Source organism: Halichoerus grypus, chromosome 14, assembly GCF_964656455.1.
Source record: "Halichoerus grypus chromosome 14, mHalGry1.hap1.1, whole genome shotgun sequence".
Taxonomy (NCBI): domain Eukaryota; kingdom Metazoa; phylum Chordata; class Mammalia; order Carnivora; family Phocidae; genus Halichoerus; species Halichoerus grypus.
Window position 1 is genome coordinate 83620380 of NC_135725.1, and position 55345 is coordinate 83675724.

Sequence of the window (55345 nt, forward strand, 5' to 3'; positions counted from 1 at the left end):
AGACTTTGGTTTACATCTTAGTGGTAACATGACTACCCACAGCTGCAAGGCTGAGAAAGAGCATTTTGAAAACAAAGGAGAAGGACACAAATGCTATGTCAGTCACCAGCAATATTTACCAGTCTACATAGAGTTGTACTTAGTTACAATTATATGACACAATTTTTGCTTCCTACTCTTTTCTTTCTTTTTTAAAAAACATATTAGTTTCAGGTGTACAGCATAGTGATTAAATATTTGTCTAGATTGCAAAATGATCACCACCATAAGTCTAGTTAACATTCATCACACCATACATACAGGAATTTCTTTTCTTATGTTGAGAACTTTTAAGATCTATTCTCTCAGCAACTTTCAAACATGCACTACAGTATTATTAATTAGAGTCGCCATGCTGTACATTACATCCCCATGATTTATTTATTTATCTATTTATTTATTTTTAAGATTTTATTTCTTTATTTGACAGAGAGAGAGAGTACAAGAAGGGGGAGCAGCAGAGGGAGAAGGAGAAGCAGGCTCTGAGCTGAAGGCAGATGCTTAACCAACTCGGCCACCCAGGCGCCCTGGAGAGAGAATCTTAAGCAGACTCCGCACCGGGCACAGAGCCTGACAGGGGGCTTGATCCCAAGACCCTGAGATCACGACATGAGCCAAAACCAAGAGACAGACACTTAACTAACTGTGCCACCTCGGCGCCCCTTTGGTGCTCTTAATATATCACTCTCTTGATTTCCAAGAGGATTGTGCTATTCTACACGGTGTAACAGTACTTGGATGTATCAATTTCACCACAACTGTGCCAGCACAGAGTTTTACCATTTTAAAATGATACCTTAAAGTTGCTTTTGTTTTCACTCCTTTGATTAACATTGAGGAGGAACATTGTTCCCCATGTATTTTTCACTTTGTTTTTCCTCTTTTGTAAAGTATTTGTTCCTTTCTTTATCCAGGCATTTTTGAGAGTGAGAGATTCATTTTTATAGAAATGGCCATACTGTTGATACCAGTTTCAACTCTGGGAATGTTACAACTTCTACTTTTTCATTTGATCCTACAAATTCCTGGGAGGAAGGCAGAGTGGGGAATAGGATCCAAGTCACAGAGCAAGGGAACTGGGCTCAAAAGTCCGTGCAGCTACTAAGAGGCAGTTCTTCTGTCTGGCACTTTTTCTTGCACACTACAGTTATTTTTTAAAATAACAATTTACTGGAATGTAATTCACATTCCATGCAACTCACTCATTTAAAGTACACAACTTAATGTTTTTTAGGACATTCACACAATGATGCAACCATCACCACAATCAATTTTAGAACACTTCATCACCCCCCAAAAGAAACTCTGCACCTGCTAGCACTCATTGTCATGTCAGATGGAGGCAAAAGTATTTTTAAGCTTGGAGAAAAGCGATGGTGGGGGTGGGGGAGGGGCTGCGTATGGAAAGTGGAGGTTTAAGCTATGCCATGGATTTGCTATGTGACCACAGGTCACTTCCCCCTCTGGTTCTTGGTTTCCCCTAATACAAATAGGTATTTATTGAGCACCTGCTGTGTGCCAGGCTCCAGGCCAGGCATGTCACAGATAGGCATGACCATTCTCTCTAAACTGGGGTAAGAAGCCCAACTTTACCCAAGAGGGGAACCAAGACCAAGAGCAGAGACATGGTCATTTGGGTCCCTATGCTTGTTGGTCACAGAGAGGGGCCTGGAATGGAGGGTGGGGCTGGCCTTGACTCCCAGCTCAAGGCCTCTACATCAGCTGCCTCTGGCTTCTGGAGCTGCCCCAGTGACAGGTGGGGCAGGTGGGGAGAGGAATAGGAGGAGTGAGAGGGGCTGGAATCAGCTTGGCAAGAAGTAGTTGCTTCTCTCTCCTGTGGCCATAATCAGTGGTGTGGGTGGCAGGCATGGGGTCCACTAAGCAGAATCCTCTTCCCAGAGCCCCCCATACCAACCCCCCAGGCACACACACCCCAACCTTAGAGTCACAAGGGTCTGTCTGCATGTGCCTAGATCTGTTAGATCATTCCGTCAGTCCTTCAACAAATGCAAGTGCTCACTCTGTCAGGCCCTGTCCCTGGCGCTGGGGGGTGGCGGGGGACGGGGAAGGAAAGGGGCGGTGGCGAGGAGGAACGGACAGGCAGACAGTTCCCCAGCATTTATAGGGATCTGGGGTTCCTGAAACAGTTTAATGTTGGGGGCAGGGAAGGCATCCTAGAAGGTCTAAGCTGAGACCTGAAAAATGAGTAGAAATGAGCCACAAAGGACTTGGAAGAGGGGGGCTCCTGGCTATTCCTAGGCAAAGGGAACAGCATGTGTGAAGGCCAGGGGGTGTGAACAGACAGATGTTCCCTCTGGCTATAGGCTGGGCTATGGAGTGTGATGGGGAAGAGGCACAGTGAGGGAGGACAGGGGACAGAGAAGGATCGTGTTAGCCACATGCGGACCTTGGACTTTCCTGGAGCACCAGGGAGCCACAGAAAGGTTTTGAGCAGGGGAGGGACAGGAGCAGATGGAAATTTCACAGAGCTCGTTCTGCCTGCTGAGTGGAGAAGGGGCTGGAGTGGGCAAGAGGGGAGGCAGGCTGGTTTCGGGCATATCCAGTGTCTCTGGAATCAAGGTATGCAGGGGTGGGGGTAGGGGAAGGGACTCTTATCTACCAAGCCAGAGCCAGTCACCACCAGAGAAAACTGACAACTGGGTCAGGGTGTGGGGCTCCCCCAACCCTGATACTCACACATCTCCCCTCCCAGCCACCCTTTATGTCCCTGAGAAGAGCGGGTGATTCCCTACCTTCTGTGTGAGAAGACACAGGGTACAGAGACTTGCCCAGGTCACAGAAAAGTTGGTTGATGGCCAAGTTCCAATTCTGTTGGGTCTGTGGCAACCCCAAAGTGATAATGTCCCAGTGGCCAACTCCTCCTTCCAAAATTCCTATGCTTGCACTATGGACAACTTAGCTGAGCGGACAGGGCAGGGCCAGGCCCCAGGACAAGCACAGCCCTGGCTGCCGCCCTGGCTCCCCACCCCATCTACACAGACAACGAGCCCAGCAACCCCATGGCTATCACTCACTCACAGCCTCCAGGCCCTATCTAGGGAGACAAGAGGCCTGTCAGAACCACCGCCACAGGCACGATGAATGGCTCTAGGCTGCCAGTCGGACAATACCCAGGCTCTGGGGCGGAGAGATTAGGCTAGAACAGGGCCCAAACAGCTGAGGGTCCATGGAGGCCCCCCCCAACACCTCCCCACCCCCTTAGCCCCGTACTTAGCCATCTCCAGGAGTGAAGCCATCTCTAGGAGTGACTCTTAGGAAATGTGACCCCACTGAAGGAAGGGAGTTGGCCCAGAGCCCCCAGGCAGGGGTGTTACCAAGGCTGGGAAGGTTGTAACTCAGGCGACAGGGGAGAGATTGGGGTTGGGACGGGAAGGCGAGGCATACAAAGGAGGCTAGGAGAATTGGGGTAGATCCACCCCACTCACAGAGAGAAAGAGGCAGACCTGGAGTTCACCTCTTCCTTGCTGTGTGGAGCCCTGTGTTCTCTCTGGGCTCAGTTAGCACATATGTAAAAATGGGACCCTCAAGTGTCCCTGTCTTGAATGAGAGAGCAAATGTGGGAGGGCCCACCAGGGCCAGGCAGCAAGGGCTCCATCCTGGGCAGGATGTGGGTGGGCCACAAAGACAAGGGACAGCTAAGTCCTGCAGACATTCTGTAGGCCCAGGAACCTGGGAAATGCTCAGAACTCTGCTCCAATGGGGACCTCCTATCTCCCAATTTCATTTTGAAAATTCTCAAACCTGGGGAAAGCTAGAAGAGCACACTGAACACCAATATAACAACCAGTTTGATTCCCTTCCCTTTTCTTTTAAAAATAAACCATCATATGGGGTGGCTGGGTGGCTCAGCGGGTAAAACGTCTGCCTGCCCTCAGCTCAGGTAGAGATCCCAGAGTCCTGGGATCAAGCTCAGCAGGGAGCCTGCTTCCTGCCCCCCACCAAGCTCTCTCATGCTCTCTCCCTCAAATAAATAAATAAAATATTTACAAAATAGAAATAAAAACCATCATAAGATGGTAAACTTTGTTCTATGTATTTTACTACAATAGAAAAAATTGGGGGGCACCTGGGTGGCTCAGTCGTTAAGCGTCTGCCTTCGGCTAGGGTCATGATCCCAGGGTTCTGGCTCCCCGCTCCGTAGGAAGCCTGCTTCTCCCTCTCCCGCTCCCCCTGCTTGTGTTCCTGCTCTCACTATCTCTCTGTGTGTGTCAAATAAATGAATAAAATCTTTAAAAAGAAAAAAAATTGGGGAAAAAGCCCATAAACCATTGTGTTGCCAGCAAGCTTTTGGAACAACTGTAAGCGACGTTTTTCGTTGTTTTTTTTTTTAAGATTTTATTTATTTATTTGAGAGAGAGAATGAGAGAGAGAGCACAAGAGGGGGGAGGGTCAGAGGGAGAAGCAGGCTCCCCGCTGAGCAGGGAGCCCGATGCAGACCCGTCCTGGGTCTCCAGGACCATGACCTGAACCAAAGGCAGTCGCTTAACCAACTGAGCCACCCAGGCGCCCTGTAAGGGAAGTTTTGACAAGAATGATAAACGTACTATACACGCCTGGTACAAGCCACAGGCTTCGACAACGTCACCTAAATCACACAGCAGCCCCTTGACTTGTGCACTATTATCCACGTGTTACAGATGGGGAAACTGAGGCTCAGAGAAATTAGCCAACGTCCCTTGAGTCAGTCAAGATGAACTTGGATCTGTCTGATCTCCCTCCCAAGCAGGAAGCCCCGCTAGGGATGCAAGAGAGTGCCTCCAGGGGCGCCTGGGTAGCTCAGTAGGTTAAGCGTCTGCCTTCGGCTCGGGGCCTGGTCCCAGGGTCCTGGGATCGAGCCCCGCGTGGGACTCCTTGCTCAGCTAGGAGCCTGCTTCTCCCTCTCCCTCTGCCTGCCGCTCCCCCTGCCTCTGCTCTCTCTCTGTCAAATAAATAAATAAAATATTTAAAAAAAAAAAAAGAAAAAAAGAGTGCCTCCAGTCCCAGCCGCAGACCCCTCCTACTGGGAGCTCCGCCTCTGCGTCCCCTTTCCCTTCCCCTTAGCCTCCCTCTGCTCCCGGCCCCACCACCAGGCCCAGGCTCTGCCCTCAGGGGCCAAAACCTTTTCAGTTTAATTCACCCCCACCTCACACACAGAGGGCCTCCCCGGCCCACCTTGCCCTTACCTTTTGAATGTCCTGGATGAAGACCCAAAGACCCAGATTCAAGGCTGGGCTCTGGCCCTCACTGGCTGCCTAACTTGGAGAGAGCCCTCAGTCCTTATCTGGAAAATGGGTATGACGGCCCCTCCTCACAGTGGGTTAAAGGTAAAGGAGAGGAGGCCTGTAGGGGGCCAGCTCCGGGTACTGAATGCTCCTTCCTTTCCCACCGTCCAGGCGGAGGTGGGGTTGGGGAAGTCCAAGTTTATTTGGAATCCAAGCCTCACAAGGTGGCCCCTTCTAATCGAGTGACTTCACCTGCGAGTCGTGGGGAGAAGCATAGCAGGTCCGGTCCAGGAACTGAGGAACTCCCGGCGGGTGCACCCCACGTGCGTGCGCGGCCACCGCTCGGGCGCCTGGCCAGTCCGGCGCGCGCAGGAGGGCGGGGGTCCCTGACTCTAAGCGGCTGGGGCCGAGGGGCGGGGTCTCCTAGTCCCGCCCCGGCACCGCCCCGCCCCCGCGGGTTTCCGTGCGACGCACAGAGCTAGCGCAGAGATGCAGCCGCGGGACCTCGTCCCTGAGACACTTCGCAGCGGGTGAGCCGGCCGTAGGCGCCAGGCCAGACGCAGCAGGTGAGGAGCTCGGCTCTGAACAGGGAAGGGATCAGCGCGGGTGAAGTGGGGGGGGGGGGGCGCTTGTCCTGGCCCATCAGCCTAGGAGGGATTTCCCCACTGGCCCCTCGCGGAGGAGGGACACGCAGTGTCGTCCCGGACTTCGCATCTCTCTCTTGGGTGCCAACGAGTGTATGGTGAGCAAGGAAGGTGGGGCAAGGAGTTTGTGGGGGGCAAATACAGGCAAACGTGAACAGGGGAGTGAGGCGGTCAGCATTTAATGAGCCCATACTATGTGCCCAGCACATGCTAGGGACCAAGGCTCAGTCTTGGACCAGACTCCTACCATTCCCCACCTAGAAGGTGGGGGGGGGGGGGGTGTCAGGTGCTGTTTAAAAAAGGAAAAGTGGGGCGCCTGGCTGGCTCCGTGGGTACAGCATGCAACTCTTGATCTCGGGGTGGTGGGTTCAAGCCCCACCTTGGGTGTGGAGCCTACTTAATTAAAATAAATATATAAATAAAAAGGGGGAAAGTGACAATAAAGTGCTTTTCAGAATCCCAAGTGTGAACCCCCATGTGTTCCTGTGTGGGGATGTGTTTGATTTTCACACTTAGGCCCTTTATCTGGAAAGGGGGAAAGGGTATGAATTATCACTGGTGATGGCTCCAGACGTCCAGATGGCATGAGGCCAGCTGGCAGGCCACAGAGGAGCATTCTTTGTTCTCCAGTGTTTTCTGGGACCCATTGGTGCTTGGTCACTGTTGGGATAGAGACCCAGGAAGCCTGAAGCCCCCCAGACTGCTAAGAGTGACCCCCAAACCACCCACGATTCGGGTATCCTCAACTCACTACAGCGCGTGGCCATGGCAGGCCTGCCATCGGTGCGGGGTGGAGGCAGTGATCAGAGACCGGTCCTCCGGGAGGTGCTGAGGGAGTGGGAGGCCAGTCCAGGCAAGAGGGAGAGTGCACTCAAAGGTCTTAGAAGAGATGCTGCCCGGAGAAATGGGAGCAACTTGGGGGACAGGGGACAGGTGACTGCAGGGGGGTAGGGGGGAGGTGGATAGTGAGACCGGTGAGGCCAGCGAGCTCAGCAGAGGCCTCATGAAGCAGAGACTTCGTGAAGCAGAGCCTTGAATGCCAAGCTCTGAGCCCAAAAGAACACAAGGAAGCCTAACAGGGATCCCGTGTTCTGTTTCCGCCTCTCTCTGGCCAGGCTGGGGCTGCTGCCTTCCCTCCCCACCCCCCAGCCATTCCCAGCTCACCAGGGCTACAGCGTTCCCCAGCTGTGGTACTAGAAGGGGCTCCTGGAGACCATCCTTTTGTGCAAGTAAATGTCAAGTAGATGTGTCCAGCCCATCCTGGGCTCCCAGCCCAGTAAGGTTCCGGGAGCCAAATATGGGGGAAGATGACCCCGTAGGAGACAGAGGGGGTAGTAAGGCAGGACGCTGAGCTCCTTTCCTTTGCTTCTTTCCTTCTTCAGTCCACAGTGGCCACATCTGTGACCCTTGCTGTCCCTCACCTGCCCCTGCTGGATCCAGAATGGCCTCCTGGTGCTACTGCGTCTTCTACCTCCTGGTACCTGAACCTGGGGGATGGTGGGGGAGGGGGGGCTGGGGGGAGGCGGCCACCGGGACTCAAAGCTGCTGGGTTCCAAGTGGGCACCTCTGAGGTCATTGCGAAGGTCACATGAGATAAGCCCTTAGCAATAATAATAGAATAAAAGCATCCACTGGTGCTGCACCTTTTACATTCCCTCATCAGCTTGTTTATTCCTCACACAGTGGGGGGAGGGGCCGGGGGACTGGACAGGCTCAAGGCAGTGAAACGCCCTGCCTAAGATCCACTCTGGGGGGGGCCTTGAACCCAGGTCTGACTCCAGAGCTTGCAGCTTCCAATGCATCCTGCTGGAGCACACAGTAGGTATTCAATAACTGACCTGACCCAGCCCCGACCTGTCCTCTTCTTGCTCAGATAAGGAGTCTCTCTGGGACCCCCTCCAACTCACCAGCTGATCAAGGAGCTCCTGGGTGACAGGTTGGTATGAGGGCCCCAGAGGGGCTCCCCCTTCCCCCAGCTCAGCCAGCCTGTGGTCCACCTGGTGCACTGGCCTCTAAGGCAAAGGAAGGAGAAAGATGCCATTTAGTTCAACCCCATCATCCCGGGCCCTGGGCTGAAGGTTTCACTTGTGTCCATCTTATTCTTGCCACCATACAGATGACAAAACAGGCTCAGCAAAGGGACTAGACCTGCCAGGTCACAGAGCATTCAGCCCTGAATGAGTCCTAGTTCAATGTCCACAGCCAGCCCCACTCCAAGGGTCACATGGGCACACACTGCTCTCCCACACTGTCTCTTCTCTGAGCCTGCAGCTCCAGTGGGCCCCAGTGAGGTGGTGGAGACTACAGATGGGGTGTGCAAGTCTCCAGGGCAGCAGCTGAGCTGGTGGCAGGCTCAAGAGTCCTGTGAGCAGAGGTTTGGCCACCTGACACTCGCGCCCCCACCTGAGGTCCTTGCTCCACGGCTGCCCAACCCCATCTGGGTGGGCCAAAAAGAGGCCCTTCTTCGGAGACCCCCGAAAAGACGTGAGTGTGGGCCCAGGGCCTGGGAGGAGGAGGTAGGGGGCAGAGGCTTTGGCGACCTCCAGAGAGGGAGCCCACAGTGACAGTCCTCTTGGGTGGAGCCCAGAAGTCCCCGTCGCATCTCCAGGTTCCCTTGTCCTGGACTAAAATAGAGGGTTGACAGCCTGGGTATGGGCCCTGGAGCCCCCATTTCTTCCTTCCCGAGAGCGGGAGATACCCCAAAGCCCAGAAGGGGCCCTGCAGCTGCGCCAATGGGTAGCCAGAGGCTGTGCGCAGCTGGGGACACTGAGGTCCCGGCCCGCATGTCCCCGCAGGCGCGCTCGCCACGGCCGCGCTGGTGTTCAGGGAGCGGACTGCGGGCAAGGCGGCGCGGCTGCGGACGCCCCTGCCCGCGCTGGGGGCGCTGACCGCGTGCGCGCACGTGCAGTGGGACGCCGGCTCGCCCGACACGGCCGCGCTCTTCTCCCTCGCGGCGCCGGCGCTGCCCAACGCCCTGCAGCTGCGCGCCTTCGCCGAGCCGGGCGGTGCCGTGCACGCGGCCCTGGTGGTGCGCGGCCACCACGCGCCCTTCCTCGCCGCCTTCCGCGCCGACGGCCGCTGGCACCACTTGTGCGCCACGTGGGAGCAGCGCGGCGGGAGCTGGGCGCTGTTTGCCGACGGGCGGCGGCGCGCCGGGGCGCGGGGACTGGGCGCGGGCCACCCGGTGCCAGCGGGCGGCATCCTCGTGCTGGGCCAGGATCAGGACTCTCTGGGTGGCGGCTTCTCGGCGCGCGATGCCTTCAGCGGCAACCTCACCGGCTTCCACCTGTGGGCTCGGGCGCTGAGCCCCGCGCAGCTGCGCCGGGCGCGGGCCTGTGCGGCGCCCCCCGGCGGCCTGCTCTTCCGCTGGGACCTGGGCGCCCTGGACGTCACGCCGTCGCTGCTGCCGCCCCTGCGGGTGCGCCTTCTCTGTCCCGGTACGGCCCGCCCCGCCCACTGGCTGCTAGGCCCCGCCCCACCGTTCGGCTCAACGCCCCGCCCCCTGGCTCCTGTAAGCTGCCTTCTGAGCTCGAGACCCAGCCCACCTCTTGCGAACCTGGCCACGCCCAGCTCTGGTCACGCCCTCCCCAAGCGGGTCGGGCAAATGCCCAGTCTCAGTAGCCTGAGTGAGTGGGGTCACCGCGTAGCCTCCTTGACCGGCCTTGTGCTGGCTACAGCGCCTTTCACCCGGGTTCCCACGTTGCCCCCTAACTCGGGGGCTGTGCGTCCTGGCCCCCTACGGTGTACAGGTGCCTTCAAGGCCCGAACAGGCCGGTGGGTCACAGGGGCTGCTTGGGAGCCAGGTACATCCCTGACACCTGTCCCATCCCTGCCAGTGCCCTCAGAGGAGTGCCCTACGTGGAACCCAGGATCCCGTACCGAAGGCTCTTTGCTCTGCCTTCAACCACGGCCCTTCCTCTGCTGCTTCCGGACAGGTGCGCCCTGGCAGCGCCCGGGGCCCTGCTGAAGGGGAAGCCGGGTATGGACCAGTGTAGGCCAAGGGGGGGGGAGCAGTTGGTACAAACAGGGAATTCAGAATATTCTTAAAGTCTCAGGGCCTCCACAGAGTCCAAACCACAGGACAGTGGGGCCAGACAGACCCGGAGGTGAATCCCAGCTGTGTGTCCTTGGGCAAGTGATTTTGCCATTGTATGACTCAGTTTCCCCATCTAGAACACTGTAAGGCTCCAGAAACACAGCTGCCAATATGCTCTTCCTCCCTGGGCAGCAAATGGTGGATGGGGCACCCCTGGGCCATGTCGCTCGAGACCCAGCCTGGCATCCATCCTCTCCTTTGCAGAGACTTATCAGCGGCTGCAGGACGCCCAGTCATGGCCTGGCCAGGATGTTATCAGCCGAGTCAATGCCTTGGCCAACACCATTGTGGTGAGCCCCCCTTCTAGGGGGCTGAAGAGTCTGGGGACACTATAGGTCACCTCCCTGCACCTCAGTTTCCTCACCGATAAAGGGGACACCCACCTAACATGTCTTCAGCAATTAAGGTTGTTCATATTCCCTATTTTGGAGCCCTTGAGAGCCGGGGGCTTATGATACATTTGACATGTGCCCACCAAGAAGACCCTAGTGGGGCCCAAGTGGGGCCCCTGGGAGGTCTCTCCTAACAGCCAGACCAGCTATAAGTGGCTTCTCTGCCCACAGCTCCTCCCGGACCCTCTCTCTGAAGTCCATGGACACCTGTCGCCGGCTGAGGCCTCCAGCTTCCTGGGTATCCTGGAGAGAGTCCTGGCAAAGGAGGCAGCTCCCCTGGGGCCTGCTGCATTGCTGGCCATCGTGCACTTCCTGAAGAGGGTGACAGCCCTCGGGGCTGGGGAGCCAGAGCCCTTAAGTGGGCCCTGGGAGCAGCTAGGCCGGGGCATTGTGTCCGTGGCCAGCCTGGTCCTGGAGGAGCAGTTGGCTGGACCGTGGCTCTCAGTCAGCGAGGTGAGGCTGGCAGGGCTGGGGGAGGCGGGCGGGGGGCCTGGGCTCCAGCTCCATCCTTCCCCCCAGCTCGTGTGGCCATGGGCCAGTCAGTACCCATTGCTGCGCTCTAGCTCTCCATCCATCAAAAGAAACTCCTCTTAAAAAAAAAAAAAAAAAGATTTTATTTATTTATTTATTTGAGAGAGAGAGCACAAGCAGGGGGAGCAGCAGAGGGAGAGGGAGAAGCAGGCTCCCTGAGGAGGGAGCCTGATGTGGGACTTGACCTGGGGACTCTGGGATCCTGACCTGAGCTGAAGGCAGACACTTTAACCAACTGAGCCACCCAGGAACCCCAGAAGCTCCTTTTTTGTCTATTATAGAAGTTGAACTTCCACACACAACCACTCTTGAGTAATAACTTCTGCAGTTGGAAATAAGAGCCACTAATCCATAAGGACCTCCCCCCTATCCAAGAACCTGGTGACCCCCTTAAGAGGGAGGTCTTCTATGCTGGGTGTTCAGCCATCTTGTCTTCCAAAACAGCCCCGATGCTCAGGAGAACAGGAGAGCTGCTCTCCAGAGAAGTTGTCCCATTACTGCACGCCCTCGCCCGCCCATGCCTGGGCCTCACCCCCCACATGGCTTCTCTTTTGGAATCTAAAGGCTGAGCGCCTTCTGTGGGTCTAGCACTGAGACCAAAGAAGGGGGAGGCATGAAGCCCCCTTCAGAGTGTGCCCAGTTGGCCAACGACCAGCCAGTAGGCACAGAGCACTGGGAGGCCTTCGCCTGGACTAGGCGATGCTGTGGCTCAGGAGAGGCTCGGAGAGGTCAGAGGAGGCCCATCGGGCCAGGCCTCAACACCAGCCCGAGGACCCAGGACTTGATCCTGGAGGCCCTGAGGAGCCACCGAGCATCTGCAGCAGGGAGGCCGCTTCACCGACCGATCGCTGGGAATGCGTTCACCACAGCGGGCAGAGTGGGGGGCAGCAGGGTGCGGAGCGGGAGGGAGCTGAGATGCGGCTCCTCCCAGGTGGTCGGCAGCCCCATGGCCCTGGTGGCAAGTGTACAGCGCCTGGCGCCCCTGCTGAGGCCCGTGCTGACCTCCGAGCGGCCCCGACTGCACATCCAGCGCCGGCGAGCCGGTGAGCCTGCTTAGCCACCCATCCCACACGGCTGGGCCCTGCGCGGGGCCGGGGCTCAGACGTCTCTTCTCAGCCTCCATCACTTCCATTCTGTTTCCTGCCTTTGCCGGAGCCCTGCCCTCCCTCCAGATGCCCTCTCTCCCTTGACCTCCTGGCAAACTCCTATCTATCCTTCAGAACCTTGCTGGAGCATCAACTTCTCCAGGAAGCCTTGCCTGGTTTTAGCTCTCTCCTGACAGTCAGTTCCTCCTTCCGCTGTCACCCCGGCGGCTTGAACATATCTCTTGTTGCATTTGTGGTAATGACCTCATTCCTCCTGAAGCCCCCTGAGTGCCAGGACCATTTCTGAGTCATTTCTGCATCTCAGGCCAGACCCAAGTACACACTCAGTGAGTGTTTGTAGATTGACTGGGGCACATATGGTGGAACTTTGGCAAAAACTGTGTCCTTTGGGCACCCAGTGGTTTCTGGGGGCACATTGATATTTGGTTCCTGGCCCCCAGGGACCTGCCTCTCAGTGATCCTCTGCCCTGGACTTGAAGAAGTCAGACTTACCTTGGGCGAGGTGCTGAGCCTCTCTGAGCTGGATTAGTGGCCTGGACCTGTGGCCGGGAGAGGGGAGGCGGACCCTGCTGGCGGGGCCAGCTCAGCAGAAAGACCTCCCTCTGGAGGTCCAGCCACCCAGCCCCGTTTGATCCCAGGTCTGGAGGTGCAGAGCCTACACTTGAAGGAGGCCAGCAAAGAGGGCTATGTGTTCACGATGCCCCATGGGCATCCGGAGGGGCCCGGCCACATCCGCATCCCCGCAAGTGAAGTGAAGCAGCTCCTCGGGAAAGGTGGGTAAGGGGGACGGGTGGGGAGTGGGTCCCTCTTGGGGTCTGGGTCAGCCCTTGTGTTGCTAACTCTGCTACTTTGAATAAGTCACCTCACAGTTCAGAGCCTGTTTCCTTATCTGTAAGACTGTCCTCTTTGTACTTGCCTTGTGGGTTGTTATGAGGTTAAAAGCACTTCACATAGTAGGTGTTCACTGAGTCTCCTCCACTGAACTCCACGCATTTCCTCTTGGAAGTGGGTGGTGGAGGGAGCCTCCACCCTTGCTGCCACCTGGGGCTGGAAATCAGGACATGGAGCCAAAAGCCTTAGAGCTGTCTGGTTAAGTGCATGAACCATGGCTGGTTGGAATTCCAGTTCTACCACTTATTAACTGTGTGATCTTTGGGAAGGCAGTTAATCTCTATGAGCCTCAGTTTCCCTATCTGTAAGGTGGGCAGAGCAGCTCCCTCGGGGCCAACCCGTGGCACTTGCTCAGTCACAGGGTGGGGTCTTGGGCCCCCTCCCCCTCATCCAGGCCTCTCCAGAGTCACTGTGATCCACAGCTGGTTCAGCTCGAGTGTCTTCCAGCACACCCTAGGGGAGCCTGGCCTAGAGCCCCAGGCCTCTCACAGCTCAGAAGAGGCAAGCAAGACGCAGAGGTGAGTGGGCCCCACCCAGTAGGCTGCTGAGGGTCTGGATCCCCTCCCCAGAGAAGGCCAGGCCTCCATCTCATCCCAGAGCCCTCATTCTGATAGGTGCATCTGCCTTTAGCAGCCAGGACCAAACCCTTCCCTTCCCCAACACACACAATCTCTCTGGACCTGCCAAAGGCGTGCCCCTGGAACCTGGCTTGACGACGGTCTGGGGTCCTGGCTTCAGTACTGAGACTCAGTCAGAAGACAGGGCTTACTGAATTTACTAGCAAGTCCCCAAAGCAAAACTGGAACCCATGTGCCCTAATTCCAAGCACAGGACATTTCCTGATGTTTCTTTGGACACAAAGGGTACATCTCCCCCTCTCCAGGCCATCCAGGACCTCTCCCACACAGCCAGCTGGTGCCCTTAAAAGCTCCCTTTCTCCCTGCAGGTTTCTAAGCACCCAGGTGGGCTCAGCCATCATCTCCTCTGAGGTATGGGATGAAACCGGGGAGGTCAGCACAGCCGTGACCTTTCACCTACAGCACCAGGCCCAGGTACTGGGGGGGGGGGTGGCTTCTGGGAACTGCCACCCCACTACACTTATCCTGGTTTGATGCCCCCTACCCCAATATTCATTCATTTAAACCAAGATCTAAAAATGTTCAAGAAAAACACCCATTCACAAGCTACCCCATTGTCTTCAAGGGAACGGAAAGAGAAGTAGTTTATTCCACACTCCCTTTATGCTGGGTGCCTTAAATAAGCAACGTTCATGTAATTCTCCAACTGCCCATTCGACATAGGCAAAAAGTGAGCTTGGCAGAGGGGCTGTGATGGCCCCAGCTTGTAAGCGGCAGAGCTGAGATTTCATTATACGTGTGCATGACTCGAAACACTGGTGGTTCTCATTGGAACATCCAGGGAGATGTGCAGAGGTCTGCATGGCAACGTGCTCCTGAGATCTGGAACAGTCGAAGTGCCCACCAAGGGGGACTGCGCAAAAAGCCACGTGCAGCTACGCACTGGAATAACCCGCTAGGGTTATGCAAGGAACAGGTCTTTTTCTATAACCTGACAGGGAAAGATCGCTGCTTAATTTCATTACATGAAATACACAAATTCCTTCCTGCTTTTGAAACATTAGTTTCAGAGAAAGCTAAAGTCAGCTTTGCCCACAACCACGAATCCTGGACAGGTACACACATGTACACATACCCCACAGTTTATCAGTCTTTGGTATGTCATCCCAAGATTGTAAAAATCAATTTGATTGAAGCAGATAAATTTCCATACACTAAAAGGTCCATTTTAAGTATACAACTTGATGGGTTTTGACCAGCATATACACTCAGGGACCTCTGCCCTAACCAAGGTAAAGACCGTTTCCACCTTCCCAAAGGGCTTCTTTGGCCCCCATGCCAGGCAATCTTCCTCCCCTTTCATACCAGGGAATCACTGATCTGCTTCTTGTGACTGTAGATTCTGTCTTTTCTAGTGTTTCCCATAAATGGAATCATAGTATATGCTGTGCTCTAGCATCTTTTGTCAGCTGGGGTTTTTGAGAATCATCCATATTGTTGCCTGTTTCAATAGTTTGCTCCTCTTTTTTTTTTTTTTTTTGAAGATTTTATTTATTTATTTGACAGAGAGAGACACACAGCGAGAGAGGGAACACAAGCAGGGGGAGTGGGAGAGGGAGAAGCAGGCTTCCTGCGGAGCAGGGAGCCCAATGTGGGGCTCGATCCCAGGACCCTGAGATCATGACCTGAGCTAAAGTCAGACGCTTAACCAACTGAGCCACCTAGGTGCCCCAACAATCATCCATTTTAAAAGCAAATAACAGGTTTTCTTTGTGTTCCCAGCACCTACCATAGGATCGGAGACCTAGGAAAAATATTACAGATGAATGAATACACTGGATGATAATTCAGTCAACCCAAGAAATACTACACCCTCGGGCGCCTGGGTAGCTCAGTTGGTTAAGCAACTGCCTTTGGCTCAGGTCATGATCCTGGAGTCCCGGGATCGAGTCCCACATCGGACTCCCTGCTCAGCGGGGAGTCTGCTTCTCCCTCTGATCCTCCCCCTCTCATGCTCTCTGTCTCCCATTCTCTCTCTCAGATAAATAAATAAAAAATCTTAGAAAAAAAAAAAGAAATACTACACCCTCAAGAGGCATCATCACAGAGTGGTGGAAAGAGCATGACCAAGTCAGGACCCACCCTCAGCTCTGTGCTGTGTGATCTTGAGCAGATTAATGTCCCTCTCTTAAGCTCAGTTTCCTCATTTGAAATTACATGAATTTATACCTGTCTCCTAGGTTGCTATGAAGATCAGTCACAATAAAGGACATGAAAAACATGACACAGAGTCTCATATTCTAGTGAGGTGACATTGCTGTTACCCTTTCCAGTCGGGACACATAGCCCAAGTCCTGAGCTCAGGTCACTTTCCCTGCCTGGACTGGGGCTGGTACCACCGGTTGCTTAATGACATCTTATAAAATCTATGTTCTTGTCATTGTTTAATTACAAAAGTACTAATATGTTCATTATGACACATTCAAACTGAGACCTAGCCATGGTTAAATTAGCTGTGCATTTAATCCCAGACCTTTTGTGTGAGTGTTCACAATTATATAGACCATATATATATATATATATATATATTTTTACATAAATAAGTTCATATTATGCATGATGATGTGCAGCTTTTTTCTTTATTGAGCAATGTATAATGGAGCTCTTTCCCTGCCAGTAGATAGAGACCTGTCTGTTCATCTTACCAGGTGCAGAGCATCCCAAGAGGGATGTCATGGTGGTTTAACCGCTCCCCAAAGGATGGGCATTTAGCTTGTTCCCAGTATTTCAATATTATACATGATGTTAGCAGCAAGCCTCCCGCCCTTCCCTCCCCTCTGCCTCCCCACTGGCCTTTTTTCCCCACTTCTTCACCCATGACCCATGCTGGGCAACCCCTGGTCCCTCCAACTCAGCGGCCTCAACATCCCCCTGCATCCTCCTGGTCTCTCCTCCCCATACACACTCACACACCTGCTCTGTTCCTGTTTCCTGCCCTCAGGCCTTCCCGCAGAAACTGGTGGAGCCTGTCTGTGCTTTTTGGAACTTCACTAGCGGGTGAGTTTCCATTTCCAAGTTCTTTAATTAAGGCAATTTGGTGTTTGTTTTTTTTAAGCCATCCATTCTGCTTGAGGATGAGGTGTGTTTTTGGTCTCCAATCACCACCTGTCTTGCCTCAGGCCCCTCCCCAGCCCCAGCACAAGCTGGAGCAAGAGAATCTGTTACCCAGGAGGAAGTAAGCTCCCTGTCATGGGAGATATGCGAGCTCACTCTGTGGGGTGCCTAGGAAGAGACCCATCTGTCAAATAGGTGTTAGATTTGATGATATATCCAAGGCCAGGGCCCTTGGGCATGTGAAGGAGCAGAGGAGGGTTCAGAGCTGAGCCCCAGCTCCCTGCCCTGGATCCTTAGCTGAACATCAATCACTGTCGCTTAGTAATTAATGCAATTAATCAGTTGTAGTCACTGGTATTGGCCCCATGGCCCCCTATCATCCCTGAGAGTGTTAAGTGCATTTTACAGATGGGAAACTGAGGCTTGCCCAAGGTCACAAAGCTGGTTGGAGGCAGAGCAGTGATGGGCCCCAAGCTTTGGAGAGAGGCTTTCCCCGGCTTGCCAGCTACCCCCACCCCCACCCCATTTCAAGAGCCCTTCTGTTCCCTGCCCTCCCCCAGCCCAGACACAGGGGGCTCGTGGGCCCCTACTGGCTGCTCTGTGGCCACCGTGTACGAGGACTCGACTGCCTGCTTCTGCAACCACAGCACGAACTTTGCTGTCCTGTTGCAGGTGTATGACGTCCAGGTGAGTCCCAGGGAGGTAGCGTTGGGCGGGGGCAGTGGGGAGGTGATGTCGGAACCAAGTCTTAAATGATGACCAAGAGTGGAACAGAAAGGCATTCGCAGCAGAGAGTCAGTCTGAGCAAAGGCAAGGAGACTAGAAATGGCAGGCAGACTGGGCACATTCCAGAACTTCGCTGTGTCTGGAGCTCCCGGTGCCAAGCCCAGGAGTGGAAGAAGACGGAGGGACAAGTGAGGGGGTCAGATCCCAGAGCCCAGGATGCTCATGCACTGGGCAGGGGACCATCAGGAGCACGTTCCACGGGCGTTGGATTTGCCCCGAGGGCGCCCTCTGGTGCCAGGAGTGAGCTGGAGGGGCAAAGAGCAGCGAGGGGTCTGCGGGGCAGAGCACAGGGGCCCGGCCTGGGGGGACAGCGGGCAGATGGAGGAGACGGGACTGAGGGAGGAGGAGGTGGTCCGGGACAAAGGCCTGGGTAACTGGGGGATGAGGGAGGCATCTCAGCGAGGGCACAGGAGGGTGACGGGGTGGGGCCGGCCACGGGGCCGAGGGCGACGGGGCAGGAGAGGGCTCAGCGGGAGATGAAGAGCCTGCAGGTAAAGCCGTGGCTGAGATGAGGTCAGAACAGGAGACCGAACCAAGGGAGGCCCCTGGGAGGCCCCAGCATTTACACCCAGTTCCGGGAGGAGAGCAGGACAGGTGTGCTCACTAGAGCTGGCAAGGGACTCGGAGGGGTCACTTGCTAAGAGACTGAGTGACAACAGGGCCAGAGGCTCAGGAATGCCAGGGTCCCTTGGCGTGTTGGGGAGCACACTAGAGAAACTCGCTCTCAGACAGATTCATGCTGTGAAACCAGAGCGGGGCCATGTTTGCCTGTCAGCTCCACGCCCCCCCACCCCAGTGTGTGTGTGGGGGGTGTCACCTCCCATCCAGTGCTCTCAGGAGCTGTGGAATCAGTGAAAGCTGGACTGATCAGGGCCAGGTTAGGGAGAGCTAGCAGGAGAGGACATGAAAATGCTGTCTTATTAAGTGCCTGCTGTATGTAAGCCTGGCCCTGCTGCCTGGGGCTGTTGCCATCCCTGCTTCACTGCAGACAAGGAGGCTCGGGGAGCCTTGCTGGACCGGGACAGGGTGAGGCCTGGTCTGCTCAGGTCAGGGCGGTGACAAGGTTACTGTCCTCTGGGGTCTTTGGCCCTCCCGCAGAGGAGCGCCGAGGAGGAGTCACTGCTGAGGACGCTCTCATTTGTGGGTTGCGGTGTGTCCTTCTGCGCCCTGGTCACCACCTTCTTGCTCTTCCTGGCAGCCGGGTGAGATGAGCTCCGGGTGTGTCCATCCTCGTCCCAGAAGACCCTGGTCCAGGGTCTCCCTTAGGGCTGTGGGCCCCCCGTGGAGCTGCCGTCTCTGTCTTCATTAGCTCACCCATGGGGACCCGAGCAGGCAGAGGCTGATAGCGGGTGGGGGCTGGTGCTGGTGTCCTTGTGACGGACTCCTGCCTGTCCAGGGTCCCCAAGTCAGAGCGAGCCACGGTCCACAAGAACCTCATCTTCTCCCTGGCCTCTGCCGAGGGCTTCCTCATGGCCAGCGAGTGGGCAAAGGCCAACAAGGTGGGCACCCAGCAGATGTGCTTGTGAGCTCAGGGGGGACCAGCCTTTTCTAGGTTGCCCCCCACATCTTCACTTGGCTCCATTTCCTGGGGGGAGCATGGCCCAGAGATGAAAAAAGGCCCAGAATGGTGAAGGTGGGCCCAGGGCACTGCCCAGAGACCTTCCCCACTGATACCTCCTTGGGTTGGCGATGCCAGGCATGGGCATGGGACCCACAGCAGGGCTGCGCCCACAGCTGGCCTTGGTGGGGCTCGGCCACCCTCCCACCCACAGGTGGCATGTGTGGCCGTCACAGCTGTCATGCACCTCCTCTTTTTGGTCGCATTCTCCTGGATGCTGGTGGAGGGCCTCCTGCTGTGGAGCAAGGTGGTGGTCGTGAGCATGCGCCCGGGCCCCAGGATGACGCTCTACTACGCCACAGGCTGGGGTGAGGCCCCTCGGCTCTCTGCTCCCACTCTGTTCTCAACTCTGCCTCGTGCGGCCTCTTGCTGTTCAGCACCGCCCGATCCCCATCTCCACCAGGCACCCAGCACCCATCTCTGACGCAAGCTCAAGTTGCTCAGCTCTGTCACCCCCCAGTGTTGCCCAGCCCCAGCCCCTCTTCATCGTCTTCCTCTCCAACCACGTCAACTCCCGACTGCTAGCGCCACCTCCCTGATCCGTGGCCCGCTGACCCGCATGCCAGTCACCGCCCTCCTTCTCCACTGATTCCCATCCCTAAGCTCTCAGCTCCATCCCAGATGTCCCGCTCCCCAGCCCCTCGGGGCTCCGAGGCCACCCCCGGAGGATCAGGTCCACCCAGCCCCCTGCCCAGATCTCCCCGTGCCCACCAGGGCGCCTGCTGCCGTGGGACAGCTATGGGCGGCAGCTCTGGGGTAGGGCCAGGTCCGCGAGAGGACAGGCTGCGAGGCGTGGTCCCGAGGGCACTCATTCTTCTCCTAGGTGTGCCTGTGGCCATTGTGGCCGTCACCCTGGCCATGTCCCCCCATGACTACGTGGCCGCCGGGCACTGCTGGCTCAACGTACACACAGACACCATCTGGGCCTTTGTGGGCCCTGTGCTCTTCGTGCTGACTGTGAGCGGGGAGGCCTGGGGGGAGGCAGGGCGGGTCACGCTGGGGAAGGGGGAGGCCCTTTCACCCGCTGATGCCCGGTCTCCAGGCCAACACTTGCATCCTGGTCCGCGTGGTCATGGTCACTGTGGCCAGTGCCCGCCGCCGTGCCCGCATGCTGAGCCCACAGCCCTGCCTGCAGGAGCAGGTCAGGATCCAGACATGGTGAGGCCCGGAAGTGGGGGGAGCGGATGGGAGGCTCATCAGATGGGAGCCTATGGGAGTCCGTGGCAGCAGGATGTGGACCTGAGGCCATGTGCATTCACGGATGCAAAGCTATCCCTGAGCATAAGTGTGCACATGCGTCCCTGCTCGTGTGTGCACGCACACTCATGTGTGCGGACGTGGGTGAGCATGTGCCCACGCGTGTCACCTGCGGGATGGTAATCAGTCCTAAGTGTCGACGAGTGGGAGGCCATGTAGACACGAGCCACTTTCCTGGGAGCTCGCCGTCTACTGATGGCACGGATGGCCTGGTAGGGACAAGGTAGGGGAGACCCCCAGATCAGGCGGTCCCCAGAAGTTCTGGTTCAGAGTGAGGATTTAGGTCCCCACCCCTGCAGGAACTCCCCTCACTCTCCAGGGCCATGTCCTGCTGAAAGGAGGATCCCCTTGCCCTTGCTTTCCCCCACCCCATCCTTGGCAACCCAAGCCAGTGGGTCCCCGAAAAGCCAGGGAGCCCCAGGGGTCCCTAAGAAAGGAAGACTTTGGACTCCAGGCCCCCTGGATCCACTGCCTACGCCTTAGCCCTCCCTCTGGACAGCTGCGACACCCTTCCTCTGAGCCAGGATTGGGACTGGGACCCCATCTCACCAGTGCCAACCATTTCTGGGTTTGAGAAGGGACAGCCAAGTCCGGCTGAAGATTCCGGCTACACCTAAGTCCTGAGCAGGGGACCCCGGTCGGCCACTCCGACCCCTCTCCATACACCTCCCACGTGCTGCCCTACCCAGTAGCCTGCAGGGGCTCCCAGGCCACCCCGGCCTCCCTCAGCCCTGCCTGCTCTCCTGCAGGGCCACGGTGAAGCCGGTGCTGGTCCTGCTGCCCGTCCTGGGCCTGACCTGGCTGGTCGGCGTGCTGGTGCACCTCAGCCCAGCCTGGGCCTACGCCGCCGTGGGCCTCAATTCCTTTCAGGTACTTCCAGGCCCTGGGCTCTGACATGCCGTGCAGCTCAGAGGGAGTGACTGGTTTGTCAGGAGACGGGCAAGGAGTGTCCTCTCCGTCATGGGAGTCACTGACAGCGACCAGGGGACGTTGTCAAGAGGCAGGAGGGTGAGGGCAAGAGTGGGAACCAAGCCTCGAATCAAAGAAGCAGCACATCAGGGAGGATTTTGTGCCCACAGTTTACAGTCGAGGGAGCTGAGGTCCAGACACTCAGGGGTGTGGCAGAGGGTCCAGGCTCCTGGCTGGTGCAAGAGCTACTTGAGGCCTCGGACACCCGTGACCTGTCCCCTCGGGCTCAGTGGGTGGCCCGCTGTGGGGCAGCGTTAGGCGCTGCACTGGTGAGGGCAGCAGTTAGGGCTTGCTCAGGGGGACGACGCTCAGCCCACATGAATGAGGCGGTCCCAGTGGCGCTGCAGCAGGCCTCCCGCGGGCCTCTAGGGGCCTGTGTCCGGGAGCCACGGAGAGGGGTCAGGCCCCTGTGCCCAGGGGGTTTGCGGTCCCATGGGGGGACCCAGGTATAGACACAGACAGGCACACCCCAGGGGCCTGAGTTCTGGGAGGGAGGTGGGTCCAAGCAGGGCCTCTCTGGCCCTGCCCTTCCCCTCAGCCTCCCTTGCGCCCCCAGCAGCTCTTCTGCTGCCCGCCCCTACTCCTCCCAGCTCCTTTCAGGGCTGAGAAAGGGAGTGGCTCGGGTGGACAAGGCAAGCTCAGGAAATGAGGTACAAATTCTGCCCGGGGTCCATGTGTCCCAGAGCTCCTCCTGGGGACCTGCTCGCCTCTCCTGGGATGAAGGGGCCAGTCATTCATCCATCCTCGTGATATTTGTCGAATGCCTAGGAGGTGCCAGGCACCAGGCACCAGGCACTGTTCCAGGCAGGGGGGACAGAGCAGGAACAGAGGCTGCAAAATGCCGTGTTCTTGTAGAGCTGACCATGGCCAAGGCCAGGTGTGAAGTGTTGGGGGGGGGAGGGCAGCAGGGATCGAGGAAGGGTGCCGAGGGTGGTGACTACCAGGTCCCGGTCCACGTCGCCTTCTCGCCCTGGGCCGTGGGGACGCGCCACTCTCAGCCAGGCGTGGGAGTGGAGAGAGGAAAGAAGGGGCCGCTGCTGGGGGAGCGTGGAGGCCATGCCCAGAGAGGGGCCCAGAAAATGAAGAAAAACGGGGCTTCCAGCTACTCCCAAAGAAGCACGGCTCCCAGAGACCTGTGTGGGCCTGAGCAGTGGGGGACGGAGGGCAGCGCCGCACCCCTTCCCGGACACAGAGCAGCCCTTCCTCAAGCCCCGCGCTTCCAGAGCATCCTGGGTTCAAATGTGGGCCCTGTCGGGTTAGGCTGCGACTCTGCCTGGGGTGCCCCCACCCCCTGCAGCGGTGGCCGGGGCAGCAGCAGGCCATTGCCATGGTGACCACTGCGGTCATCCCTGTGGTGGCCCTCCGGTGGGCAGCGCTGTGGCCGCAGAACCAGTGCCACCTCTCGTCCCCCTCCCTCCGACCCCCTCCCCATCCTTTCCGCTCCCTTTGTCTTGCTTCTTCATCTCTTCTCTGAATTTTCTCTGCGGTTCCTTCTCTGTCCCCTCCTCCTCTGGCATGGCCCTCCCTCTGTGTCTCCCTTTCTGTTGACCCCTGACCCCCCCACCCCCGCCGGCTTTTGTCCTTGAGCATGACCCCTCTCCCCCTCTCAGTCAGCCGCAGACCTTCCTTGCCGAGGTCTCCTGGTGCAGGAGGGAAGAGGCTGCCTTGTGGGGTCAGATGGCGTGTGACCTGGGCCCGCCCCGACGTTCCCGGGACCATCTCCACGCAGGTCCCCCAGTCAGGCTGCCTTCTCTGGGTCCCTCCCCACGGCCTGGCCTTTCCTCTCCTCTGTCTTCCCTCCACCTGCCGTCCCTCCCTGTCTTCCTCACCCCGCTCACCTCCAGGTGTCCCTCTGTCACTGTGGGGCATCAGCTGGGCAGGACCTGCCCTCAGGACCGCCCTCCTTCCCTGGAGCCGGCCTGGGGCAGAGGGACTGAACTCGGCTGGGCCTCAGCCACTCTTCAGGGCTGATGTGTCTCCTTGTGGCTCCTGGGCAGGGTTTTGTGACGGGAGAGCTGAGCCGCACTTCTAACCAGCTCTGGTTCCTGGGGCGGAGGGAGTCCTGTTGGGAGGCCCGGACAAGTTGAAACAAGCCTCAGCTTCCACGTCTTTATACAGGGGATCCTACTCTCCATCTCCATGGGATCCTTGTGGGGTTCAAGTGAGGTGACATTTGCAAAGGGCAAAGCACCACACGTGGCACCCACCAGGAGCACCATGAGCAGGCGCGGATTTGTTTCCTTCAGGCTCTGGGGGCCCGTGCTGGGCCACGTACTGGAGAGAGCCTGCTAGTGCGCAGGATCCCAGAACTGAGCCACACACCCACAGCATGGCATGACGGAGGCCGAGAGGCTGAGGGAACGTGGGGGCAGGCTGGGGACAGAGGAGCCACTCATGGGGAGGCAGAAAGGGTGCTTCCTGGAGGAAGTGATTATCGGCCAATACCCAAACTCAATGAGAGAGAGGAATGTTTTAGGTCAGGGGAGCATGGTGGGATCCAACGGACACATGAAGTGGGGACACATGAGCCGGTGAGAATGGGACAAGAGGAGGGGTGGGGGCCAGATGAGGTCCCCAGAGCTGTTGTAAGGAGCTCAGATGTGATCTCAGAGGTGCCAGGGAGCCTCGGAGAATGTTAGGCAGGTAGGTGCTGGTGGGGTTGGGGTGGAGTTTGAAAAGCTGCCTTTGTTCGGGTGGGAGGAGAGGGTAAAAGGCTGCAGAGGGGAGACAGGCTGGCTGGGGGGAGGGGAGGCCTGGGGGGCACCAGGGCCTGTCTTAGGGTGGAGGGTGGTATCAACCCAGTTGGGGCCTAAGAACCAGGGAGAGCAGTCAGGCTCTGAGGCTGAAGCTAGAAGGCCTCTAGGAGGCCCGCTGGACACCAACCTGTGTCCTCCAGTCTGAGCCTCAGGGCAGGGGCTATTGCCTGTCCAGGTAGAATCTGAGGAAGGCCTAGGCTCCAAATTCCACCTGCTGGGTCACACTTTGGCCTGGGACTCATTGCTCTGTCCCCTGCCCCAGGCCCCACAGTCCCTCTCCAACAAACAGGAAGAATTAATCCACACTGCCCCAGCATGGAGCTGCTATGAGGATTGTCACCCCAAGTGTTATGGTACTTTGTGAGTGGCCAGGCCCTCTTGGTCCTCACGTGTGTGGGCAGGAAGAGCCAGCTACGACCCAGCCACCGTGCTGAGTCCTTCACACACAGCAGGAGCTGAGTCCGGGCTTCCGCTTTCCAGGTGAAGAGACAGAGGGTCAGAGAGACACTCGGCTAGAGGCACAAATCAGCATGCATTCACACGTCTGCTGTCCCAGGACTTGATTTAGCCTTGATTTTAGGAAGGTGTCCCCCCACCACCACCACCCACTCTTGCAGCCATGATGAGGCTGTGAGGATGGGGCAAGTAGGGGTGGGGGGATGCAGAGCGACAAGAGGGCAGAGAGGCTGTCTGGTGGCCAGAGGCTGAAGGCATGGGGTCGAGTGGGGAAAGGCCCCTTCTGGTTCTCTCTGCCATAGAATGTCACAGATGTCCCCTCCCAAGTGCAGGAGAGGGGCAGGGCAGGATTTGTGTTCATCAGCCTGTGTCTCTCAATATCTCTGGGTATCTCTGGGTGTGTCTCTGTTGTGGCCACAGGGCCAAGGGGGGAGTGACACCCACCCACATGCTGGGTCTATCCTCAGGGGCCATACATCTTCCTGGTTTATGCTGCCTACAATGGGGAGGTGAGTTGGGGACACCAGCTGCTGGGGGGTGGGGTGGACAGGACTAACTCGCAGGGCCCCTGTGGCTGGGGGTCAGGGGGAGGGTCCTAGGCCTGACCCTGATGCCCAACCCCCAGGTCTGGAGCGCCCTGCAGAGGATGACGGAGAAAAAGACAACAGAGGCCTTCACGGTGGGTGCGGGCAGGTGGGGATCCTGGGGCGGGAGGTCCCACTCACCACCAGGATTCCAGTGCCCACACCGCTTCCTTTCAGGCCTGCTCCAGCCCCATGGGCCCAGGGTCCCGCCTGAGGTTCCTGGGTCCCTGGGAGGTGGCGCAGGACAACCCTGTAGCTTTGGTTCCAGCCCGAAGACATTTGGCTGTTAGAGGTAAGGCCACACCAGCCCCCACTCTGAGTACTACCCAGAGCCTCAGTTTCCCCAGTGCTCAGGTAAAGCTGGGAAGGCGATGGCAGATCCTATTGGCCCATCCGAAAGACAAAGAGACTGAGGCCCAGAGAATTCTGCAAGCACGGAGCCTGGGGGATGGCTTAGAAATGGCTTATTTTTTTCCACCACCACCAGGGAACAAGGGCCCCAGCTGCCTGGCCCCGAAGCAGGGCTTGCCCAGGGCCACCTCCCTTGGGTCTCCATGCAAAGGGGGGTTGGGGTTCCCAAAGCCAGGTGAATAGATGAGGTTTGGGGCCCTGAGACAGAGCATGGGCTAAATGACTTCAAGGCCAGTCCAGGAGTTTCAGTCCCAGCTCCTAGTTCACCGGCTGTGTGCCCTTGGGCATGTTACCTTCCCTCTCTGGGCCTTAGTTTCTTCATCATTAATCTGTGGAGTAAACCTTTGAGTGGATCCTTAGGGTCTTTGATAACGAGGTCCTGTCCAGGGCAGGAGAGCAGAGAGAGAGCTTCCTGCCTCAACCTCCGAAAAGTTCACCTACTCCAGTGTTTTTCTCCTGTAGGGACCCGCAGCCCCAGAATCCCCACAACCTTCTCCTCCATTGCAGAACGTGAGAGACCGGTGAGGCTGGGACAGGGGTGGCAGGGTCTTGCCAGGGGGCTAGCAAGTATGTCCCACAGGGTGGGGGAAACCACAGGAACCAGGGGAGGGTTGGGGTAGGGGGGCTTCCTCTGGGGATCCAAGGGGCCCTATTCCTCAGTTACCAGGTGGTAGGGCACTGGGAACCGCCCGGAGGTGCTGACTACGCACGGGCAAAACCTGAATGCCAAGGCCACTGGGGGTGGAGGAGTCATCACCAAGGTCGCCCAGGGTCCCCAGGGCAAGGGGGAATGGAAGGAGTGGGGGACCCCTCCCCTGACGACCTCCTCCGTCCTCAGGGTGTGGAGCTGACAGCGTTCAAGGCGTCAGGTACAGCTCCCACCCCAGCGGGTTCCCCTTTGCCCCTTGGCACCTGGACGCCCCCCTCAGCCCCACTGCACCGGGATGGAAGTGATCTGAGAAGCGAGCGCACCTGACCTCCCACTACTTGCGGGGCCCTTCCTCTTGTTCTGCTCCTTGTCGGTGCCGAAAGTCCCCCATTAGCACACTGGGGGCCTGTCAGCAAAGTGCAGTGCTCTTTGGGAGAGGCACACTCCGGATAGATTTGGGACCCCTTCGCAGAGCCGGTGCTGCGGGAGAGGCAGTGAGCTAGGAGCCTGCCTTCCTCTGTGCACCCACTCCATCTGGCCCCTCAGGGCCCCCCCCCTCCTGGCCGCACCCCTCCCAGAGTCCCTATCCTGATGCCTCGTGGGCTGAAACGACTTCCAAACCTGGTGAGAAGCAAGTGCTTTCCTCGCAGGCTCAGTTCCCCCAAGTGGAGGGCTGATGGGGGCCTGTGGGCAGCGCGGCAAAGCTGGGGCCACCCCAGTCCCTGCTCAGGGAGAGGACTGAGTCTGGGGAGCTCAGCCTGGCCCGAGGGGAGCCGAGGGCCCTCTGGCCACTGTCAGCCTCTCTCCGCCTGAGTCCCCCAAGTCTTCGAACACAGCTGACTGTAGGAGGGGCTGCCGGCCGCTGCCCCGCCTCAAACCGGGGGATCCTTCCCAGCGTGGGCAGGAGGCCCGTTTGTGCGGCTCGAACCGGGGCTGGGCTCTGGGCTAAAGCCCTGCGTTGGCTGACACCTTTCATCTGGGGACCTGGGGACACTATCCTCCCATCGTGCCGATGGGGAAAGTGAGGCACCGGGGCAGTCACATAGGTGTAAACGGAGGCACATTCGAAACCCAAGTCTGTAGGAGCCCAGGCTCCCGCGGGCCTCCTCCCCTGCCTGGTGTCCCAGTCCCGGGAGCCTCAGCACCCCCTTCTGCAACGCGCGGTGGGCCTGCCGCAGGGCCGACGGCGCCCCGGCTCCCGCGGGCCCCCAGCCGCCCCCGCCCCGCGCCCCCCCGCCCCTCCCCCCACCCCCGCAGGCGCGGCGCCGGTGGGAACAAGAGCGGCAGCGGCGCCTCCGCGCTCAAGTGACAGCGCCTTTGTCTCTGCTGAATGGGTGCGTTGCTAAGGCCGATCGTAGCAACGGCGCCTCTTCCACCTCGGCCCGCGGCCGGCCCCACCCTCCGCACCCCCAACCTGCCTCGCCCTCCCTCCGGACGCCCTAGCCCCCCTCCCCCTCCGCAGCCCGCGACCTTCTCAGGTGGCCCGAGCACGAGGTCCCTCACGAGGCAGCCACCGCCCTTCCCGAAAGCCTCTGGGCATCAGGTGTTGGAGAGAAACTGAGGCTCAGAGAGGGGATGGGGGAGACTGCCCAGGGCCCCCCCAGGGCTTCCCCCAGCCTCAGTTCCCAGTCCCCTCCAGGGGCCCCCACCACGATTCTCCACCAGGTCAGCCCGGCACCTTCCTCCCAGGTTTCTAGAGAGTGCGAGCGGACCTTCCTCCAGGCTCTGCGTGGGGACCTCTGAAAGGTCCCACCGGGGGCCCCTGCCGGACAGATAGCAGCCTCTGCCTCAGCCTCGCCCTGGCACCGTGCCAACGCTGCTGCGCCCCCCCCCCCAGCTCAGCCCCTGAACTTTGTCCAAGATTGTCCCCCCCCACCTTGCCCGCCTGCCTGGAAGTTCTGACAGCCCCGTGGTAGCTCTCGTAATAAATAGTACTACTGTGACCCGTTCCTCCCTGGGGGTCACCCTGGCCTGGGGAGTCCCTGGGAGGAGGATGGGACAAGGGAAGCGGCCACTTTGTCTTTGGGACTCAAGACAACCCCAGTTTCATTAACAGGGTAGGTGCAGCCAACACTTATTAGCGCCTACTGTGTACCTGGCTGGTACTGAGCCCTTGATTGCCTTAGAGCTGTGCGTCCTCACCTCAGCCCCGTGACCACCGTTGCCCCTGTTGTAACAGAGGAAGAAACTGAGGCTCAGAGAAGGCCTCCCCAGCTGGTGGCCTGGGGGCCAAGGGGTGGCAGTCACAGTGAGGTGGAGTCACCCAGAAAAGACTGCTCAGAGAAGGCATCAGGGTAGGTGGGACTGGCTCCAGGTACGACGGGTCATGCTGCGGGGAGACCCCAACTCAGACTCTGGCTACGGGACCAGGTCCGGCCACCACTGACTCTGTGGCAGGGGGCAAGATTCTTCTGGGAGTCCGGGTCCCTTCTTAGGTAGAGCTGGTTTCAGGGCCGAGGGGAGCAGCGGTGGTGATGTGTTAGGGCACTAGGGTGGGTCCTGAGGTGGAAGCCAGGCGAAGGAGGGGCCCGGGGACTGCTAACACTGTCCTGCTGACCTCAGGCTGGCCCAGAGGCTGCCGGAGCCAGAGGATGTGGCACAGCCGGGGAGTATCAGAGCAGCCTCCCTGGAGGAGGCGCACGTGAGTGGAGGCGGGGCAGGGTTACATGAGAAGCCCCGAGACCCAGCCAGGGACAAGTTGCACCCAGTTCTCCCCATAGCCTTATGTGTCGCTTCCACTCTGGGCCCCACCTGGCTTGTCTGGGACAAAATCTATCCAGGGGTTGACCCATCAGGCAAGGACAGGGGGCTGGGTATTTCATTCTGGGGACGGGGGCTGTCGAACCTTCTGAAGCCCCTCATCTGCAGAACGGGGGCCATCAAGCCCCACCCCACAGGCAACAAGAGGGTAAGTGCAGTCTTGTGTGCTAGTCCCTGGGCCCAGCACATAGTAGGAATGTCGGCTGTCTTCAGAGAAGGATGTGCAGGGGACTGGGGGCACACAGAGCCCACCGTGTAGAGGAGGTGATGTGTAGGGCTTTGAAGACCCCCAGCAGAGACGGAGGCCGGCAGGTTTGGGCAGTGGGGGAGGCAGCAGCGGTCCACCTGCTCTGGGAAGGCCCAGCAGTGCCATAGGGAGGATGCCAGGCTGGGGACCACCGCTGAGGTTCCAGAGAACAAGGCACTCAGCCTGGCTGTCTGCTGCCACGGAGCCGGAGGAGGGGCGCCGTGACACGGGGAAGCAAGAAGGTGGCTCTGAATTGGGCGGCCACTTGGTCTCTCCTGCCTGCATTTGCAGTGTCCTCTGACTCCTTCCCCTCACCTCCAGGGGAGGCCTGCCTCCCCGCCGACTAATCATGTGGTCGTGTGGACTGGCGGGGGTGCGGGGGGGAGGTCCAGGAGTGGCCACCAAGGAGTCCTTTCCAGTCTCCCCTCCTCCTACTCCATACCCTTCCTCCCACCACCCCCTCTCTTACTCTCCAGCCCAAATAACCTCGCTTAGGTCCCCAGCCACCTGCCCACACTGCCCCCAACTCTTGTCTTAGCTGGCAAACCCCTGGACATCCTTTAAAACCCAGCTTGGATGACACCTCTGCCGAGAAGACTTCCTGTCGCCCCAGGGGCAGAATCAATCCCTTCCTCCTCTTCGCTGGCTCTTATGTGATGGATCACACAGGATTACGAAATGACTGAGAGGCCTCCTGCGAGTCTGGAAGCTCCCCAGAGGCAGGAACCCGAGCATCTGCTTCACTTCTGAAGGTGCCAGGCGGGAAAAGGACACTTCTTCTTTGCATAAAAGCCACTGCCAAGCTGTGTGCCTGGCGGGGGGGCATCTTTTTTCTGTCGTGCACAGAGGCATGAAGTGGTCCGAGAGTGGCCCCAGGGGTGAACTAGTCAGGTCGGTCGGGATGATGGAGGTTGGTGTGATGGCTCTGCCCCTTCTTGATGTGGGACCTTGGACAGGCCACTTCACCCCTCCGGACCTCAGTTTCCTCATTTGTAATCTGGAGCTGCCACCTACCGAAGTGGCTTTGAGGAGCAGATGGGACAACAAAACAGGACAAAGCCAGTGAAGCCCTGGAGAACATCTAGAGCAGAGGCAGCTCGCCTCAGAAAGCAGCCGCGCTCACTGCTGCCTCCCAGCGGGGGAGGCAAGAGATTCAGGGAGAGGGGCCAGGCCCGGGGCCACCAGATGGACCGAGAGGAAAGGCCGGTGCTCCCAAGTCAGGAGGACCCGGGTTTGAATCTGCCCCTGCAGATCACTGACTGAGGGGCACCTGCCAAGTGCTTCTCCTGGATCCTAAGCCCTGCCTGACTGGGCTACCGTAGGGACAGGGACATAAGGGACCGCACACAGTAGGTGCTCATGAAATCATTGCTCCCTTCTGCCCAAGATGGCGGTTGAGATGCACGGCCAGGGTGGAACTCCGGCTGAGGCCCAGGAAGACACAAGCATCTCCCAGGCCTCCTGGGTATGGCAAGGTCCCAGGGATGATGTGGGGCCCACAGGCTCCCCAACCGTGCCTGGTGTACCCCCACTCTGGTCCCAGGTTTTGAACCAAAGCTTATCTGACTGTCACGTCCATCCCTATCAGAGCATCGCCCAGCCCTAGACCACCCAAACCCACCTTGGAGGTTCTGCTTTGGCCCCAGAATGTAAATAGGCAAAGGTAGCTGGAAACTAATTGCAAAATTTATTCCAGGGCTGCAAGGGCTGGGGAGATTCTTAAGGGCACTTCTCATTTTGGGGCTGTGGGTCTCTGGCCTTGGCAGGGGCACACATTTCAGTGGGCAGGGGTGGGCACTGAGACAGGGCGGTGGAAGGCAAGGGAGAATGGACGCCCAGTCACCTCCAACTGGGCAGGCTCAGCACAAGCTGCAATGGCAACGTGAAAGCAGGAAAGACAGTGGATGCCCAGCCCGGGGACAGAGGACAGCCAAGGCCTCCCCCTAGCTCCTGGCCCTGGAGAGTGTCCTTCAGGACACAGGGCAGGAGGAGGCCAGGGAGCTAAGACCCAGCTTCAAGGGTTTGCAGCAAGGGACCCAGTGGGATGGGGCCAATGAGGAAGGGGCTTATCAGCAATGTCCCCCATCTGGAGACCCATACACCCTCCTCAAGTTCACCCATGTTCCTACACACAGAGACTCCGAGCCCCGACAGGACACCCTGCTGTTCATCGAAAGAGGGGCAAGCAACAACTCCTCTCTGGATTGAAACAACGGTCCCACACCACCCATGGGGTACTTGGCATGCGGGTGTTTGGAGGGAAACCATGGGCTGTACTTGGGGCTAATCCCCAAGTCCCAGCCTCAATCCTCAAATCCATCCCCTGCCCCGCCACATACACACCTTTCAAAGATATCTAGAGTACTAGATTAAAAAACAAATCAAACCCACAAACCCACAAACCTCTTGACTACAGCCTTTGCAGATACATACCAGCCTGGGCTGGCCAACTGTGGGTGGGGCTAGAACGTTCTAGCTCCCTGGTGGCAGAGGGATAGAAACTTCTCCTCCGATGGGAGAGGGATAGAGAGAGCGGATTGTAGTGAAATTCTTTTCAGATAGCATGTCAGAGTTCTCCCCTGCACAAGTCAGATGGGGTGTAAGGGCTAGGGAGGAGGGCTTGGTCCTAACCCGCCCCCTAGTGTCCTCTAGGCCCCACGGTGCCTGACCAACTTTGCAAACTCAGTGACTCCTAGTTCACAAAACAGAGGGCTTCCCTCCTGGTCTCTGGGAGGGGGTTCTGGAGACCCTCTCTTCTCCCCCAGTTGATGCCCCCTCAACGTCTCTCTGCTTCTGTTCCCCGGAGAGGGGAAAGGGACGACTTCTGACCCAAGGGACGTGGAGGCCCACCAGGGAATCCCGAACCTGCTCCCTGGACCTGTGCTTCCAGACTCCAGGACAGACAGCTGGGAGCAAGGGGAGGGGGAGGGGTGCTTAGCAGCCGCCTTCTTGGGGCCCTCTGAGTGGCAGGCAGGTGCCCGTGGGGCCACCCTACCTCAGCCAGGCCCCATCCCCCCTCACCCAGCTTCCCAAACACGGGGCTTCAGAGAGCGCAGGGGCAGAGGGCCTTACAGGGTGGGGCTCCTGGGTCGCAGAATAAACTCAACCATCTGGAGGGCCGTGGGGGTGGCTGCGACCCCCAGCCTGGCCCCAGGCCCGGCCCCACCCAGCCCAGGCTCAAGTCTGCTTGGCTTGCAGCATCTCGATGAGCAGGTTGTTGCGGGGCATCTCGTTGCCCAGGTGCTTGTGGTACAGGTACTCCCTGGCCTGCACGCTCAGTGCGCGCACCTCCACCAAGCATAGCAGCAGCTGCTGGAACTTGTCCCCGCAGTGCGGGTAGTGACACAGGGTGTAATCGAGCAAGGCGGCATTGGCCTTCTCCTGAGCGTCCTTCACCAGGCTGTGGTTATTCATGAACTTCACATCTGCAAAGGGAGGAGCTCTGTCACCACCAGCGGCCCATCACATCGGCCGCGGTCACCCGCAACACCAACACCAACGTCCCCCAGAAGCACCAAAGACGGGGCGCTCCCACCGTCAAGGACATGGCCGGGCCTCCCGTCGCCACCGGAACCACCATCACCGGGGCTGAGGAGCACGGCCACCAGCAGCAGTCACCGATATTGACCGCCCCGTGTCCCCCCCACATGTGGCCACCGCCGCCACCATCCACCCAACTGTCAGCGGCGGTCACCAACGCCGACCTCTCTGCAGGTATCCCAAACACGGCCGCCGCCACCATCACCCACCCAAGCACGATTACCTGTCACCATCATTATTGCCACTGCCACTATCCCACTGGTCACGAGGAACACCTCCATCACCTCCAAAACCACCCCAACCTCAGCAGCTATCTCCCTGGGCATGTGATTCAACTTCTCAATTTCCTGCGAAACAGTGACAGGAGTACCTACTTCACAAGATTGTCGGGAGAATTCAGGGACTTGGTCGGTGGAAAGTGCGTGGAGAACAGTGTCTGGCACATAAGAAGGCCAGTATGTCACCATTATTACCCCTACTCTCACCCCACCGTGATCAACACCATCCCCAGCCCCAGGGTCAAAACCTTCCTGGGGACACCTGGGTGGCTCAGTCAGTTAAGCATCCAACTCTTGAGCTCCGTTCAGGTCTTGATCTCAGGGTCATGAGTTCAAGCCCCACGTTGGGCTCCACGCTGGGCGTGGAACCTACTTAAAACAAACAAACAAACAAACAAAAACCATCCTGTTGCCATCATCCCCACAGTGGTCACCATGAGCAGCATCAGCTGCAGGCACGCTGTGATTGCAAAGGTCCCATCTCCCAGCTGCCAGGCTCATGCACTGGTGGCCCTATTCTAGAGAGCGACAGGCACTCCTTTGGTCTACCCTGTGACCGATCAAGAGCCTCTAGTACCGCAAGGAGATTCCCTCGTGGGGCCGTGGGGGACGAGGACGCTCACTAAGCAGCATCTAGGGAGGTGCTCCCAAGGGGGTCCCGCGAGGTAGACACACGCAGTGGAGCAGACATACCACAGAGCAAACAGACAGATCTTTAAAAGCATAGAGCTCAGTGGAAAAAAACAGAAAAGGAAGATCCAGAATGAGATCCACAAGGCAAAGTCGTCTACATAAACTAAAAATGCTTGGACAGAAGCATGCGCATTATGTAAGAACAGGGACAAACAGGGAATCCAAGTTAAACGTCAAGGCGTGGCTGCCTGTGGGAGGGACGACGGCAGTCAGCTCTGCATGGACCGGTGATCACTTGTGCCGGGGACAGAGGAGTGTGACCAGTGCTTCCTGCACGCCCAGTGGAGGTCCCGTGAAGACATGAAAAATAAAATGTCTTTGGAATGAGGCCGATTGGGGTTCAAATCCTAGGCCCACCAGTTAGGAGCTGCGGCTTTGTGCCCTGGCCCCTCCTGGCCTGCGAGGCCTTCTTCCTCTGTGAATGGCGCATGCTCACCTTGCAGGGCTAAGAGCTTGGGGGCCAGGTGTCTGGACCCCAGGGGCACCCAGAGAGGGTCAATTTGTCACTCAGGTCCTCATCACTGCTTGGCAGGTGTCTCTCAGCTCCTGGGCAGCACCCCCAGCTGGTGCCCTGCCTGGCAGTTGAGGTTCAGCAGGAATCTACGGAACCGGTCCCCCACCCCCAAATCCAGCCCAGCCTGGCCTGCGATATAGCATCCAGTGGTTCAGGGAGTGGTCATCCGTCCACTTCCCCTCTGTGGCTGCGGGGGAGTCTGGAGCCCAGCATGTGCAGCCCTTGGCCCTTCTAATCCCTCTTAACACCCACTGCGCCAGGAGGGCTTGATGCTCCTGGCAACCCTGATCCCCAGCCGCCCCCGGTGCGCCTGCTGAGGCCTGTGTTGTCCAAAGTTGGATTTAGGGAAACCTGAGCTGGGCCCAAGGCGTATGGCAGGATCTGGCCCCAGTCCTCCACCCCCACCCCTGGCCCCCTCACCCCCCTTCAGTAAGTGAGCCAGGGTCATTTTCTTCCTTGCCTCCCCCAGGATCACCATGAGCCCTTAAGGCACCTTTGTGCCAATTACGAAAAAGTTCCCCCTTGTACACAGAGACAGTATGGCAAGGGGCATACAAGCTGGAAGTCAGCCCCTATTCATCATCTGCCTAGGTGCCCTTGTGCAGTGAACAACCTGTTCAACTGTGCATTGCAGCCCTGCTCCTTAGCCTGGACTACTCCAGACACACTCAAAGGTCACAGGAAGCCCCCACCCTCTCCGAAGCTGGCCTCCTAGGCACAAGAGGTGACTACTGACCCCATCCCTGTCCCAACCTCTTTTCATCCTATAGGGTCCTGTCTACCTTCACCTCCCACCCCCACCTCTCCCCACTGCCCCCTGCCCTCTACCTCCAGCCCAGGCTGGGCAATTCTCCTGACATTGCCTTCTGGCAATGCACTGTAGGAGGCTGGGGGTCCAGAGAAGAGTAGGGACCAGCTCAAGGCCACACAGCAGTAAGAGGGCCCAGAGGAAACAGCTGGGAGTGGAGGAGGATGGGCTAGGATGCTGCAGTAGAGGCAGGAGTGGGAGGGGGCTGGGAGGACCAGAGCCTTGGCTTTACCAGGATTTACTGTTCTCCAGAGCACCGCAGCGCCGTACCAGGGACAATGGGGTGGAGTGCAGGGGGTGGGTACGGAACAAGGACAGCGCTCAGGGACAGCCCCCACTCTTAGCAGCTCTCTGGATCTCTCAGCTCTCTGCAGACTGGAGACCCCCGCCGCCCCCATGCGGTGGGCTACAGGGCTGGGGGGAGGAAGCAGTCACCAGTTAAGCCCTGATGACTATAGTGTAGGCGCACCCAGTTTCCCAGGTACCCGCCGGGCATCGTGCATGGCTCAGTTAATCCCCACAGACACCCAGGCAGGCGGGAAAGGGCATCCCCCAGGCGCAGGGACAGTGGGGTGTGCCTGGGACACCCAGCAGGTGCCAGAGTCTGGATGCAAATCCAGGTCTCCTGGCTCCAAAGCCCGGTGGGTAAGCACAGGCGGGGTCAGGCTTGGACGTCAATTCCTGAGAGACAGGACATGAAAACTTTGTTTCGTCCAATCCAGGAGTCCTGTCCAAGGGCCCCCACCCCTGGGATCCTAGGTTTCCGGGGCCACTCTGGACTCCAGACTCCTCTTCCTCCTCACCCTGGAGGAGACCACTGTCAAGTCATGGCCCCTCTCCCACCTCCCTGCACACACCCCCCCCAAAGGGACTGTCGTGAAGCTTGTGGGGGATAACGGGTGTGACAGAGCATGAACACCATGCTTTTCTTCCGTTGGACACGGGAGCAGGGGACACACAGACCTGGAGGTGCCCCCTTAATATGTCGGGGGTTCAAATCCCAGCTCCACCACCAACTGGGTGACCTTGGGCAAGGCCCTTCCCCTGAGCTGTTTCCCGTCATCTGCAAAATGGGGGCAGACGAATCTCCACCTCACAGGGTGCCCAAGAACCGGACCTGATCTGTGTTGCCGAGCTCTGGGCCCCTGGACACCGCAGGCTGGAGATGGGCATGGGGGAGAAAAGCCCGGCGTGTCCCCCCAGCCTGCTCAGCTCCAGCAATCCTGGAGGTGGGAGGCGGGAGGGGGCTGGGAGATGGCACCCCCACCTCGGAGAGCAGCCTGCTAGCGCTGCGGAGCTGGGGGCCCCCAGGTTCTCAGAAAAGCCCCCTTTTCACGGTTTAATTGAATATTTGAATAATCCTTTCATTCCAGCGAGGCATAAAGAATGTTGTCCCAATAGCGGTGACTCAGGCAGGCGCCCCCGCGCACAATGGCCCCTCGAGTGGGGCTGCTATTCAGGCCGCCTTTTGTTGGCGCGGAGCAGTGGGTAAATTGCAAACGCTTAAGGGAATGCTGCGGCGGCCGCCTCAATGGGAGTCAGGAAATCGAATGTTAGGTCAATCCATTAAGCTTCGATTAAGTCCTCTCCGGAACAATGCCAGCCGGGCCCATCTTCATAAACACTGCGATTGCCAGGAGAGAGGCACTAATTTTAATTAAACCTCCTTACCTGCCTCCACGCCTGCAGGGAGACGGCTATTTAGACACCAAATGGCACCCTTCTGCGGAGGCAGGCGGGCAGGAGGCGCTGAGGGGGCTGCAGGCGATGGGGTGGGGGGAGTGGGGAGACAGTCATCACAGGGCATGAGGCTGCCCAGCCCAAGGAGGTGATGCCCAGCGTGCCAGCTGGAGGTCCAAGGGCAAGTGGCCGTCCCTCTCTGGGCTCCAGATCCCTTGGGGACCTATTCTTGGGGCCTGGCGGCAGGGAACATGGGAGAGCCCTATCACCCTTCCAGACTCTGGGCAGATCTTCCCCCTCATCTTGCCCAAACTTGCCCACTTCACTCCAGCCCCGGGGCTAGCCTCTTGCAGGGCTATGGGCTGCCACCTGCCATCCTTCTCCCATGCTGCAGCTAGAAGGACCTTGCTAAAATGCAAATGTGATCATGTTACTCCAGCTGAAAAGCCTTCCCAAGGGAAGGGTCAAGGTCCTTGGCCTGGCATTCGAGGCCTTCCTCAGCTCAGCCCCTCCCTGACCCACAACCACAGCAGACTTCCAGGATTCCCCATCCCTTTGCACAGCCCTTTGCTGCCGCTTGCTTTGTTTCACCTAGAACACTCCTACTCATACTGCAAGGCCCAGCTCAGAGGCCCCTCCTCCAAGAAGCCTTCCTTGATATCTTAGGTGTGGGTGGTTTCTTCTCTTTGGTCCAACCCTGATCACACTGGCCTGCTCAGGCTCCTCCTGGAACCTGGAACCTGTCACCCAACAGCCCCTGTACCTCACCTGGCCTCCTGTCTTACTGTTCTCCCAGGAGCCCAGGCAGGCGCCGGCATAGGGGCCTCCTCCTCCTCCCCTCCCAGACTCGGCCTCACTAGAGCTAGTTTCTAACCTGCTGGGCTGGACGTCCCCCCACCCAACTCGGCCAGACCCGCCTCCCTGCGATAAGGCACGTGCCAGACACAGAAGCCATTAAGACAGAGACTGACTTGATCATTCATTCACTTCATTCATTCATTTGCTCATTTGCTCACTGGTGGTAATGATGGAGAGAAACAACACCGATGCACATTCCAAGGGGCCAGACCGTGCACTGAGCACTTTGGGGGAATTCCCTCATGAAATCCTCATAGCGAATTAAAGATTATTATGATGGTCATCTTACAAATGGGAAAATAGAGGCTCAGAGAGGGGAGTGACTTGCTCAAGGGCACACAGCCAGAGAGAGAGTCCGCATTTAGAATGCAGGCGGTCCGTCCCTAGGCGCCATTCCTAACCACTGTCCCTCCCTGCCTCACACGTGTGAACACACACGCATATATATGCACGCTCTCTCTCTCCTGCATCCGGCCCCTCCAGCCTATGCCAGCCAAGCACTGGAGAGAGTCCCTGTCTCTCAGGCCCCAGCTACCCACTCTGGCAAACAGGAGGAAGACTAGCAAGAAGGAGGGGCCGGCACTGAGGCTTCGGAGCATGGCCACTCACCCGGAGCGGGGGAAGAGGGCTGGGCTCGGCTCTGCTATCCTTACGCCCCATACAAGGAGAAGTCCTGGATTTATCGCCTGCTGGAGGCCAGAGCTGTACTGGGCCTGGCAGTCCCCAGAGCCCAGGGCTTTGTTGGAAGAGGGGCAGGGGCTACAGGGTTGTGCCTCGGGCCCTGGGAGGGTCTAGAAAGCCAAAACATGGCACCTGCTCTACGGGGAGGCCTGGCCAAGAAGGCTGGTGGCTGGCAGCCCACCTTCCACCCACCCCTCCTCTGGGCCTCCCTGGAGACCTCTTGATGGGGGTCATGTCAAGAAACCACCCTGACCATCACGGGCCCCACACTCCAATTCTATGTGCGCTCCAAATCCTTCATGTCTCCAAATCTCGCATCACTCCCCAATTACATACAGATTGTTTCTACAACGTGACATGTAAAAAGCCTGTGAAAGTTCATAGTCTGCACATGTGTGAAAACAAAGGCACAAATGCAAAGGCACGACCATGCACATAACTCCTGGAGTCTCCACACCCCCAAACCACACACCACCATGGCTTTGGCCTGAGCCAGTTCCCAGAGCCTGACAGCTCACAGACACAAGGTTGGGAGGCGGGTACCACTGGAGGGAAGAAGGAGGGAGCTTCCCCCAGCTGAAGCCAGCCCGGCCTGGGCCCCTGAGGTCCCTCCACGGGCTCCAGGCCACATCTCCTAACTGGCTGCCCAAGATTCTGTCTCGACGACGCACCAGGGTTGTCCCCTACCAAGCCTCGTAGCCTTGCATAGAAGCCCTCCAGCTACCAGCCTGCTGTGCGGGAGTCAGGAGACTGGCCCAGGCACCCAGTCACATGGCCATAGCCTGAGGCCTGGGCTTCCCATGGTCAACTCTTCATTAATTACCCCCCATCCCGCCCAGCTCTTCCCACTCTCAGGCAGGCGCTCCCTTGCCAGACTGGGGCTATGAGGTCATCTACCACAAAGACGACATCCGAATCCTGCTCCCTCTCCAAGTGATGAGGCATTCATGCCCTTCTGTTCTGACCTGCCATCCCATCTACATCTCTGCCAAAAGATTTATCCTTCCAGCAAACTCCTACTCATCTTCCAAGGCCCTGCTCAGATGTCCCTCTTCCAGGAAGCCTTCTAGGCAAAGCTCTTGTTCCCCACTCCAGGTCCCCCATCTCTGTCCCCGCCCTGGCAGCACTAGGTGGAGGCCTATACCGGACTGGGAGCCACCTGGCAGCAAGGACACGTTCATGTTCACAGCATTGCTGGACCCGGGGAAGGCACAGATGGCTCGCTAGGTGAGGGAGGACAGGAGGCCAGCCTGAGGAGAGCCCCGAGGAGGGTGGAGGCTGGAGCGGGACGGGCTGGGTGCGTCAGGAGGGCAATGAGAGGGAGACCCCTGACTCGGGGAGTGGGGCTGGTGGACTGGGCTCACCCTCTGCCACTTCCCTGCTTTACTTTCCTCCTTGGCCCTGCTCACATTCTTCCAGGCTGTACATTTTACTAATCATTTCACTCATTTCTATAGCTTACTAATCATATTACGCTTATTGTCTCTCCCTGGAGAGAAGGATGGCTCCATGACAATACGGACCGGGGATCTTTTTTGTTCACCTGTGTCCGCAGTGCCTTGCAGAGTGCAGATGCCGAGCAGATGTTTGCAGAACGAGTACACGAGTGAATGAATGAGTGGGGAGCCCAGAGTCAGAATTTGGGCCCCCCTAGAGCAGGGAACCGGGAAAACAGGGACCCCAGGATGGGAGCCAGGGAACAGAAGCTCCCGAAATCACACAGGCGTTTTTCCGGAGGTGACCTGGGCACTTTTCTGGGGCTTCCAGCCGGGAATTTACCGAATTCTCGGGAGTCCTTCGTCCCACAGAGGGCAAATCTTAGACACTGTCTTGGTCCTCTGTACTTCCCAACAGAGAAACTGAGGCCCAGAGAGGAAACACCCGCCATTTTCAGAGCCAGGCCTGTCCCCTCCTACCCTCACTCACCGCAGGCCCAGTCCCTGCCCAGCGGAGCCCCCGGGGCAGCGCCCCACCGCGCCGGCCCACCACGTCCCCCCCCTCGCCGCCCCAGGCCGGGCAGGGCGCACTCACCGAGGCTGAAGAGGATGAGGAATTTGAGGCAGACGAACTCCTGGCGGTCCAGCTGCAGGGCCAGCAGCTGCAGCACCAGCTCCTGCGCCCGCAGGACCAGGCCGTGCAGCAGGGAGCCCGCCTGGGCGGCCACCGTGCTCAGCTCCACCTGCGCGGGCGGGCGGCAGCGTCAGCGGCGCGGGGCCGAGGGCGCCGGGGGGGGGGGGGGGGGGGGGGGGGGCTCTGATTAGGGACCGGGGGCGGGAGGAGGCTGGGGGGGGATGGGGGGGGCAGCATCTCCGAGCGCCACAGCGAGCGCCCCGCCTCCCCAGGGTGCCTCGCGCTGCGGCCCCCGAGCGGGCCCTGGGCAGCTGGGTGCAGAGGGACAGCTGAAGGGTCCTTCTCACGCAAACGGCTGCTGCCAGGCGCCCTGGCATCCGCTGCGAACGCCACGTCGTGCTGGGTGTGGGGCGGGGTCGGAGCTGGTCTGCCCGCATCCACGTGCACACGGCCACGGGACTGCCCAGGGCCCCACACGCCCACCCGTGGACACCCAGGCTGGGGATGTGACCACACCTCAGCTCCCGGTCTCACACACCCATGGACACGCTCACAGGGCGGTCCACGCATTTCATGAAGTGAACACACACACACATACACACACACACACACACACAGGCCCGTGTATGGTCACCTCACAAGGTAACGCGACAGACACGCACCCATGTGTGAGTTCCCACACGTGGTGACAGGCAGATCTCAACAACCACATGCTTAAGTGTGGCGAGATATGGCCTCAGAGACTTCGGCCGCATGTTGACATAGGCCAACACGAACACGCTCATACCTCGGACTCTCCTATCTGCATTCACAGGTGGCCTCCAAGTCACACCCTTGGGACCAGCACTCCCGGGCCCTGGATGCCCTGAGACACCCAGGGTGAGAACGGAGCACAAGGACCAAGGGCCTGGGTTGGAGATAGGGGATGCGGAGCAGGGCCTCAGCCTCCAACCCCCACCCCCAGAGCACCTGTCAACCACTCTTCCTCCTGTCTCCCCCTCAGGACCGATGCTCCCCCCACCAGCCTAGACCCTGGCATCAGCCTCTCTTCTTGCTCTCCCTCCTTCCCTCCGTTTCTCCCACACCTCCTCCCTCAGTTGGGGGTCCTCCTCCTTCAACTGCCCCCTCCCAGGGCCCCAGCATTCCACAATGGCCTCGACTTCCTCACCCCCCACCCCACCCCCTCTGTGTGTTTCCTCAAATACAACCTGGATGAGCCCTTCCTCACTTAAAACTCTCCTGTGGCTCCCTGCTTGATTTCAGGAGTTCCCAGCTCCTATCCTAGGGCTTCTAATTCCCTGCTCTGGGGCGGGGCGGGGGGCCCAAATTCCTTCGCCCATTCCTTCATCCACTCAGGATTTAGGGTCTGTCCCCAGCCTTACCTCTCACCCCACAGGGCTCTTGGCCCCCCAAACCCACACACCGGCAGCCTCTGGTAACTCAGCAGTTCTAAACATCCTCCTGTGCGCCTTCATCCATGCTGTCCCCTCTGCTGTGATGGGGGTGGGAATGCCCCCCACCACCTTTTATGACCTGACCGACCCCTATTTGTTCTTTCAAGACCCAGGGCCACCACCACCTCCTCCAAGAGGTTCCCCGACTCTCTCCACATCCCTGAGCTGCTTCCTAGGGGCTGGCACTTGTCAAGGCCAGGGCCAGGGCTGGTCAGAGGGAGGTCGGGCATGAACTTGGGGAAGGGCTGACACTGGGGTGCCCAGGGCCAGCCCTGGAGAGGCCTAGGACCTCTTCTGGGCTCAGAATTTTGGAAGCACCCTTTAGGGCATGGCACAGGGCACAGTAGGGTCTGGTCACCTCCTGCCCGGTGACCAGCAGGATGCTGCCCTCCTTGCCGTGTTGGATCTGGCGGTAGACGTGGTCAAATACTAGCAGCTCACTCCAGCAGTTCTGCAGTAGTGTCATCTGGTCGGCCACCTGGAGGGAAGAGGCACGTGTGGGGCTAGGGTCCAGCCAGCTGCAGCCAGGGACCTTCCTCTCACCCCTCCCCCTCCCAGCTCACGATTCCAAGGCTCGCTTGGATATGTGACCTGGGCAAGCCGCTTCCCCTCTCCGTGCCCTTTGTGCCTATCTGCAGGGATCGAGCAAAAAATAAAAATAAAAAAAAAAGGTCCAGTGGAGGTGCTCAGAACTCAGACAGGCCTGGCTTTAGGCCCCGGCTCTGTTCCTACAAGGTGTATGACCTTAAGCAAGTTCTATAGCCCTCTGAGCCTCGATTCTCTCATCTGTGAAGTGGGCAAAGTGGGGCACCCAGTGCAAGGACAGGGACTGCCCCTGTGGGGGGTGTCCTTCCGCCCCGGAGGGTCACAACATTCTAGTACAGCTAGAGTGGACGCTCGTGACCATGGCGAGTGGGACTCGGGACTGTGGGATGCCAGAGCCAGAAGGGCCCTCAGAGATCCTCTGGCCAAAACCTCTATTGTTTAGATGAAAATCTCCTGCCCAGAGAAGGCGAGGGACTCTCCTGGGATCACAAAGAGGTAGAGCCAGGCCAGAGCCACGGTTGGCCTTCTCAGTCCACAACCCTCTACAGTGTCCTGGGTGTTCGGAACTGCCCGGGGCACTGCAGGTCAGCCTAGGGAGACACGATATGGACACCAGTCCCTCCCAGCACCTGCGGCTCATTCGCCGGCCGCCATCTGCCCAGCAGGTACTTCCTGGGCACCTTCCTGGGCCTGCCCCGTGATGAGTGCAAACTATGACAGCTACTAGGCGCTGTGCTGCAGTTCCATGACCCCAGAAGGCTGGGACAGTTGCTATCCCCAGTCTATGAAGAGAAGACACCCCCAGCAGTCAAGTAACTTGCCCGAGGTCACACTGCTCCATCTGGTTCCAGATCCGTGCTCTAAACTGCCAGGGATGGAAGAGGACCCAGCGCGGTCACCCAGGCATGCTCGTTACCTCCCCCGTGAAGCTCTCCCCAATCCCTCCTCCTTCCACGGCGCCCTCACCATCCTCTGGCTGTGGCACCTGCCACATCTGATGGCGCCAATTCATGCCTCTGCCTCCCCCAGTACCTCTGGGGTCTGGGAAGGCAGGGCTGGTGTCCAGCCCATCGCTGGGCTCCCGGAGGAGGGGTCGGTGAGCAACTGATGAACAGATATGTGCTCCCAAGACAGGCACAGGGAGCACAGAGGAGCACAGAGGAACTACCCCCAACCCAGGGGCCAGAGAGATCCAGGCAGCCCCTGGCCTGAGGGAAACTGGCAACGCCCAATGACTAGCTCTCTCTTCTTGGGGGTAGGAGCCCCCTCCTCCCCTCGCTTCCCCCCTCCCTTGGGGGCAGCCTGGGACCTGTCTCCCCCCTCCTCCCCTCACTTCCCACCTCCCCTGGGGGCAGCCTGGGACCTGTCTCCCCCCTCCTCCCCTCGCTTCCCCCCTCCCCTGGGGGCAGCCTGGGACCTGTCTCCCCCCTCCTCCCCTCGCTTCCCCCCTCCCCTGGGGGCAGCCTGGGACCTGTCTCCCCCCTCCTCCCCTCACTTCCCCCCTCCCCTGGGGACAGCCTGGGACCTGTCTCCCCCCTCCTCCCCTCGATTCCCCCCTCCCCTGGGGGCAGCCTAGGACCTGTCTCCCCCCTCCTCCCCTCACTTCCCCCCTCCCCTGGGGGCAGCCTGGGACCTGTCTCCGCCCCCCTCCCCTAGCTTCCTCCCTCCCCTGGGGGCAGCCTGGGACCTGTCTCCCCCCTCCTCCCCTCGCTTCCCCCCTCCCCTGGGGGCAGCCTGCGACCTGTCTCCCCCCTCCTCCCCTTGCTTCCCCCCTCCCCTGGGGGCAGCCTGGGGCCCATCCTCAGGCCCACGGAGGGCAGGGCGAGAACAAGCGTACCGAGAGCCAGTGAGCAGCCAAACACACAGTCAGGCTTCCTTCAGCCTCACCTGCCCACTCTTTCCCCGGCCCACGGTGGCTGAGAACAAGAGGGAGGGCCTGTCTCTGTCCTGCTCTGAGTCCCCAGCCCCCCATCTTCCCTTGCTCACCTCATGCCTTTCTCTCCTGGTAGAAAGTGCTTCCTAGAGCCCAGCTCCTGTCAGAGCAAGAAGCCCAGCTGGGGCCCTAGGCTCAGCCACAGCTAGCCCTGGATTGGAGGGGCCAGGAGAGATTAAGGCCCGGGCAAGGCTGAATCACAGAGACATCTCTCCTATCTCTCCTCAGGAAGTGGCCAATCCCTGAAGAACCACGGGCAGGAGGCCTCCCCACCAGTTTCCGAGGAGGGAGGCAAGGCTCCGTGAGCACCTGCGACCGGGCCCACTCACAGCACACCCGCCCCGGCCTCACCCTGTCCTATCAACATTCTGCCCATGTTACAGATAAGGAGACAGAGGCTTGCCTAAGGTAACCAGAAGCCCCTGATAGGGCCAGGCTGCTGGAGGTCCCCAGGAAGTCCCAAGGCCCGAGTAGAAGGTGCCTACCGAGAGTCGATGGCCTACCCTGGGCGACCCAGATGGAGGCAGGGCGGGAGGGAGGATGTGCGGGGCTGGGCTCTGTCCACCCCCCATCGGGGCCCTTGGGCCTGGCTTGAAGGAACAGGGGGGTGGGGAGGTGGAAGAGTGAGAGATAAGGGGGAGAATTAGGAGATAAGCAGGCTGAGCTTCGGGCAGAAAGCAAGAGGGGTCACAGTGACCCGGCTGGCCAAGCCCTGGGTGCAGCAGACTCTGTACCCAGACCTCAGACCCCAGGAGTGGGGGCAGCCCTGCCCACGGGGCTGATAGGGGCGGCAGGGCAGAGAGATGCAATATTGGCTAAGCCCTGGTGCCCTGTGCCCTCTGTTTGAGTCCCCACTCAGCCAAATATCCTCCTCCGCCCTGATTTTCTGTTCTGAGAAACTGGAAAAATAAATCCTCCCTCTTTTGGTTAGAGAAGACATATGAGCACAGGGGTGTCCGTTGTGAAAGGCTCTGTGGGCCCATGGTGGACTGTCCTGCAGATGCTGCCCCAGCTGAGGTTCCCATCTACCCCCAGCCGAACGGACTCTTCACTTGCTCTTCCTCTAGATGGACAGATGGACACATAAAGACACCAAACTCCAAAACACTGCCCACACAGATGAGAGCGCGTGCGCACACACACACACACACACACACACACACACCTCTTTTTATTTCAAAGAAAACCAGAAGGCCCTAGCTGCCAGCCCTCTCCACAGGAAAGCAGGTGGCTAAGAGGCTCACTTAACCAAAGAGGGTGGTTTTCACCCTCCTTAGCTTTCTCCTGAAGCAAAGGTTCCTCCTCTGCCCTCGGACCTCCCTGGCACCCGGGGAACAAGGACATGTGCCATCCTGGCCCTGGGGTCCCTTGCCGGCCTGGCCTGTCTGCCCAGCCACCAGCCGCCCACCCCTCCTGCCGGTCTGCCATCAATCTCCCCAGAGCCTTGACACTTTGCAGCCTGCCCTGGAGAAGGGGTATTTATGGGTGCTGGGCTGACCTCCCTCCCAGCAGGACCCCCCTCCGGAGCCCCCTGGGGTCTGATCCGTCTGGCAGCCGAAGGCCAGCGGGCTCTGTAATTCTCCGGGAGCTGACATGCCACGGGCCGGCCGCGGCGCTCTCCCGGCCGAGTGGTCGGCAGGCCATCGTTTGTCAGCCCGGGACTGACAGAGTTACTGCTGTTTAAATGAAACCATATATCTGAGCAGTTCAATCTGTTGCCAGTCGGGGGCCTCCGAGCTGGATGTTGAGGGTGAAGTGATGTCAAGATGGGTCATTAGGCACTCTTGGCCCTCACCTCCCCCTCCCTGATTCCTATCTGGCGTCCTCCCGGCCTGTCCTTCCTGGGAACTGTCCAGGGAGGCTGACTGCCTGGGCCGACACACTACCCTCCACCGAGCAGAGCCGGAGCGGGGACAGGGGTCTCTGCCACCACGCTGCTCCACAGTTGGTTTCTAAGCCCAGGGCAAGGTGGCCGCGCAGCTTCTCCCAGAGCCCTGGTGCCCAGAGGAGCATGCGGACGGCCTATGCATTCTCAGCCCTCCCGGCCTGGCCCGAGTACCTCCTGCAAGTAGAGATTACAGGGGACAGCAGCGGAGGGGACAGGAAGGAAAGGAGCTACCCTGCAGCCTCCCAAGCGCTCCTGTGTGCTGCGCCCTGTGCGGGACTCCCGGCCCCTCCAGGCTCACTAAACCCTCGCCCGAGGTGCGGGCACGCATTGTGGGCTGATGTCATGTCAACCCCCCGCATTTTATAGACGAGGAAACCGCGGCACAGAGGAGCAGTCCCTTGCCCACAGTCACTCCCGTGGTAGGTGGCAGAGCTGATGGAGCCGGAACTTGAACACACGCTTCTCCGACCCTGGCCTTTGTTATTAACTTCTCTGTCACTGTCAACTCCAACACACCGCGATTGGGTGAGATGAAAAACAGAGACAGAGGGACATCTAAGCCGGTAGAGAGAATGGAGGAGGAGAACCCCAAGAGGGCACCCAGGCTCACAGCATCTCTGGCAGCTCAGCAAAGACCCCAGGCCTGGCCCTCGGCGGTGAGATGTCATCAGCATCACAGGGGGCTGAGTGGCCTCTAGGGAAAGTTCAGGCTCTGTGGTAGGAGCCTTCCCTGCCCCAGGATGGGGTGGCCCCCCACCAGCCCTGGCTCCTGGTCCAAGCTCTGCTTCTGACCCTGCCAACCTCTCTGGGCACAGAAGACCACCTGAAACTCCCTGACACAAGACACCTTTTCACATTTCTAGGCCTTTCCCTATGCTGTCCCCCCTTCCTGGAATGTCCTTAACCTTCTCAGACTGCTTTCTGGAAAGGCAGAGATCAAAGAAACCCCTGATTTCCTTAAATAGAGCCATTTGCGCTGCTGCTGGGCCCCACTGGCCCCCTTCCATCGCTCCCAGAGCCCTGGGCGGCCTGCATTGGCCTCATCTGTGTGCTGTCTGTCTCCTCCAATAGCCTGGCTGCCTCCTGGGTCCAATTCATTCCAAGGTCCCCACTGCCCAGCCTAAGTGCCCCACTCTCAGAGCTAGAGAGCTCCCCACTCTGTCTCCCAAGATGTATTCTGCCTGGAGGCGGGGGGGAGGGGGTTGGTGAATGGTCACCCAGAAGGGAGAACAGAGTCACTCAGCACCATTCCCGTTTTTCTGCTTCCCCACCTCTGGCTTTGCAAACAGACACCAGCCAGGGCTTGCCGGACCAGTAGGAAAGAAGTTCCACATGGCTGATGAGGAGGCCCTCTAAGGGCTGGGCTGGTACTTATCTGCAAGGCTCCTTTACAGAGGATGGTGATCATGGTTCATATTCCTGGGCTCGAATCAGAGATTCTGGGAAGGGGAAGCAGGAAGGTTTGGACCACAGAGAAGCCAGAAGCAGGAAAAAACACTCAGCAAAGCTGGGACAAAAGCACTTCCCATCCTGCGTGAAAAACCCCAAGAGACTAGGAAGGCAGCCAGAGGAAGTGCCCTGCCCCTGGATCCAGGGTTCTGGAAAGCCAGGAATGCTCTGCTCCTCCTCCCCTCCACACTGGGAGCTCATGGGAAGTGTGGAGGGGAAGCTGGCAACCAACCCAAGGGTCCTGGGATCCTCATCCCCAACCAGGGCCTCCAGCCAGGAGTGAAAGGCAGATGGGATTGTTCAAGGCCCTGCCTCTCATCTCATCCATGAGGTTGGCCTAGAGAGGGGGCATGGGTGAGAAGTCCCACCCTGCGGCAGATACAGGGCACATCCCCAGAGCCCCCATCGTCGAAGCAGGAATCATCATCACCAACTCTTGACTCCCAGGGTAACCCAGGCCCCAGCCCCACGATGCCTCAAGGGCTCGCAGCGCCCACCTTCTGTCTTACCCCGCCCGTGCCCAGCCCAGGCAGGCAGTGCCCCCGGCCCATCCGGCCATATGCCCCTGGAGGAAGCCCAGGCGTCAGCGCTGACAATGCTGCCCAAGGCTGCAGTGGCCCCGGCAGGGAGGGCAGCAGGCCCTGCTGTTTACATCCAGCCCCGGAACAGCCAGGGAGGCCAGCCGGGGAAAGCCAAACAGCGACCAGCCTGGACTAAAGACGGGTCTGTGCCCAGGCCAACGAGGAGGGCTGGGCCAGGCCTGGGCTCAAGGGGCCTCAGAGGTTGGCAGAGCACCCCGTTCACAGGGAGCCAGGGCACCAGAGGGGCAGATCCCAGGCCTTGGGCCCTTCAAACCGCCAGGCAGGAGGGCTGGGAAGTTCTTCCCTATCTGGCCTCAGTTTCCCCTGTGGCTTTCTTGCTTACTTTAGCTGCAGGTACTTCAATCCAGGGGAAGGGAAGCCTTGCAAAAGAGGAAGACTGGCTCCTTTGGGAAGATCAGTGACAGGCCCCACAATCCCCCACCTAGTCCCCGCTGCACACACAGACACATGGACACACACACACACACGAGACCAACCATCATGCACAAGAGATGCAGGGACAGCAGGACCTTTCACCTTAGCTGGGAAGGAGGACGTCCACAAGCATTCCAAACACTGAGACACTAAGACCCCCACCTATGACATTTGAGGCTGGCAGGGATTGGTGGCCTCTCCAAATGGGAGGACAGGATCAGTTGTGTCCTCTTCTCAACACCGGGCTGGGGCAGCCAGAGACAGCCTCCAAAAGACTCAGCTAGTCCTCTGGGGGAGCTCAGGGTCTCAGAGGAAGAGAGATAAATGCCTACGGAGACCCTGACCAGATGAGAAAGGAGTAGAGACCTAGAGGGCTGGAGAAACAGAGACGCAGAGAGAGAGCACACCAGGGAGAGAGGGACAAGAGAAAGAGGCAGAGGCGGAGATAAAGAAGCACAGTCTGTGACAAATAGAGGCTCAAGAAACAGAGAAGAAAAGAGAGCAGGAGGGGTGAGGGAGAGGGAGCGAGGGGCAAGGAAGGCTGTGATGGCCCAGAAACACTCCTCAGTGTCCCCAGCAAGGCCTCCCTGTGCCCCGATGCTGCCTGCAGCCTGTGGGCAGGACAGCTCCATCCAAGGGGTAACTGGGACTGAGGCTTGGGAGCCAAGAGGACACCCCAGACCCAGCGGCCAGCCAGGCGGGAGGACGGACTCACCTCCAGCTCCTTGAAGACCATGCACCTGCGTGCCCAGTCCACGATGGAGATGAAGGTCTGGTCAGCCATCCTGCACAGGAGGCTGAAGGGCGCAGGCTGGTCAGGGCGGCCTTTGGCTGGCTCCTGCAGGCAGCCCACAATGCGTGCCCGCACCTGGTCCGCATCTGGCTCCAGCTGCAGCAGCTGCAGGATGAGCTCGGGCACACCAGGCCCTCCGGAGAAGGGCTCTGGGTAGCCATAGGGTGGCCCAGGCTGCGGGGGGCTAGCATAGGGCTCTGGGTACTCAGACTTGATGGCACGGCCAGAGAAGGTGGGATAGAGGTAGCCGGCCAGTGGCCCGTGGGTGCTGGGCACGGCCATGGGCAGTGCTGGAGCCCCAAAGTCGCCCAGTGGCCCAGCAGCTGGACCAGAGGCCAGGCCCTTGGGCTCAGGCACGTGCAGGCCAGGGGACAGCATGTAGTCCGGAGGCGGAGGGGGTGGGGGAGGCACCCCCATTGGGGGGCCTGTCTCCAGCTTAAAGCCATTGGCTCGAATCTGTGCCTTCTTCTGCTGCTTCAGGGCACGGTCTCGTTTGTACATGGGCCCAAACTTGTTCCGGCCACCCCGCATTCGGTCAGCACGCACAGCTGCGGGCAGAAGCAGAGGGTCAGTCCCAGCCCCCCCAAGCCACCTGCCATAAAGCCACACTCACAGATCTTTCCCAAACTGTGTCACTTCCCCCACTCAGTACCTTTTTATGGCTCCCACTGCCCACAGATGAAGTCAGTCTCCTTAGCCTGGCATTCAAGGCCCTGTTTACCTCCTAGATCACCCTTTACAAGAGCCCATGTTCTTTCCACGCCACCTTATCTCCCTGCTCCTCCGCTTGGCACGTCTCCTTCTTCCTCCACCCCGCCTTTGATATTCTTTCTGCCTCAAACCCTTTCCTTTTCTCATGCCTGCCAAACACCCAGCCCTAGGGTCACCACCTCCAGAAGTGTTCCTGGATTCATCTAGGCAGAATGCACTGTCCTTGCCCCAGATGTCCTGCCTCTTGTCCACTCTCATCCTGCTGAGTGGTATCATGCCATGTGACCCAGGCTGAGAGTTTCTGGGGACTCAGCAACGGGTTCAGGTGCCTAGTACAAGGCCGAGCAGGGAGATGGTGGCAGGAAGCAGGCCCTCGTCACAGCCTTGCTCACAGCATCCAGCCCAGTCCCCGGTGTCCAGATGCTTCTTGACTCACTGCCCGACTCTGTCGAACCCCTACTGCAAAATGACTCGGGCTTTCCCCAGTGCCTTCAAATATGAAGCGGAGTTTAGGGCTGGCCCGGGTTCCGAGCTGGGAGAAGGGACCTCCCTGGCCGACCAGATGTCCCTCCGCCTGGCCAAGAATGTGTCACCAGCCAGACCCAACAGGTGCATCTCTGCAGCTGCAGTGTGGCCCCAGCCCCTGCTCAGACAGGACCCCACCCTGAGCTCTAGGAGAAGGGAGAGAGCAGGAGGGAGAGGGTGGTGCCCAGGAGGGGAGGCATCCTGGAGGTCCGTTCAGCCGGTCTTCCTGCTGTAGGCGTGGAGAGCCCAGCTCTGCTCCCTCCGCTCCATCACTTGTGACAACTAGCTCCCCTGGCCGGGAAGGACCTGGAGCTGGGGAGATGGGGACATTCCCCTCTCATCTAGGAGTCCTTCCTCTAGGTGGCAGGACTTGGGGTCAGCGGCTCCCAGAGCCACTAGGGGCCTTCTGCACTGTTTAAAACTTTAGCCAACAGCTGCGTGCTCGGCGCACAGCCCGGCTGGGGCCAGCAGGGTGGAAGCCTACGACTGTCCACCCTCAGAAAGTTTGAGGTTTTCCTCCCCTCTGGGCTGAGAGGTGGGAGGACGGGGGTGGGAAGGCGGGGATGGGCCTGGGTCCTCTGGGACCAATTGTCCCCCCTTCCCTCGCCCTCTCAGGGCCCTCCCAAGAACATGGTGGAAGGACTTTCACCCACCAAGCGAACGACCTGAGCGAACTTTTGGATGGCCAAACAGATGGGTGGGCTGGATGAATGACGGCTGTGATGATGGACAGATAATAACATAAACAATGATAATAATGGCAGTTCCTATGTGCTAGGGTTTCACACAATTCCCTCACACTGACTCAAGGAGGAAGACACTACTGTTAGGTCCACTCTTCAGATGGGGAATCCGCCGCTCAGGAGGTTAAGGAAATGGCCCAGGGTCAATCAGCCTGTGCCTGGTGGCACTGGGACTTGAACTCTGTCTCGAAAAGGTATTAAACGCCCTGGCCCCTGCGGATGTTGGGCGTCAGCGGGGGTGTTGTAGGTCTCCTTGCAGAGGGAGGAGGTCTGCCCGGTGCAGCACACCCTCTCGGAGGCTGGAGAGAGGGTCATCTCCCTGGTGTTCACTTTCGGACCCAAGCCCGCTGAGCCTGCCCGCATCCCCTCACCAGGCGGAGCCACTCCTCACCCCTCACCCCGCAGAGATCCGGCCCTCCCGTCACGTGAGGGGCCAACAGGCGGCTCCAGAAACTTGAGGAAGGCCGCGGGAGCCCTCCTCTCACCCCTTCCACCCCCCCCCGCACCCCCGAGCCCCGCTGTCAGGGGTCAGCGGTGGGAGGCCGCCGCGCCGCGCGCCCACCTTCCAGGCGCATCCCCACCGTCAGGCACTTCTGGAAGCGGCAGAAGGGACAGCGCTTGCGCTGCGTCTTGTCGATCTTGCAGCTCTGGCTCTCGGTGCACGTGTAGTGCTTGTTGTTCTGCACCGTGCGCTTGAAGAAGCCCTAGGGGAGAGCGGAGTCAGCGCGGGAGGCGGCCAGGCCCCGCGTCCCTGTCCCCGGGCCCGACAGGGCTTGTCCCCGCGCCGCGGCCGCTCGCCCGCCCTCCGAGAGCCTAGCCCGGCCGGCCCGCCGCCCGCCGCGCGCTCACCTTGCAGCTCTCGCATGTGAGCAGCCCGTAGTGGTAGCCGGACACCTTGTCCCCGCACACGGGGCACAGCTCATCCAGGTCCTCGTCGTACGAATAGTCCATGCCCGCGGCGTCCACCTGCGGACGGAGGAGAGGGTCACGCGGGCGGGACGCGACCGGCAGCGCGGCAGACCCGGGGGCCCGCGGGGTCGGCGCCCCCACGGCGCTGCCCGCCCCCCCGTTACCGCGCCCTGGGCGAGGCCGCCCGTTGCAGGTCACCCATTCGAGCGCCCTGAGCAGCCCGCACTGGGATGCGGCCCGCGCGGCCCGCGCCTCGGCCTTTACCGCCCCTGTCCCGTCGCTCCTGCTCCGCGCGCCCCCCGCCCCCTCTCCCGGGGGCTCCGCGGGCGAGGTCTGCGTCGCGCCCGATCTGGGACCCTCGGTTCGGTGCGCTCGGATCCGGATTCGTTCGTCTGAGAACAAAACCCCGATTCTGAGAAAACGAGATGGGCTCCGCCGCGGGGGAGACACCGGCGAACGCGGCCAGAGTGGGGCCCTGAGTGTTCTGGGGATCGGACAGGGACGAGGGGGACAGAGACAGAGTCTGGGGGAGACAGAGAGATGGGCCGAGCGAGAGCGAGAGATACCGACCGACGCTGCCTACGGAGCGAGTGCCCTGGGGCGACAGAGACAACGAAAATCCGAGACTGACAGAGACACACTGATGCGGGCAGAGAAAACCCGGGGGAGACGAGACAGACAGAGAGACACGGAGATGGAGAACGAAAGAGAGAGAGATCAGAGACACCGAGAGGCAGAGGCCCAAGAGAAACCCTGAGAAAGGCAGACGCAGAGCCAGAGACACAGCGGTAGACGAGAGACAGCCCGAGACACGGAGAGGAGAGAAGCCCGGGAGAGAAGAAGGCAGAGAGCGGGGACAGAGACACTGAGGGAGAACCTGGAGAGACGGAGGCGCCCAGCGAGGGGCCGGGGCCGGGAAGACGCGCGGAAAGCGGCCGGACGCGGGCGCCCGGGCTCCGAGGCGTGGCCCCCGCAGGGTCGGACGCCGCCGGGGGCTCGCGCCGGGAGAGGCGGAGAACGACGGCGCCCCGGACCGAGAGCCCGAAAGCGCCGAGCCGCCGGGGCCCCCGGGCTGGGAGAGACAAAGCCCGCGGCAGCGACGGCAACGGGAGGCGCGGCCCGTGCCACCGAGACCGAGACGTCGGGCGGAGGGAGGGCGCAGCGGAGACGCGGGTGTGGAGTCGCAGGCCGGGCGCGAGGCGCAGAGACCTCGGGCGGAGACCCCGCGGGCTCCGCGGGGCCGAGCCCGAGGCGGGGGGGAGCGACCTCGGGCGGAGAGTCGAAGTCCCGAGGAGGGAAGCGCGCAGAGCCGGGGCCCAGGAAGCGAGAAGGGGCGCGACGGCGGCCGCGGCCCGCCCGGCGCCCACCTGGAGGCTCCTGCGAGCAGCAGCGCCCCGCGTCCCGCCGGCGCGGAGCCCCGCACCTCCCGGCCGCGCCGCCGCCGGCGATGAGCCGCACCCGGGCGCAGCGCCGCCTGCCCGCGATGACTGCCGATCGGGCCGGGGGCGGGGAGGCGGGGGCGCGGGGCCTCGGAGCCTCCCCCACCCAGACTCCCCACCCCCCGCCGCGTCCAGGGCCGCACCGAGGCGCACCTGGGACCCGGGCCCCTCCGCCGCCAATGCGCGCTGCGCGAACCCGCCTCGCCGGGGCCAGGGGCCGGCCCCTCTATATCAGCGCGTGCGGTATCCGGGGGCGGAGGCCCGGCCCGCGCCCTCCCCCGCCACCCAGCCTGGCTAGCGCCTTTACCCTCACCCTCTCGGCCCCCCATTCCCAGCCCGGGCGCCTCGGAATCCGGGCAGGTGCTGGGCGCCTGGGAGCCTCAAGCCACCCAGGAGGCGAGCCCCTGTTTGCTCATCCAGCTTAGTCGTGGCAAGGGCCACGCTGGGGGCGCTGGTCGTTTTGCAGCGTGGAAGTGGGTAAGGGCGAACGTGGGGGTCCATGGCCAAGGCACGGGTTCAAGGCTAGAAACCAGGTTCGCGCCCTGACCCTGCCATATTTCCTCACTGGAGAAGCAAATCTAGACACACACACACACACACACACACACACACACACACACACGTCCTCAGTTTGCTTATCTGCGAAGCGGTAATGATGACTGGACTTCCTTAAGGGTGGGCATGCGGGTGAACCCAAGAGGTGTTGGCAAAACGCACGCCTTAGCACTGCGGAAGCGACCAGTAGTACCCAGCTGGGCGACCTGGGGCAAACCCTTTCTCCGCCGTAGGCCTCAGTTTGCTTGGCCGGAAATGGGAATCCTCCGAGGTCTGGCGAGGACCTGAAGCCACCGAGGGCGCGGGAGCTAGGAGAACAGAGGGACCCCCTTCCCCCTTCCCGTTCTGAGCCCTTCCCCGGGCTGGGGGAGGGGGTAGGGAGCGTCCGGCATCCCCGGGACAAAGGGGTTGCCCGGGCTGGGCTACGCTGAGCAATTGCTCTGGGTGGGAAAAGGCTACCCGGTCACTCTCATTTTTCAGATGAAGAAAATTGAGACCAGAGAAAGGCGCTTGCTCTCGTCTTGCCCCCGCCCCCCTCCGCGGAGAAGAGTATTGAGATCAGCAAGGCCAAAAAGCCGCGATCTTCAAGCTGGGGGTGGAAAAACCACAGTTTGGCACCCGCAGCGACGCAACCGACCGATCTGAAGGCTCTGGCCCTTGGCCTCGGCCAACTTCGTCTGGGCCCCCGACCAGAGCCTCCCCCGACCCGAGCCTCCCCCGCCACCCGGCTTGGGTTGGAGTTGGCACCTTGGTCCTGCGAGCCGAGGCTGGAGACCCCGCGCAGACCATTCCTCCTATCTTTCACCCTGCGGAAGAAAGGGCGGAATAGGCAGCCGACTTGCTGTGCAAGCTCAGCAGGGTCACTTTGCTTCTCTGAGCCTCAGTTTCTCCGCATGTAAAATGGAAAAGTTCGGCCCTGCAGAAGGGGTTCTGCAGTTTCCGTGAGATGCCGTGGATGAATCTTGGTGAGAAAGGGGAGAGAGCCGAACCTGAGCTTAGCTGCAGACTCCCCACATGGGACCCCTGAGAAACACTAGCGTCTGCGGAGCTGGAGGTGAGGAGCTGGGGCCTCTGAACAACTCTCCGTGGGGGAGGGGCCCTCAGAAAGTGGAAAACAGGAGGGGTACCACCTCTGTAGGGGAGCGAAGGGGATTGA

At 59.6% G+C, this 55345-nt stretch overlaps 2 protein-coding genes across 2 annotated transcripts; one reads left to right on the forward strand and one right to left on the reverse strand.

Moving 5' to 3' along the window:
• The first annotated feature begins 7346 nt into the window (after window positions 1–7346).
• Window positions 7347–27177, forward strand: ADGRD2 (adhesion G protein-coupled receptor D2). Its single transcript, XM_078061298.1, has 23 exons — window positions 7347–7382; window positions 7779–7834; window positions 8193–8389; window positions 8701–9342; window positions 9742–9840; window positions 10206–10291; window positions 10565–10846; window positions 11856–11967; window positions 12669–12803; window positions 13316–13439; window positions 13868–13973; window positions 16501–16556; window positions 17174–17300; window positions 18498–18601; window positions 18796–18898; window positions 19172–19325; window positions 19841–19974; window positions 20060–20175; window positions 21024–21144; window positions 24923–24964; window positions 25081–25125; window positions 25913–25971; window positions 26289–27177. The coding sequence occupies exons 1-23, from the start codon at window positions 7347–7349 to the stop codon at window positions 26299–26301; spliced, it is 2949 nt and encodes a 982-aa protein (XP_077917424.1). The 3' UTR covers window positions 26302–27177.
• Window positions 27178–32283: 5106 nt separating this feature from the next.
• Window positions 32284–52237, reverse strand: NR5A1 (nuclear receptor subfamily 5 group A member 1). Its single transcript, XM_036114595.2, has 6 exons — window positions 52136–52237; window positions 51849–51990; window positions 49230–49855; window positions 42041–42160; window positions 40190–40337; window positions 32284–32531 (listed from the first exon to the last, which is right to left on the reverse strand). The coding sequence occupies exons 1-6, from the start codon at window positions 52235–52237 to the stop codon at window positions 32284–32286; spliced, it is 1386 nt and encodes a 461-aa protein (XP_035970488.1).
• Between the last annotated feature and the right edge of the window lie 3108 nt (window positions 52238–55345).

What these genes read in the sequence shown, in the direction of transcription:
- ADGRD2 (XM_078061298.1), top strand. Translation starts at nt 7,347, where the DNA reads ATGGCCTCCTGGTGCTACTGCGTCTTCTACCTCCTG. An exon ending in CGTGGCTCTCAGTCAGCGAG is followed by an intron (nt 10,847 to 11,855) that starts GTGAGGCTGGCA and finishes GGCTCCTCCCAG; the next exon opens with GTGGTCGGCAGCCCCATGGC. An exon ending in GAGGCAAGCAAGACGCAGAG is followed by an intron (nt 13,440 to 13,867) that starts GTGAGTGGGCCC and finishes TTCTCCCTGCAG; the next exon opens with GTTTCTAAGCACCCAGGTGG.
- NR5A1 (XM_036114595.2), bottom strand. Translation starts at nt 52,237, where the DNA reads ATGGACTATTCGTACGACGAGGACCTGGATGAGCTGTGCCCCGTGTGC. An exon ending in TCACATGCGAGAGCTGCAAG is followed by an intron (nt 51,991 to 52,135) that starts GTGAGCGCGCGG and finishes GCTCTCCCCTAG; the next exon opens with GGCTTCTTCAAGCGCACGGT. An exon ending in CCTCATCCTCTTCAGCCTCG is followed by an intron (nt 32,532 to 40,189) that starts GTGAGTGCGCCC and finishes CTCCCTTTGCAG; the next exon opens with ATGTGAAGTTCATGAATAAC.